Below are 72,089 nucleotides of genomic sequence, written 5' to 3' on the forward strand. Positions count from 1 at the left end.
GTGAACAACGGGCAAAGGAAATGCTGGTGACACGAAGTGGGAGGGTCCCAAGATAAAGCTTTTTTCACTTTTCATCAGTGAAGGCTAATATAAAATCTAATTATAAATGCATATGCTGAGGAACATTAATTATGACAACATATTTCAAGACATTTAGACATCAAAGTTAGAAAACTAAGATCAAAATCATTGTTTACAACGAAAACCAGTTAGGTCGTCTAGAATTCATGTTTTGGAGTTAAATAGCAAAAACCAGTGTTTCTCATTCAGATTTTAAAATTTAGGTATATGAATGGCCACTAGAACTAGACCTTCCCATCTCCTGTTTTCCCTGCCAGCTGACTTGCTAGCATTGTTGCTATAGTGACAGTCCTCTAAATCACTCAGCTGCTTCCCAAGAGATGATTTCATCCTGTAGTTGGAGAGACTCTAACATCGCCCTTTTGGACAGCAGCTAGACCTTATTCTGCTTGTGAGATCTAATGAGAGCTAAAGGTTCTCATCAGAAACAGAACCTGCAGCAGGAGTAGAACCACAGCTGCATAGCCCACTGAGGCTGCAGAGCAGAACCAGGACTGTCTGCTGCAGTCCAGCAGCTGGAGTTCATCGGCAGGATTGATTTTCACTTGAGAGCCATGAGGGTATTTATAAGAAACCTATGAACTTATTGTTTAAGAAAGCTTCTCTTCCTCTCATCTCAATGCATATACATACAGTGGGGGAATTAATTTGTATATATAATGAGATTCAGTTAGCTTTGCAGAAAAATAGCTGGTAGAAACGTCCTCCAAAGAGCTACTTCTACTTTCTTACTTTGAGTACATTTCACAGCCTGTACTTTTTTACTTTTACTCGAGTAAAGAAGTTGAACTAGTACTTCAACTTTTACCAAAGTATTTTTTAACACAAGTACTTGTACTTCTACTTAAGTATAGAATGTCAGTACTTTTGCCACCTCTGCTTAGTTATGCTGCTACATACCTAGGCAGCTGAGGGGGTTCCCATAATGCACTATTTCTTTTTTTTCCCCTCTTTTTTACTCTGTTTATACATCATTCTGTATTTAATCATTAGTTATTATTAATCACTCTCTCTTCCACAGCATGTCTTTTGTCCTGTCTCCCTCCCCTCAGCCCCAACTGGTCATGGCAGAGGGCTGCCCGTCCCTGAGCCTGGTTCTGCCAGAGGTTTCTTCCTGTTAAAAGGGAGTTTCTCCTTCCCACTGTCACCCAGCGCTTGGTCATAGGGGGTCGTTTTGATTGCTGGGTGTTCTCTGTATCATTGTAGGGTCTTTACCTACAATACAAAGTGCCGTGAGGCGACTGTTTGTTGTGATTTGGCGCATATGTACATAAAATTCAATTGAATTGAATAAAATCAGCAAACTTTGTAAAAGACTAATGGTTGGTGCTCATATTTTGATGCACTTTATGAGCTCCATTGCAATTCAGCAATATATATTTTGAACCATTTTCAACAGCATAGCTGGAACCTTTCCTATCATGCAAACAAATGCTGGACAAATTCAAAAATGCAAATGATTAGTAACAATTCTTAAGCATAGAATAAACATATTTCAGGTCTTTTGGTGCAAAAGCTGTTTTTTTTTTTTTTTTAAATGTAATGATTACCAAACACATAACTGCACAGTGCAAGCCATCAAATATTGGAATAGTTCAGAAATACAACAGTTCATTAAAAAAATAAAAAATAAAATTAAAGTCTGGAACAGGCAGCACTGGTATGTCATCAGATGTTTAAATTTTAACCACTTCATGTGTCTCACACACTATCAGTTATTGACTACATGCTTAATGCATCCCATTTCCTTTGAGAGCTTACTGAAGTTTGGGTTGTGAGATGTCAAGGCAATATGCAATCACTGGTTGAGATGCGAGTCAGTGAGTCTATTGGGCTTCTTGTCCTTAATTCGATTCATCACTGAAAACCCTGACTTGTGGTTACAATGAATCCATATAAATTCCTTTAGAAACTGATTGCAGTATACCCTATCAGCTATGATTATGTCCTGGAAATGTTAGTGCTCACACACTTCGAACAAAGCAGCCACATAAAGAGCAAAGAGCTGCAGCAAAGTCTTGAATAGAAACGAATAAAAACAATTGAATAAAAACGAAATCTATTAAAAAGCAAGTATCCCAATAATATGACCTTACATGTATATGAGTGTGAATTTCTTTTACTTTGTGGCAGCAGACAAGGTTCAACAAGATAATCATATTCCTTCATGCTCCACCCTGTTTAACTGTTAAGACACTGCTGGTACCTCCGCTTAGACACTGATGCAAGTTTGTAACAGTCTGTTAACATACAGAGGGAAAAAAATCCAAATAATTCCATTAGGAATATATGACAAGTATAAGACTAAATTATGTTTAGATGAGAAATACAAATTAGTCATGCTGGGTATATGAAGTCATTGCTCTGTTTGTTCCATTGTGTTTACAGTTCCTTTTGCTCAGGCTGTTGTATTTACTTCTTAGATGAAGCAAAGCTGTAACACCATAAGTACAACTGTTGCAGCAATGTTGTAGATAGGAGGATATGAAGTAATCCTCTGCTCATCAGAGAAAAAAAGGGAGGTGCATTTTGAGCTCTCTTGTTGCTCTTTAGGAGTGGATAATGACCTAATATAACTCAAGCCTTATGACTATATTTAAGCAGCTGTTGAAAAAACTACTACCTTTAAAACTTGCTAATTAATTTTAAGTCAGTTTAGCCTACAATATTTGAAGCACCTGAACATAGTATGCAAGAAGGAGGAAGCAGTTGAAGTATTCAACTTGTACATATAGCAGATAATCAAAATATTTAAATGCTGAAAGCAACACAATTTAAATTCATCAAAAACTGAAGCTGAATTGAGTTCTCTCAAATGTGTTATGGATTTATTGAGAATCATATATGATATTGCTTCCATTTTAGAAACTTTTAAAGAAAACATATGTGTTATCTGTTCTTTCCCCAAATGTTTTACTCTGTGTTCCACTTTTAGCAGGGTCTGGCTTCAGCAGCACTACACAGGCACAAATCAGTCAGTGTGTCAGAAGTCAGCACTCACTCCACTGATATGCTGTACTCCACCTGGCTCCACTCATTCTGGTTCATTCTCCACCAGTTTGGCTCTTTTCAGGGTAGTGTGGTCTAAAATAACAGACCACAGACAAGTGTGAATTTTGAACTACCTTTAGATAACAATGCTGCATATAATTTCCACTGCACATTGATTCATGCATCCAAATCTTAGAATAAAATTAATTAAAAAAGAAAAACAAATGAAAATTAAAGCCGAAAGTAGCATGACTGGGCCCTTGCACCCAGCGCGAGTCGAGCCGTTCTGTGCTCAGACGTTGCGCACGGGCTCACCTGGATGCTGTCAGCCCAGTAGGCCACTCGTACCTTGCATTGTTCGGCCGCTGAATGTCTCCCGCGCCCACTAGGTGGTGTCGGTGAGTGCCAAATATTTACATGTCATGATGCTGTATGTAATGCCTGCACCCATCAGTGAAAATTTAATGTTCATGGGATGATTATCAGTATCCTGCTGATTTCCTGTACCCACTAGGTAATGTTATGAGTGTGATGCAAAGCTGGTAGATAAGTGTGTCCAGATTCACTCACACTCTCACGAAGACTGTGAAGTTTGGGACAGATTGGACAATGTATCTTTGAGATGTGACAATTTGGTATCCTGTGGTATATGATTGAAATCCCCAAATCAAAGTGTGGTTACGGCAACACTGTTTGAGATTCTATAAAACCTTGGATAACTTTTGATGGCCTACTTGTCTAGATGATCTGGAGTGATTTTGGTCTCACTGGGTTCATTCAAATATGAGGCCCGAAAATGGCAAAAATGACACATTAAATTCAAGATGGCTGACTTCCTGTAGGGTTTCGGGTATGGCTCCAAGAGCCTTTTTTGCATGTCTTAGGATATTACATGAGCCTGCACAACTTCAGATATGTAGATAGAATGTAGCTCCAGGGCTATGTATAAAACATGGTATTTCATGATATTTTCAGTTCCCAATAGGTGGTGCTCTAAGTTTTACTGACTATATGCATATCAATGAGTTCAGGACAGGAGGCTTATCAAAACACTGTAATTTGGGGCAGATTGGGCAGTGTGGCTTTGAGTTACTGCCATTTTTGTCGTCATGGTGAATCATCAAAATTTGTCATCCTGCCAGGCAAAACTCACAGTTTTGAAAACAATGTAAGACCAACTCCTTAAAGCTTTCCAGGGGAAATGTTAGATGATTCTGCTCAACCGCATTGGAGCTGAACCTCAAAGAGTTAAACATGACCTTTCCTGTTCCCATTAGGTGGTGCTGCGACAGTCATTAAATATTGTCATATGCATGTGTTCGGGAGTACAGCCTCATACTACTAAAGAAGTTTGGTCCAGATTATATTATGTAGGTGTGAATGAGAGCCAATCAAAATTTCCTGGCAAATGATCGAAATTCTGTGTGGTGTCACGCCCCCCGGCGAAAACTCACCAGTTTTGAAATTTAGATTGCCCTTGGTGTGTAGATTACACTGATCAAATATCAAGTTGATCCCATCCAAATCCTAGGAGTAGTTAGACAAAGTATGAGTGCAGGAAATTGCCAGAAATCGCCCATTTAATTCAAAATGGTGGACTTCCTGTTGGGTTTAGGGCATTGAACTGTGGTCTTTTTTGTTCGTCTGGACAGGTTACATATGTGTACCAGATTTCATACATGTATGTGAAACACAGCAGTGGGAATTGAACTTAAGGTGGTGCTGTTGAGCCATTTTGAAAGGGCAATGTCTGAAACCATTAAAATACTAAAATTTTCACCAGACCTGACGTGTGCAAAATTTCATGAGTTTTTGAGCATGTTCAGGCCCTCAAAAAAGCAATTCATTTGCCTGAATAATCAAGAGCAGACACAATAGGGGCCTTTGCAGAGGTTGTGCTCAGGCCCTAATAAATCTCTTTCCCTGTCCAGTTGGTTTTACTCCTGATCTGAGTTAACCACAAGTTACCCTGTATTGTTCCTGGAGGATTAACCCAGATTTCTTTTAGTTGCTGTTCTAACTCTCTGATCAGTATGAGTCGATTTAGTTCCAATATTTCTATTTAGTTAGGCCCGATTCAATATTTTCACTCTCTAGACCTGCAGAGTGACTGGTCAGGAACACTTTAACGAGTTACCAGCACTCATGATGACCATGACGATTATATGAAAATTTCTGACCACAACTGTATGCAAGCATTGCAGATGGACACCAAGAACTTGTAACCAATTCAGTATATCACCAAAGGTGAAACAAATTCTCTTTTTCTGTTCTTGTGTCATGGCAAAATGGTAACTGGATTAGTGTTTCCAGATGGTTTTCTAGTCCTAGTGACCTAATGAAATCATTTTCAGTTTCAGGTATGGTTTTACTTTTACTTAGAAAAATCATGGTGTCACTGTGAAGTCAAGGTTTGATCTTTTGAATATAAAATATCACTTAATCATTTTATTCTTTTAGATATTTGTGTGAAATATTGTCTTAAATCTGCAATAGATTTAAGACAATAGACTTTCTTGGCCCTCTATCAGTTCTAAATGGTATTACATCAGGTGCTTTCACATAGACTCCCAACCACATCACTTTTTTGTTTTGCTCATAACCTAGTAACCACCACACGACACCCGCTAGCAGTAGTATTTTGAAGCCTCTGAAGCCCGAAGCTCTCAATCATATAAATGCTTGTCCTAGGCTAACTCTTGCTTTGTCCTGTCTTCTGTCTCTCTCCCTCTTCTCCTTTGCTTCCTCAAATGAAGATAAAGGTGTTTGTGTACACCAAAAATAAATGGACTCAGTTTATTCATTAGTGTAAGTGAAAGTTTCTGACAGATTGGAAAATATTTCTTAATTCCTGTGAATATCATACCCCAGGAATAGATGAATGAAGAGACAGCTTGAAAATATCTTTCAGTCATGTATGTCACCAGAATTGTCATGGTCCTGGGCCCGTGGTCCAGTGTTTTATGTTCTTGTTATATAGTTCAGTTTAATTATGGTTTCGCTGTTTCTGTCTCCCTCTGTTCTGTTCTGTTGTGCTGGTGCGCGTTATCCCTCTGTGTCAATATCGTCGTGTCAAGTCGGTGTGTACTATGTTAAGTTACTTCCTGTTTTATGTTGATAGTCGTCCAGTCTCTGTCTGTTGTGTTCAGTTTTGCTTCCCCTGATCTTGTCCTTATAGTTAGCATCACCTGTGTTCCCAGCTGTTTCCACTTCCCTTGTTGTCCTCCTGTGTATTTAAGTTCTGTGTTTTCAGTGCCTGTTGTTGTGTCGTTGTCTTGCTCTTTGGTTTGCCATGCTGTGTGTCTCTGTCAGTGTTCCCTGTTTTTTCTGGAGTTTGATTTTGTTTGTATCTTTTGTTAGCTCTGCCTAATAAAGCTGAGTTATATCCTACCTGTCTGGCGTATCCTGCGTTGGGGTCCTCCTTCCTGCCTGCCACACAGCTGATCCATGACAAGGATAGACAACTGGACTGAGAAAAACTTTTTTAAAAAGAAAGCTAACTTTTGTAATTATAAAAAAAAGTCTGTTATAAGAAAGAGTATGTGTAAATTATAGCTTTAGCACTAATAGCTCCTAAAACAGCATATACAAATAACAGCAGATGAGGTCCTTCCACACAAATGATAAAAACCTTATTTGCCCCAAATAAATTTCTATTTGTTAATATCAAGTCCAAACAAAGGTACATAGCAACTGTGGTATGTGTAGCACACTGGGTTAAAATATTACAGGTTTTTTGTTCACCCTTTTTAACGCACAGTCTTTTTAAACAGTCAGCGTAATTGATACAGATGGATTCTGTTGTTATCAGTGAATGCAGGTGTTGTTTTCAGCTTCCTGTGAATGCTGATAAGCTGTGTGCTATTGATTAGAAATGAGTCACAGCATTTCAATCAGATTTGTATCTTCAAACACCATTAAAATGACTTATATCCTTAATTACAGCATTTCCTTTACAAAACAGATTATAATGCATTGCAACACGTGTTTTTCAAGTGACAAGGTTGTATAAATAAGCAAAAACCAACATCTTTTAGAGCATAATTTTTATTTGATCTTTTTACCATTATGCTTGATATGCACTCAGGTCCTTGCCCCATTTCATATGCTATGTTCACCTTAGTTATGATAATGACACAATTTATTATTGTTGTATTTTTACATTACTAAAAAGAGCATAGAGTCATTGGGAAAATGGGAAATAGGTGGAGCAATTTATTGAAATGTGCAAATATATATGGAAATACTGCATTAAGGGCAAAAACTGACTTTATACAGTTTTAATGAGCAATGATTTGGGATGGCTGTGGCTCAAGAGGTAAAGCAGGTTATCTACTAATTGGAAGACTGGTGGTTTGATCCCTGTCTGCTCCAGTCTGTTTGCCAAAGTATCCTTGGGCAAGATCCTGAACCCGGAGTTGCTCCCGATGTGTTCATTGGAGTGTGATTGTGTGTGAATGTTAGCTCAAAAGCACTTTGTACAACAGCTTTGAGTGCTCATGTAGAGTAGAAAAGCACCATATTAGAATCAGTCCATTTGGCATGGCCACCTTTATTCTTGTACACAGCTTGAACTGTCTTAGACACGCATTCTCGTAATTTGTTTGAGTAGTCTTCAGTAGTTCCCAGGTTTCTTTAAGGACATTCCATAGGTCTTCTTTGGATGTTGGCAGCCTTTTGCTCTGTTTTCTGTCATGATGAGTCCACACTGCTTCAATAATGATGAGGTCCAGGCTGTATTCTAAAGTTATCCAGACCACTGTTTGCACCTGTACTATAACTCAGACTAATATTAGTATTTGGTGGGGTCACGTCATGGTGTTAGACCCCTCTGCAACACCTACTCTCTTTGCAGTGGCAGTGAGAGTTTCAGGTGCTGCCTTGGTTAATTGCTGATTGACTACACCCAATAAGTTGTGGTTAAAGGCCTGCCTGAGGTCAGCTTTGGAGACTTGCCACTCCTTGCTCTTCTGCTCTCTGGGTTGCAACTGAGAACTGCGTACCAAGTAGTTTAAAATAAAACCCATGTTTCTTAAAACTCTGGTGTCAGTCTAGACTTTATGTTGTGGCTTTTGAGCCAGGTCATAACACATGGTCAAGTCTTATTTAGCGGTTGTTTGCAAGTCCTCAGTGGCTGAAGACAGCTGTCAGCAGGCTTAATTCAACTGACAGGCAGTTTCTTTCCATTGTAATAACAGCTCTGTTCAAAAGCTAGAGCTGCAGCTCTGTGCTATAATTCCTTTCTAAGCTTTCTGTCACACTGGCACACTTTACACATGCTAATAGAAAACAGTAATGCAGTCTGTTATTTACATGGTTAAAAACATGCAGTTTTGAAACATTTCTGCAATCGTCGTTTTTATCAAAAACTACTGTAGGCTGAGTGGGCATGGCTTATGCAGGTACAGGGATCATTTTTACCCTAACTTTTCAATACAATAAATATTGAAAACAAAATGCATGACTATCTGCAATAGTTTGCATAGTAATGTATTTTTCTATTTAGCTTTGGCTTAGCACATTAATCTTTTTGTCGATATTTCACCATTGTTAACTACCTTTAGTGAGAATTATATCTTGCCCAGTGTTCAAAATTTTTCCAGTGATGAAAATATTGATATTTCCCTCCTCTGATTGGTTAATATCACTACACAGCTGTTGAATCAAGGTTAACATTTGAGTTTTGTGTGTTTTTACAGTTGAAGTGTCAGTAGAATCAGTTTTAATTTTCTTTATCAGATATTTTTGAATCTTGATAGACACAAATTTTCATCAGGGCACATACTCTCACAAACAAACCTCTGGGCCAAGTTGAACAAGACTGATGGGAGCCAGTGCCCTTTGGTATTAGGTTTAAGATATAAAATAGAGTTATAAAAATAGAGGTAGTCATCTCAATTTGCTTAGAATTTGTTAACATGTTGTTTAGTCACATATATAGTACTGTAAAAAATTCTTGAACCACTCCTCAATACTTTGGGAAGAATGGGAAATGGGTGCACTGATTTATCAAACTGTGCAAACATACTGTACATATAAGTATATAAGGCAAAATCTGAGTTTGTCTGACTTCACAAACCCGGCCAGGCACAGCCCAAAGAGGAGACATGGGTGCACGCTCGTGTAGGCCAACCACCTGCAGGAAGCATCGTAAGGGTCAAATGCAATGTGTGTCAGGCAGCGGCCAAGGGCGGATGCCCTGGCGGACCAATCCCCAGCTACTGAGGCTGGCTATTGGGGCATGGAATGTCACCTCGATGGTGGGGAAGGAGCCTGAGATTAGTGCATGAGGTTGAGAGATACTGGTTAGGTATACTTGCGCTCACCTCAACGCATGGCCTGGGCTCTGGTACCAGTCTCCTGTAAATGGGCTGGACTCCAGTTCCAGTCTGGAGTTGCCCTCAGTGAGAGGTGGCAGGCTGGGGTGGGCATCCAGGGCTCCATCTAGTGACTCTGTTGTCCTACTGGGAGATTTCAATGCTCATGTGGGCAGTGACAGTAAGCCCTGGAGGGGTATGACTTGGAGGAAGAGCCTGCCTGAACCCGAGTGGTGTTCTGTTATTGAACTTCTGTGCAAACCACAGTTTCCCCATAACGAACACCATGTGTGGACATAAGGATGTCCATAAGTGCATGTGGCACAAGGACACGCTAGGTTATGGGTCATTAATTGACTTTGTAATATCATCTGATCTGCAGCTGTATGTTTTGGACTCTTGGGTGAAGAGATGAGCTGAGCTGTCAACTGCTCACCACCTAGTGGTGAGTTGGATTTGGTGGTGGGGGAGCATGCTGGACAGATCTGGCACACCTAAACATATAGTGAGGGTGTGCTGGGAATGTCTGGCAGGGCCCCAGTCCACGAGATCTTCAACTCCCACCTCCAGCAGAACTTGAGAGCAAATGGACCACGTTCCACACCTTCAGTGTTGAGGCTGATGCACGGAGCTGCGGTTGCAATTTGTTTGGTTGTCCTTTGTCATAATTTTTATGGACAGCATTTCTAGCCATAGCAAAGTGGTGGAAGGCCTCTTCCTTGGTGGCCTCAAAATCTCATGTCTGCTTTTTGCAGGTGATGTGGTCCTGTTGGCTTCATCAGGTGGTGAACTCCAGCTCACACTGGAGCGATTCACAGCCAAGTGTTAAGCGGCAGATATGAGAACTAGCACCTTTATATCTGAGTCCACGGTCTGCAGTCGGAAAAGGCTGGAGTCAAGTACTTGTGGAGGTGTAGACAACAACTGAAGAAAGCGTAGCATATAAGAGAAATGAGTCAAAAGGAATATTAAAAGGGGGAAAAACTAGTTATTGTCATGATCCTGGGCCAGCGGCCCAGTGTTTTGAGTTTTGTGAAGTTCTGTTTTCTGGTTCAGGATTTTGGGAATTTTAGTTTCTTTGTTTTCTGTTTGGTTTTTCATGTTCTGGGTTTCCCTGTGCTCCTGTGTGTCTTTCTTGGCCCTTCTGTTGTGTCCTTGTGCTTGGTATTTAGGTTCCCTCTTTGTTAAGTTTACATACATGTCATGTTTAGTCACTTCCTGTATTATTTTGATGATCTTGTGTTCATTGTGCGTTGTGTTTAGGTTTACTTCCCTTTGTCTCGTTAGTGTATTTCGTTCACCTGTGTTGTCACCTGTTTCCCTTTTCCCTCCTTATGTCTCAGTGTATTTAGGATCTCTGTGTTGTTTAGTTCCTTGTCGCGTCGGCAGTTATTCATTGGTTTTTCCCGCTGTGTGCCTCATGTCATGTTTACGTCTATGCTCCACGTTCTCGCTATGTTTTATTATTAAAATTTGGATTATAAAGCTCCACGCCTTTCGAGTCCTGCATGGGGTCCTCTGCCACGTTGGCCACAGCGCGAAACCTGACAGTTATAACAATGATGTGGAATGTGATTGACTGCTGCCAGTTAAAAAAAAAAAGAATACTTTTATCATATAAATAATTTGTCTGGTAAACTTTCTTATGTAAATTAAAAATATTAATTAAAAATGTTAGATTTTTTTTAACAAACAAGAGGACTGACATTTGTAACATTTTCTACTCAGGGTGTGCGATATTGACAAAAAATAATATCTCGATATTTTCTGCAATTTTCTCGATAACAATAATAAATGATATTTCGCATTATTTAAAAATGTGTTCATACAAGAAGTGCAATATGGTAAAATATAGGACTTAAATCAGTGTTTTTGAGACATTAAGTTATTTTTTATTTTATTTAACCTTTATTTAATCAGGAAAAACACATTGAGATTAAAATCTCTTTTTCAGGAGTGTCCTGGGCATGACAAATGTAAATAGAAAAACTTTGGTGAGTTTTTCAAAAGCAATTGCTCAATATGAAAGACTTGACAGAAGGAGAAAAAATAAAAATAAAATAAGAGGCTGTCCAGGGGGATTCCCCTACATTATAGCAAAATAAATCACAGAAACTACACACCTTCATTTGATCAGACACCCGCTTTTTTTGCAAGACCGCTTCAGTGTATTATCCGAGGCTCCAAACAGGTGAGCTCCGAGAACGTCGCTAGGTTATGTCGCAGTGATTATAACATACCTGCTTTAACTTAAAGGATATTAACATCCATCCATCCATTATTTTTCTCTTTATTCCGCTAGTCGTGGTTTCCCGAGTTCCCGAAACTTTTCATATTCCTCATACTCGTTGATGATGGAAGAGCTCAGTTGTCGAGCTTTCTTACTTTCTTACAGTCTGCTTTCTTACAGTCTGCAAACTCCAAACCACCTCCTCACCTAGGAAGGCGGTAGACCGCGAGGCTGGTGATGTCTGCGTTTCTTCCCCTGGCGCAGTGTGTTCACTCATTTCCAGCTTTAGGTGTGTTGTTTAGGCAGCTATGCTAGCGCACAGTACGGGCGCTCTCAATGCGCACGCACAGCAGCCTGTACTGAAGCATAAAGTAGTGCACGCGTGGAGCCGAGGGATTTGATTGTTGTTTTTTTTCCTAATTAGAATACTCAATAATGTCAGCTCACACATCGTTAACACGGCAATTACGATATTATCGTAGACAATATATATCGCACACCCCTATTTTCTACTTTACTTAATTTGTTTAAATGTGTTATTCATCAAGAATGACACTTTTAAACAAATAACGTACATTATAGTTCATACAACAAGGCAAAATGTTTTAAGTATTTGATTGATGCTACAGTAAGTAAATTAAAACAAATTTTTCTGGACTTCATAAAACCAAACATTTGTTCACAAAATTATAAAATATACAAAAGCCAATTCACACAAGTGGGTTTTTAAAGTTTTTTTTGTTTTGTTTTTTTGCTAATTTGTGTCTTTGCTAAATTGTCTGTTATTTGTTGGCAACACTAGTTCAGCTCTTGACTTGGGTGCCTTTTTGATGGATTTGAATGATTCATATGTAAACGTTAAGTGGCATAAGAAACAAACAAAAAAATCCTCTGAAAAAGGTTAGGTACATGGACTGAACAGAAAATGAATGGAAAAGCAGCCAATGACCAAAGAAAAAAATTGAAAGCTCTTCAGCAATCCTGGAGAACTACTGCTCAAGAGCACTTTAAAAGGTTCCAAGAAATTCTGATGTAAAGAATAAGGGTTTGCTCAAGAATCTGGCACAGTACTGTATTTTGGAGCACTGTGTATACATAATGGTATTTTTTGCTTTATTATCTCAATGAGTAAATTTCATTGAGCTGGATAAAGTCTGCCATTAATCAAATGAAAGATTTAGTGTAAAATCTACAGTTGCTTCACATCTCCATTATGGTGGCGTAATTATTGCTGCCACACCTCAGTAATCCCATAGCTTCTTACAAGAGGAAACACTCTATGATTTCTTGATTCTTCCATAGAGAGGCAGTTCCATAGTCTTTGTGTCACCCATGCTAGGTGGGCATTGCTTTCTGTATGTAAGATTTCACAAGGGAATTTTTCTGGAAAAAACATTTCCAGCCCCTGTACCACACACAGGCCAGATCATCCAGGATTGTTGTCCTCTGATGCAACAGCAAGGATAGATGCCTGATCTCAAGACAAAGGTGGTTCAGCAAAAAGTACAAAGGCAGGAATCCATCCATTTTAAAAAAAATGCATGCATGCATGGATGGATGAATGGTCATAGGCACAGCAGTCTAATGTCCTGTACTGCTTAATCAGTGTCCTCACAACTTGTTTATCAGAGGCTGGATGTACAGTATAAACACTGTGAGGACATAATGCATAGTTTAGTGTATACATTTCTTATTGTGTCTGATGATGAGGTGAAGTAAAAATGAAAGTCAGACAATTTAACATGACAGTCAATTTCACAGCGCTTGAATTTCTTAATATAATTGTGTATTTTTTCCTTCCTTCTACCCACATTAATATGCTCAATTTACCATCCAGGAGCTTCATTGCAAATAATTCAGTGTATGTTACATTTTATCTACCCTCTTATTATTGGATAGCTAATTTTGGATGCTGTAAAGAGCTGCAGCCATGCGTAATGCTCTCCTTCTGTGAACTAAAGCCCTGTTCTTTTTTTTTTTTTGGGGGGGGGGGGGGGGGGGGGTAATTTGTACATTACATCTGACTATTTTCCTTTATTGATCATTTGTAGTTTTTGTGATTCTAGAACTTGGCTTCACTTCTGTGACGTTTCATGAAAATTCACTTCATCTTTGCTGATGTGCTTCCTTCAACGGGTGTGTAGGCTTACTCTAGATAGAGTGAGGAGCTTGGTCATTTTGAAAGGGACAAATAAGGTGAACAGACATCTGATTAGGATGCCCTGCTGGATGTCTCCTCGATCAGGTATCTTTAACCACTGGAAACCCAGCATCAGACCCAGGCCATGCTGGAGAGATCACGTCTTGGGAATTTTACCCTAGAAGAACCAGATGCAATGGATAAACAGTGGGAAGCATCTTTGCCTGGCCTTTTAACATCCACAGGTCCAGACACTAAAGCTTTTAGTTTACCCTTGATTGAAGTGCCTCTTCATCGTCAAGACTCCTGCTGAACTTATTCCAGTATGGATTGCATTATGACTTCCTCAATAGCCACCTTTTGGCCACTGGGCCCTTTTAAGCCATAAAGTATCCTGTCAAGAATTTTAATAGAAAATAAACTGAAAACACTTTTAGTATCCAGCTCATGGACATTTCACAATATCTTGGTAAGCCTTCACATACCAATATTGTTCTTTTTGGCAAAAAAGAACAAAGATGGCAGTAAAGGGCTTTGAGCCCACACTTTTTGAGAGACTAGAGCCATAACCTTACAGCTAGCCTTATAGACTCACCTAGTGAAATGGGACAAGCCATTTTACTCCTAGTGCCTGATATCGGCACTAGGAGTAAACAAGGAGGATTGCATCAGGAAGGGTATTCGACGTAAAACCTTTGGCAAATCAAAAAGGCTGATCACCAAGAATGAGATTTCCATAACGGATCAGTTGGTCCCCAGGTTATAAATGACCACCTCTGGTGTTGTTGACCAACAGGGTGCTAGTGGAAACTGTGCTACTATTGGCCAAATACAAAGGAAGAGGCAAGGGGGAAGGTGTGTTCAAAGCAAGCGAGAACATTCATGGAGGCAGTGAGGGATTATATGCAGAGGGTTGGTGTCACACATGAGGATGCTAAGGATAGCATGAAATGGAGACGGAAGATCCAATGCAGTACCCCTAAAGGGAATAGTTGAAAGAAGTAATTAGCAATGTGCATTGGTAAACTGTATGACTGCAAAGCATAGATATAGATAGCTGCTCCCAAAGGTACCTGCAACACAAAAGTGACTGAGAGATCCAGGTAAGTGGCTGTAAATATTGCAGCATGTGAATGGATGCAGAGGACTGAAATGGTAATGAATATTTCTGTTTAAACACACTTACATGTAGGAGAGGACGGTTTCAAACCATCAAGTTTTTGGCTGCACCCCTCTGCTTTCAGATGGCAGGTGTGAAGGCCCTTTGTTGCAAGACAGTCACCTGAACATAAAAACTTAATCTTAACTTCAACTTAACAATTCACTGGTCTTCAACGTCAGTAGATTGATCTGAGGGTCAAAATGATAATAATGCTATAAAGAGCTATTTAAATCTATCCCATTGTTTGTATTGACAACATGTAGGCATATAGGGAATGATATATGGGGAATCTAAAAATCATGTTATTTTAGACCTCAGACGTCTTCTTCAAGGTCAATTAAGGTTAAAATTTTAAAAATGTCTTATCTTTGAAACTCCTGCCTTTGTTTATATTGGAAACATCTATGAAATGATACTGGTATATGGGGATTCTAAATATTTTATAATTTGCATCCAAATATGTTACATTTGACCTCTGATCTGACTTTTATATTTCTTTCAATATATAAAAGTAAATTCAAGAGTAGTCAAAAATGGACTATTATACCCTACAGTCCAGAGGGTTAAGTTGTTCATTGTGCTCCTGTATTGTCAAATATAATGAGTGTTACAAACTCAGTCAAAGCCTCCAGCTATTTCCTCATAATCTTACACATTTTAGTGCCCAGCCCTTGAACATATGCACTGGTCCACTATATTGTAACTTATTCAGACCAACTAGTGGGTCTGAGTGTTTGGTTACGCATGCTTTCTCATTCATATCTGCCTCTTGCTGATTATATATTAAAGATGGCCATGATAAAAAGTCTGTGTGCACAGACCATTATATGCAGTCTATATACCAACACCCAAATCTTAACATGAAGTTAGGAACCCACGTGTCCTTGTTTACATGATGGCAAATAAGACAAGGCAGTCCAGTAGTTGGGGTGACACAGTTGTGCATTTGCCCCTTTCTGTGTGGATCTCATATGTTCTCCACATGTGGGTTTCTCCTGGGTACTATTGTGATGTACTTGCAGCATACCTAGGGTGTACCCCATCTCGTCATAAAATGGATGGATGGGTTGGGTCATCACACCGAGTCTGTTCGTCACGAAAGTTGCAACTCTTATGCATATAAGGTGATTAGACAAGCTATTGTTTTAGGAATGTTTTTGTGTTGTTCTGTTGAGAAGGCACTTTGTTTCAAACTTTAACTTCAGTAGGTGAGACAAAGGGATATTCAAAGTTGATATTAAGTAGCAGGAGGAGCAAACAGTAAAACATTAAAGAGAAAAACTGGTGTGAGAAGATAAGAAAAAAAGATTTAGATTTCAGTATGTAGGTCTGGTGTCTAGAGTAAGCTCATCATAAATAGTTTACCTCTTGTTATATAATAGTGCTGTCCTGTTTGCTTTTATCACATTACATTCACATAGATGCCAGTCTTGCACATTTGTTCAACTTGAACAGATGCAGCACAGCACAAGAGGGCCTGTGTGATTCCACTGTCATCTTCTCATTAATACATGAGTGTATGTTTGTATGTATAATGCGAGTTAGGTGCGCTTCACTAACTGCAGCCCTAAAAACGACAAAGACAAAAACAAAGCGTGTCCATTAGAGCACTTTGTACATGCTGACTTTTGAGTGGAACATGTCGCCCAGTCTCTCTGGGTTTCATCTGATGGGTGTGTCTCCATGCTATGATCTTCAGAGAGTACTTCATGCCTCCAGGAGATTCACAGTAGTCATGTTAGAAATATCTAGCTATTGGTCAACACCTGCTGCATTTTTTTCAAAAATTTTCACATAATTGTCTTAACAGAACATAGTAGAGTAAGTTTTCAAAGCTGAGGTGCAGGACAGGCGCATATAAATGAATGTCAGGTCAATTCAAGTCCTTGCCAGATAAAACCACATTAAGCTGTGCCTGTCAGCACCATTCAGTGTCTTTGTGTTACACTGTATATCACAGTTATAACCTCATAACACCCATCAGGTTGCCAGTGACCAATTTAGGGTGGGATTAGTTTTGGTTGTTTTAGTCACATGCTAACAGGCACGTTTTTAGAAGTTATAAGCTGTAGCTTTTCTAATGAAATTCCAATAATACATGCACTTCTTGAACTTATCATCTAATCAGTGTTTCAGGCTGCTAGTGGTGATGTAATGATATAGGGGATATTTTCTTGGCACATTCTGGGCTCCTTAGTGCTAGCTGAGCATCATTTAAACACCGCAGCCAGTATTGTTGCAGACCATGCCCATCCCTTTATGAACACCATGCCATGTCACAAAGCTCAAATTATCTCAAACTGGTTTCTTGAATATGACACTGACTGCATGAGAACACTACGAGTCCATTTAAGTATAGTGAACTGTGTTGGAATGCTAACAAAACACCAAGTTAAAAAAGGTCCAACGAAGACGCAGAGTCACAGAAAGACTGACCATTAACTGGAACTTAATGCGTTTTCCATGGACCAACTGTGGTGAAATGTAAATGAACAATACAGAAATAATGAGCTTCTCTTAACTATTAAATTAACCATAGCCGTTAGCACTATTTTTACTTGTACACTGTTATAAATCTTTCTAAACATCATGTAGCCCACATACCACCTTGCTGTATGAATGGGCCCTGAGTCCTTTATTCAACAATAGTGACGACTTACCCTTGAGTTCCTAAATTACATAATTGGAAAACACACTTAAACCAATATTTTGTTCCCTCACGTCTGTTAACAGTTCAAGAATATATATATATATATATATATATATATATATATATATATATATATATATATATATATATATATATATATATATATATAATCAGTAGTCCACAATAATATCCTACCTAACAAAATAAACACATTGCAGGTAGGGGTGGGCGATATGGCTCAAACATAATATTGTCATATTTCAGAGCATTCTGACAATAACGATAAATTTTGTGATTAAAAAAAAAAAACAGAAATCATTGATAAATTAACGTAACAGGTTGTTTTGCAGAATTATTAAAAAAACAAAAACAAACAAACAAAAAAAAAACAGGTTAATTTTACTGCAATGACTTTATTTAGTAAAGTATTCAGTCTCAAAGTATAGAAAATAAAAATTATCCTTGTGTTATTTACATTGAAAAGGTCTGCACAAAATATACAATAACAAAATCCACCACAAAAACTAAACTGCAGGAGCAGTTCCCAAAAAAAAAAATAAAATAAAATGAAAGCTTAAGATCTTTTGACTATGAATGTAACATACGACAAAAAATATGTTGCCTTTAAATGAGGAATAACTTCCAAAACTTGTGACAAATGCTGAAAACAAATAAAATGGTGCCTGAAAGGATTGCTAATCATTGGCAGAACATAGCCATCTAGCTGGTTATCATTTATCACGTTTCAGATTCTTATTCAAGAAAACAAGCCTATTTACTGGAGCAGGCTTCAGTGCAGACCTATTACAGGTAACAATGTTCCCTCCTGTGCTGAACAACCTTTCAGAGGCTGCACTAGTTGCTTGGATACACAGGTATTTTTTACCAAATGGCTAACTTGAGAAAAGTTAACCTCATCCACTTTCCACCAGTTAAGAGGATCACTCTCACTATCTGCTGGAGGACAATCTAGGTAGTTGTTTAACTCTGCCTGAATTCTGTCTCTTGGAGATGGTCCTGTTCCTGGTCTGTCACTTACTGCAGCCCTCTTAAAAGAGCTTCTGAGGCTCTTCTTTGGCAACTTTGCATCACTTGGGCCTGGGGTGTCTTCAGCTCACCCTGAAGCTTGTGGTGGTGTTTCAGCTATCTCTATTCCTTGTAGGAATGATTCCATTTCACTATCTGCTCTGTCTTTGATTACCTGGCTCTTTTCTTGGTCCATGTACCGACTGTGGAACTGTGGGTCAAGCAAGGTTGCCAAATTCATCAGTTCCACAACCACTGGGTCTCCTTTATACTTACTGTTCAAATACTCCAGTATTGAGCTTTTTTTGGATTTTGTGAGTTCTGTGTTGTTCTCCTTCATGAGAAGAATGCTGCTGTTGAACAGTTGAAGGACAGGCTTCAAGCATGAGATGGTAACATGGGCCTCAGCAGACAGAGCATCAGTGAACTTGACCAGAGGACCCAGGGCTTTGCTCACAGAATCAAGAACCTGTAGATCTTGCCATGTGGAGACCAGGTGCCTTGTTAATTGGTCAGCAGCTAAGACCTGGGTGATAGGCTTTTCTTGCTCCAGCACCTGCTGGATCATTTTCTGTCTGGACCCTTATCTCATGGGAGATTCCGTGATGAGCTTGCGTTGAGCTGTTTCCTCTCTTTTTTGAGCCTCCAGCAGTGCCCACTGTCTCTTCCAGCTGTTGGAGAAAGAACTCACCATCTTTTTACAGACTGTCACTGCTCTGTTAATCCTGGGATCTATCATACTTCTCTCTGCTGATAAGGTAAGGCAGGGAGGGGAAGAGAGTCAGAGAGACTGAAATCATAGTTTTAATTTTACCATTATCCTAACATATAAAATAAATAAATAATTTATTTTAAAATAAATAAATAATTTTTATTTTTATTTCTTAAATCACTGTGAATTTATGAAATGTAAACATTTTAAAAATTTCCAGGCATACAACCAGGCATAATCAGGTCATGGTCCTTCCTAGTGAGATTTTACATTTTTATGTTATTCATAATATTAGTGATGTCAATATAGTACATTAATGGTGGACCTTATTGTTGGCAAGAACATACCTATTAATCCCACACAATCTGGAATTTTTCCATTAATTTATTTTTCAATATTACCTTAACATGTAAAGTACAGCTGTGGTATTTGTATATCATCTAAGAGGAAGTAGTTAGCATAATAAAATAATTCAGATACAGGTACATCTTAGGAAATTAGAGTGTTTTAACTCTTTATGACCTACAATAGAACAGGTCCGCCAGGCCATATCTTTACATTTTTACATGCTGTAGTGCCATTTTTTGGAATATTTCAATTTTCTATACATCAATAGAATCTTTATATCCTAAATTTTCAAAATATGTATGAAAGAAATCCATAGTACCTACAGAAATTAGCTAAAAAGTCCAATAACCCACAAAAAAATTGAAAATTCTTCAAAATTGTAAATGAGAAAAAGATGTACAGAGGCCTTTCAAACCACAGAAAATAAATTTTGAGTCTGTTCATAACTTCATTTGTAAGATACACTCATTTTATAAACTGTAGGAAAACGAAAAAAAATGTGCAGAATTTGCAAAAAGACAGCATGTGCATAAAAATAAACTACTTTCAATATTGTAATCAAAGTTCTAAGTGTCTCTGGAACGTAAACAGGAAGGTATAAAGTCAAACATGCAGTGGTTTCTGCTGTGCCAGGCCTAGGAGAATAAAACTACATTTCCCGGCAAGAATCTGAGCGATTTGCGGGAAAATGACATCACTTCCTGTTGCTGCAGGTAGTGGCTTGCATGAAATCATGTGATAGTTCGTATGACAACATGATGACGGACTTTCCAACGTAGGAAGTGCTGTTAGCAGCTAATGAAAACAATGACCGCAAGGATTATAATGTTTTGTTGTAGTCATGAGAAAATGAAGCTTTTGTGAAGCACTGAACCACTTGGACCAATTGTTTCGAAAATAGGTTAATTACTCGAAGCTTCAATTATAGCGCCCTCTCCTGGAAAAGTGCAATGTTTTCAATTACACACCTGCATGCGCACGCTCACACACCTCAATGATCTGAAGCATCTTTGCATTGTTTGAGGCACACATGTTATGACCAATTATCATGATATCCGGTTCTATTTACAAATAAAGATGGATGAATGTGTGTGTTGTGTTATTGAGCAGAGTGCTGGGAAAACATGGCATTAACTGGGTGTGCTTATGTAACTACCGCTTTTGCGTTAATCTTGATATGACAGCGTCCGTCATCACATTGAAAGGACGAGCCAGCAAAGGTTGTCTTTAATTCATAACTCAGCAGTAACTGTTGGCCATAACAACGCTAAAACTGTGCGAGTATGAACCTGGCTGACTGTCTCGCTCTCGCTCCTTCACTCGTAACCAGCGAATCACCTGTCAGGTGATTCAGTCCGAGACTGCTTCGGACGTCATATGTCACGTGATTTTTTTCGCTCTGAAGCAAGCTTCGAAGCAGTGGTTCTCTGGAGATGTAAGCCCGGGGTTCGAAGCACGTATCGAAGCTTCGGTTTCTCACACTCATCACTATTTTGTTGTTTGCGCTTTATATGCGATTTTACATGATTTCTGCGAACCTGCTGGAGGAAGGATATAGCCCTCTGGGGACATGTTGAATGCATGATATGTAAGTGTAAATTCTCTGGTTTTATATACAAAAAGAATTACTGCTCTCTTTTATTTGGTTGCAGTTTCAAGCGTCATTACAAAATGCGCATGCAAATGAGGACACAGACAGGCCCGCCGGTGAGACTCATTTGTCAGTTTAAAAGTATCTTTAGAAAATAACAAATTTAAAGCAGATTTTAAACATGCTTTCCATTAAGCCCACATTTTTGTAATTAATATGTTTTATTGATTTGATATAATAATTATTAACTGTCACAGTTTTCTTAGCTGTAAGTGGACAATCATCATCATCAATCGTGATAACTGACAGAAATAAAGGCTGGAAATTATCAGTCTGTTTGAAATTAATCTATATAATGTGTTTCACTTAGTGAGTAGAGTTACTGAAAGAAATGAACTCTTCAGTATTTTAATTTAATGTGATGTACCTGTACTTGTGCTAAGGATGGCACGATACCACTTTTTTATGTCCGATACCGATATTTTATGTTTGGATATCTGCCGATACCGATACAAATCCGATCTTTTTTGTTTTATTATTTTTAAAAATTTGTTTTTAAATGCCTGGATCAATCTTACATAAGTCAACTGTCTCTCACACAACAAAATTGAAATCTTTTAGTTGTCCCACATACAAGACTAAGGACCAGGGGGGCAGAGCTTTTCAGGCAGTGGCACCAAAGCTCTGGAACTGTTTACCACTCCATCTCCATTTTGTGGCATATTTTAAAGAACAGCTGAAAACTTTTCTGTTTAACCCCTTAACTGGCAGCAAAAAAATCACCTGACAAAAACTACAGAACGCCTTCTGGTTATTATTGGCTCTGAAAAACCCATTTCATAGACTATTAACTGGCCGCGTCTGGTCCGCCGGCCGAATGAAGTGCATTTTATATGGCAGGCTAGACCCTCCCATTTTGATTGACACCTCATTCGGCCAATCATGTTAAGAAATGGGTTTGCTAGAACCAGTGATACTCAAAGGGCATCACGTAGCTTTGTCAGGTGATTTGGTGCAGCCAGTTACATGATTGGCCGAATGAGGTGTCAATAAAAATGGGAGGGTCTAGCCTGCCATATAAAAGGGACTACAAATGGCCCGTCAGCGGGCCCTGGCCAGTTAAGGGGTTAACCAGACTTTCTGTTGACTTTATTTTTATTCTTTTTCTTTTAATATGGTAATGTTATGTTTTAACTAGGGGTGGGACTTTAACACGTTAATTTCGATTAATTAATTAAGGGGAAAATAACGAATTAAAAATTTTAACGCATTTTAATCGCACTTTGCACCGTGGAACGTTTCTCAGTGCACGAGTTCCAGGCATACAGATTATATGACGCACAATGTCCAAATTCAGGGGCCGCATCGTTCGCAGCCAACGAAGATCGCAAAGATTGGAAGTGAGCAGCTAGCCTTCATATCAGCGTCACCTGCCCTCACCTCAGCGTAGGTCATGTCGCCTACCAACCGTGAGTGCAAGCACAGCTGTGTAAAAGCAGCTGCTTAAACGGAGAACGAACTTTTTCCCCTTTTTTTGGTTTAATTTTAAGTCTTTAATTCAAAATAAGCTGAAAATTTCAACATCTAGGAATACATATGAGCGAATGATTAATTTTTGATTATGATTATGATGCTTAACTTTAATTTCAACTTTAACTTCAACTTTAATTTTATCACAGGAGCTCTTCCGCCCTTCGTTGGTCTGTGTAGTAGACTTTTGGGAAAATAAACAATTTTAAGTTTAAGCTTATGTATATTGATTCATTCATCAACCAAACTTAAGTAATATTTCTCATGTTAAATATTTAAATGTGATTAAAATACGATTAATTAATTACAAAGCTCCTAATTAATTAGATTAATTTTTTTAATTGAGTCCCACCCCTAGTTTTAACAAGTTTTATCTGGGTTTGTTTTGATACTGTAGTTTAATTACTGTACAGCACTTTGTGACTTTTTGTCTGTGTAAAGCGCTATATAAATAAACTTTACTTAGAACAATCGCTCTATCACCTGACAAAGTTAGCACCTCTATCCGTTGTTATGCACACCTGTTTTTTCTTCATGCCAAGACTGGAGAAACTCTTTTAAGCCAGTCGCAATATTCTCTCCTGTGTGATCCTCAGGAAAGTAGCTGGTCTCAAGGTTTGAGCTGCACAGTTACCAGTCGCTGTTAATATAGTGCACAATCAGGTGAGTCCTACTTGACCATAAATCGGGTCAAGTAGGACACACATTTATGCAACCATAAATCGGTGCATAGTAATTCGCAGGTGACAGTAACGCTTGAACCTTTTTACGGTATTCTTCATACATGTCTGGGAGTGATGTCAGCAACACGTTACTTAGTAACGCGTTACTCTAATCTGACTACTTTTTTCGGTAATGAGTAATCTAACACGCTACTATTTGCAGTCCAGTAATCAGATTAAAGTTACTTACCCAAGTCACTGCTAGTGATGGGTAGATGAGGCGTCATGAAGCATTTCAACACATTGCCACACTGTATTGATACTGTGTCGATACTGTGTCACTGAATACTGACACCTGCTGGAATTTAAAAATCCCTATAGGCAACCTATCTAAAAAACAAAGTGGCATTTTAGTACATGATTTCCAAACAGCAACAAACAAATAATGCTGAATAACGTGCCTGAAGTGGGTGCAGACTAGGGCTGCAACTAACGACTATTTTGATAGTCGATTAGTCATCGACTATTGAAACGATTAGTCGACTAATCGGATTATGAATTGCATAATTATGAAATGGCACTTATTTAGCTATCAGCTTTTACATTTAGCATTAGGTTATTTAAAATGTGGTAGTAACACATACTTCATTCAAAACCTTTAATCAGGTTTGCTGCTGATATGACTAACGGTCCATTTTTCCAACCATAAAAAAAATATATATAGTACTTTTTTGTCCCTGTAAAACAAAGTTTGCACAATTTTACCAGTATCCCCCATCACTAAACGTGCGGCTGAATGCTATCCGATCTTTAACTCTGACGTCGTTTCTGGGTCCAAATGATTCTAAATAAACAGCAACGGTATAACCCAGGGGTCGGCAACCTGCGACTCCGGAGCCGTATGCGGCTCATCCAGGCTTAATGTGCGGCTCTGCGGGTCGTGGAAGTAAATTATCAGTATCCAGTTGAAGTGCATTTTGTTTTTCTCAGTTCGGTTTTTGTTGTAGTTTTAAATTGGAACATTAGTGTGATCTTGAAATATTAAAATAAAATCATTTTACTTATTTATTTTAGTTTCTCAATATATGCGCCACTCGCGGTAACCTATACCGGCTACCGGTAGCGGCTTCCGGCTTCCGCTATTATTTTGCGGCTTTTCCGTGTAAACCGGGTTCAAATGGCTCTTTCCGGATTACGGGTTGCGGACCCCTGGTATAACCAATGACTGGTCACTATTAAAGATGATTCTAACATACCTTATCAATTAAATTCGTCGTCGACTATTTTTATTGTCGATTATTGTCGACTATGTCGACTAATCGTTGCAGCCCTAGTGCAGACAGCTGTTGTGAAGACGGTCCCGGCTGGGGCTAATTTGTGCGTCCGATCACAGACGAACTGCGGAACCCGAGTGATTTAAATCTGGGGTCTAGAAGTGTTGCCAGGGTCAACACACTTGATGACTCTAGATTAGAAGCAGTGTCTGTGACTCGACGCTTCAGGTGTTCATGTAGGTGCATGGCTGCCTGTGTGTGCAAGGTTGAAGCTTTATGCTCTAGTGCAAGATAGAGTATTTTCATCATCGGGATGACCTTTGACCCTGACACTCGCCTCTCTTCAGACAACTCTACTGTAGCTTGATGGAAAGGAGCAAGCACAAGAAGTGTTTCTCCTATGATGGTATGCTCATCAGCTGTAAGTGGAGTCAAATCTGTTTTTAGAGAGGCCAGAGATACCCACACTGGTTCCCTCTCATCATGTAGCCTCGACAGCATTTCATATGTGCTGTTCCAGCGTGTTGACACCTCATTGATAAGTTTCAGGGATGGTCGTCCCATCTGTTGCTGCACTTGAGCAAGCTCCTCCTTGGCTGTAGTGGTTGATCAAAAGTATGTGACAATGTGCCTGGCTTTGTGTCTGATGGATGGAAGTGTGGGGATCTGATCACGTGATTTTCTAACTAATAAATTGAGACTATGTGCAATGCAAATTGAGTGCTGAATTTGGAGCTGTCTGGTGGATGCAATCATGTTTGGTGCTGCGTCGGTCACAAGACACTTTACTTTATTGGTTATGGCCCAGTCCTCCATCATGCCCCTTTGGATTTGGGCCAAATTGTCAGCAGTGTGACTTTGTGGAAAGTATTGCACTCCCAACACAGATGTACACAACTGCAAATTCTCATTAATGTAGTGACAGGTAAGAGCCAAGTAAGCCTCCATGTTCACAGATGTCCACACGTCAGCTGTTATACTCACTGCCACAGCTTGCTGTACTTCCATTTTCACTCGTTCCCGTTCCTCCTCGTCCTTTTTGGCCACCATTTGTTTGATGGTCTGAAAATTACCGTATTTTCCGGAGTATAAGTCGCACTTTTTTTCATAGTTTGGCTGGGGGTGCGACCTATACTCCGGAGCGACGTATATGTGACATTTATAACACATGAACCAAAATACTCCAGCCACTTGACATCTCCGTGAGCTGCAGCTTTAAGGCAGCCTTGCGTAACCTGTGGGCGCAGTGGATGATGGATGGAGAGCACAGCTTAACGGCAACGGGGAGAATGCGCCACCCAACTTTCCTGGAAGTCATTGGATGGATCAAGAAAACATGGGCTTCAGTGACAAACCATCCTGTTGGGATTCAGAAAGGCTGGAATAATTGGAACTGCAGCTGACGACGAGTCTGACTAACGTGACACAGAAGAGGAAGCGGCGCTTCGTCTACGGAGTGTACGGAATTGTTTAGAAGTGACACCGAGGATGAAGAATTCAATGGATTGATGGTTTGGTTAACTTGTTAGTATGTTCTTTATGCTATGGTTATCTGAATAACTTAATGTTACGTTAACATACCGAACACGTGTTCGTTGTGCGTCATGTAGCTGAATGTGCTACGTTAGCATAACGTAGGCGTAACCGTGTTCGTCCTGTTTTTTAATCCATTATTATTTTAAATTGCCGTTCAAGATGGAATTTGTGCTCTGGGTCTCGGATTCTATCAACCCCCCCCAAAAAAAAAAGTGCGACTTATAGTCCAGTGCGACCTATATATGTTTTTTCTTCTTTATTATGCATTTTTTGGCTGGTGCGACCTATACTCCGGAGCGACGTATAGTCCGAAAAATACGGTACACCAAGTCAAACCAAAAGCAAATCAATGTTTTCAAATTAAAGATTAAATAAATTGGATATATCAACTACTACTTTAGATAAATTCCACACAGACCTTTCTGGTTCACAAAACATATGAGGGCTGAAGGACCTGGACCAGTTCCCTGAACCCTTCACTCTCCACAATGCTGAGGGGCTGGCAGTCCTTCAGGATGAAATTAAGCACAGCCTCATCCAGCATCTGCTTCCTGGAAGCTTGATGGTTAAAAATGAGATACAGAATAAATTAATAGGAGTTAATTATCAATAAAGCAACTGTGAGCACGTTGTAGAATGGCTGTATACCTGGGTTTACCTGGGTATCTGGGACTTCATTCTCATGCCTGGCCCTATAATGCCTCAGCATTGAGGAGGTGGATTTATTTAAATACGAGAGCTCTGTCGAACAAATGCGACATTTAACCTGCAGAAAATAATATGATTAGTGAACTAAGAGTCACTTTGAAATTAATTTGAATTCAGATAGAACAAGTGGAAACTCTGAGGATGAAACAACAAGTAAATTAAAACAAATACCTTATTTTCTGATGTGAGATCAAAATGGTCCCACACAGCAGAAACCTTTCTTTTGGTTTGAGGCTGCTACATGATTCTTGATGGATTTAATAATGACCGGAATAAGATCAAAGATTCTTTTGGCAGATGCATCCCGTCGACAGATACGCTTCCTTATAAACACAGTTTGCGTCAGTGTCAGTTTGAAACAGTTCCTGTATTGGTCACGTGACTTTCTAATAGTGATACGCGAACCGACACAGGTTTTGCTCTATGAGGTCGATGCATGCGCTGACGCATCGGTGTTGCTGGACCCATCACTAGTCACTGCGTTACTATTTCTGCCATTTTCCTCAGTACAAAGATATATTTTTGCTTTTTTTGTTGCATCTCGGGGAGTGATGTCTGGCCGATGCGACAGTTAAGTCCCGTTTTTAGTATGAGGGCAATAATAGCACAGCGACATGAACGTAAACAGTGGAGGGAGGAGCGTGATGCACATTTTCTAGCTGGAAATTGTAGGAATATTCATGATATATGCCACATATATATATAAATATATATATATCTTACATACATTTACTTCCCTGAGAAATTTGTTTGGAAAATAACATAACTGATTAAAAATACAGAAGATGTTTCGTGTCATCGTGAACTTTGTGAAGACTACACAATGATAGAAATGGAGACTTCGAGGTCACCCTGTTGTTGAATTTCTCTGTTTTCCACATTTTGTTTTGTAAATAATGTAATCAAGACTGATATGCTGTGACTATATGAAACTGTAAGTTGAATTAGAATGTGCCAGTACTTCATGCCATCTCACGGCATGCAGTCTGGTCCAGATTAATCTGTAAAACTGTTTGAAATGGCTTAATTAAATTTAATAATTGGACTCCTTATTCCTGTTTGTTTTGTGTCAATTCCTGTTCGATGAAACGAACACGCAGAAACCTAAAGGCTTAAACAGCAGACACACACACACACACTTATTATTTAAATTCCTTCAAAATACAGGCACTATTTTGAATTTGTGTCAGCTAAAGATGACAATATCAAGGTTAGCTGTGCACTCTGTGCTGGTGACAAAGTGCTATCTAGCTTCAGAAACACTACGTCAAATATGAAGAAACATTTGAAGTCGCAGAAAGGCACAGTCACACTTACAGAGCGAGTCCCACCAGGTGGTGAGAAGCAGAGCTGCAGCTAATGCAGGAGGCCCCCCAGCACCCAAACAACAAAAGCTGGACTTCTGTACAAAACCAGTAAGTGGGGGAGAGCTGAAGAAGCTGGTTGGACAGTATGTAGTAGAGGAAGTTCTGCCCTTAAACACGGTTGACTCGCCCTCGTTTTGTGGTTGTCATTTTTATGTTGAGGCAGTGGGGTGGTGGGGCTGCTGCTGCTACTGCCTGTGTTGTGCCAAAAAGTGATCACCTGCCAAAAAGCAATTTTCTGTATTTGCCAAAAAATGATTGCCTGTATTTAAACTGCTGTAAGTGACTTGTTGACCTATCATCTGTGAAACGTGTTAAACATATCTCTCATGAATGATCTGAAGTCATTTTGAGCGAGAAACAACATTTCTATCAGTTTTTGGCAAAGTGACTTTTATATATTTTTTTTTTATCAAGGTTAAAACTGTCATTGACATTAAAAATGTGTTTTTAAACAGAAATCTGACTCAGAAGGCTGCATTAATCACAACAAATATAACATCACAGTTACATAAAGATATTTTAAGTGGCCAAAAAGCTCTGGATTGATTATAAAGATAGTTGAAAAACAGGTTATTTCTTAATTTTATATATAAGCCCTTCATAAATAACGTTGACTGCACTCTATTTACCAACATAGGCAAAGATATTACGCATGAAAGTACATAGAAACATCGGAATCACTTTATGGCAGATGATCACTTTTTGGCACAACACCGGCAGTTGTTGAATGTAACTAATAAAGTAACTTGTAATCTAACATAGTTACTTCTAAAATTAAATAATCAGTGAAGTAACTAAGTTACTTTTTAAAGGAGTAATCGGATTACTTTTTCAAGGTAACTATGCCGTCACTGGTGCCGTCTTGGAAAAATATTTCCTTATCGCAGTTCTAGCTTCTTAACAAGATGATTGAAGCCTTCATTCTCCACAGTTTGGATTGACATCATAACTTTTGCCAAACAAATTGTGACAGCCTGGGTAATATCTTTACAGCGCTTGCTTGATTTATCATACGGAGTACAGCTGGCGAGCGACTCGGCGATGCCATGCTGAGCTAGCTTACGTTGTTTTGGTTGTGTAGTGTTATCTGCCAAACTTTCCTCCCGGACTTTGATACAATCCTGGGAAAGACACGGGTGCTGATGCTTGAGATGGTGAAATAAGTTAGAGGTATTTCCCCCTTTTGATATTACAGGCTTCTTGCACTCCTTGCATATTACTGTGGTCTGTTCTGTATCTGCTCATTTGTATCCAAAATAATTCCACACCACTGAAGTACCTCCTTTCTTGGGAAGTAATTCTTCAGCAGTAACGCTTTCAGCCATGTTTGCCTTCACCATTACAACTTGAATATTGCTGCATGACCCACGTGAGCATAATCCACTGTATGGTGTGTTGACATAACTACGCCATGAAACTAGCATATGATATAATTTTTTTTCCCGGGCAAGATTTTTTTACCGGTATTATCGTGAACGATGCGATATGGCCCAGCCCTAGTTGCAGGCCGGATTTGGGGCTCGGGTGCAGTGAGACCAAAAACGTAGCGGTCTTTTACTCACTGAGAGAAAACAAATAGACAAGAATGGTACCTTTTGCCAAATATGGCGGTGCAAGAGTTCACCGGTCACACGTGGTCCTTCCAAGAACAGAAATGAAGCATACAGGCATACCCGTTGAGTTGTCCTTTTCCAGCGTTGCCAGAGGAAACCTGAGTTTTCCTGATAGCTCAGAGCACTATTTGGGTCTTTCCTCTCATCTCTGCGCTTGAGGGAGTCAGCCAAAGCCGTTGCGATGAGCTGTGTTAGCTAACCGCAGCTTTCAGTCAATTAGCACTGCTAACTGCCGCTCACTTCGCCTGCAAGCAAACCACAAAAATTAAGTCCAGCCACTCTCCGGAACCTTGTAGAAACCTTTCCTCCTTCCGACTAGCTTGCAGATATCCAACACAGAGTACAGGTTTAACCAATGAAATAATAACTTTCACTTGACCAGACAAAGTTAGACATAAACTTGTTGGGTCCCTCCTTACTTTCATGCTCCTTTTTCCTCCTCTCTCTCTCCTTTCTCTCCCCCTTCTCTCTCTCTCTCTCTATGCCCACACCTCCACCAATTAGAAGTCATTCCAGCAAACAGGTGACTAAAAAGAAATGTCTAGAACATTACACTGACTTTAATTTTACAACGAAACAAATGAAATTAAATACTTATGGTATTTTAATATTCTTAGCACATGAATCATTCATGTAATCATTCACATAAATGACTAACAAGCATAACATCAAGTTATATTTACACTTATCACAACTCTTATTCATTTCTACATATCCATTTCCTACAGGGTCACAATCACTTTCAAATGAAATACACATTGATATGATTTTTAAAATATCAGTTGTGAAATCAATTAACTTTTGGCATTGTTTCTATGATGCTTCAAAACACATGGATGCAGAATGTGTTCAGTACATTGTCAACATAGCTGCCATGCTTTTCTCAAAATCGGAGTGTATGGACAGGAAGTGATGTCATCACAACCACACTCATAGACAAAGATGTTTTTTCTTGTTTTACCTTCCTACTGACCAATATAGTAAGAGAGGAGGACAACTTGAAACTTAGCTTTAATGCCAAAACCCAAAAGACAATCTCTCTGTTTTCATCTATGCTGGCCCGTATATTTGTGCGTAATCTGGTGATTGTCAGCTGGCACTGTTGCCAACTTTTGTGTAACAAACCTTGCTGTCGGCTGTGTCAAAAATCGTTAATAGTCGCTAAAGGATGAATTGAGGTCAGGGGGGGTGGGGTGTCTCCCTCGGTGCAGAAGAGAGGTCTTGGCAATGCCATAGCGTACGAAGGGACGCGGTATGAGCGCTGTATGTACCGAAAACATGGCGACAGTGGAGTTTTCAGGTTTCTGGTGTTGTGTCAAAAAGATATTTCCTATTTTTTTAAAAGGTTTTATCTTTGCTTATATCGGTAAATATACTGGTGCACGGGATTTATGAAGGGCTTATATATAAAATGAAAAAATTACTTGTTTTTACTCTGATTAAATAACAATATATTGTAGCATCTGTTAAGACGTTGAAGAAGATGGTGAAAGTCTGCCAGCAAAAGTTGCCCTTTAATTAACAATTAGATGGTTGCTGTGTGCCGCAACCATGCCAAATACAACAAAAACAAAACGGGACTCCAGCTTTGACTCTCATGCTCCATCCCCCTCTCATGCACACACACAGTCAAGTACCAACAAATCTGTGGGAAATCACAGAACATCTGCACAGAACAGCATCTAACTTTAACAGAATCGCTACAATATGAGAGTCACATTGCCAAAAACTGACTGCAGCTTCTACCATGTGACAGAAATGTTCTTTTATGACTCAAAATGAGTTGTTATCATTCATAAGATATAATGTTTTGACAGATTATAGGTCCGCAAGTCATTTGCAACAATATAAATACCAGCAGTAGTTTTTTGGGCAAATACTGGAAATCACTTTATGGCACAAGACCGGCTATTCAGATGACAAATCGCTCCTCTGCCACTGTGTTCAGTGTCACGGTATGTACATTTTGTGTACATGCAGTGCAGTACACATTCACATTAAAATTCAAATCAGTTTATTGCACTCTATAAATTCTAATTTAAAGGTATAGCTGTTAATTACAGGGTGTACCCTGCCTCTCGCCCTATGACATCTGGGATAGGCTTCAGCCCTCCCGTGACCCTGAAAAGGATAAGCGGAGGAGAATGGAAAATACTCATTCTGAAAACAAAACATTTGCTTATGGTAAGTAATTTTGGGAGCAAACTCAATATGGCATGATAGTTGGCAAAACAAGAAAATGTTATAAAATCAATACTGATCAGCTTCCACTGTACATCGCATCTACCAAACACAGATGTACCCACCTTCCTCTTCTGAGAAAAGACCACCACATGACTCGATGCGTTGATTCCCTGTTGAAGATCCGTAACTGTGGCTTGATGGTCCAGCATAATAGTCTGACGGAGGGTACACTGTATTGCTGCCGAAGTCCCATTCTCAGTCCCAAGGTCTGTTCGTAGTCTCATTGGTATCACTCCAAGACTCTTGACACAGTTTATATAATTGAGAGCAATGACAGAAGGATTGTTGTTTGTTATTCCACAAACAAGCCACATCATTATTCTTGAAAAACCATCTATACATCCTGAGAGCGCCAAGCCGAATGGCTTCAGTTTGTCATAACCATCTGCGTACATGCCATATGTAATTGGGCCCCATGGAGTGCTATGTGCATCTTGTAAACCTCCTGTGAGTCCTCAGGATTCCTTGAGGATTCAGCTGTCTCAACAGCCTCATAACTCCATCACATTTGACACGTAGCTTGTGTTTTTGTTTCAGAACTTGCCACATGGTCCGATAGCCGAACAATTGCCCCAGTCCAGCTTATTTAAATGCGTCTTCAGTGTACACATACTAACTGAAATGTCATGGTTAGTCCTGAGCATGACCAGTATCACCTCGTATGTATGTCCTGACTCAAAATATTCGTGGATAGCGGTAGCTACATCTGGATCACCAGTAATATTCATGTTTTCAACAAACGCGCTAAACCCCTAACCTCCGGTTAAAAAGCCAAAAGCAATTTCTCAGGTTTCCCACTGATACCTACCTCTTCCGTTTTGTTAATGTCATTGCGTTTTTGTAAGTTGTAACTGTGCTTAGTTAATGTCATTGTGTTTTTGCAATTGTGCTTAGTTAATGTCGTGTTTTGTAAGTTGTAACTGTGCTTAGTTAATGTCATTGTGTTTTTGCAATTGTGCTTAGTTAATGTTGTGTTTTGTAATTTGTAATTGTGCTTAGTTAATGTTGTGTTTTTGTAACTGTGCTTAGTTAATGTCGTGTTTTTGTAATTTGTAATTGTGCTTAGTTAGTTTTGTAAGATGTCATGGTGTTTTGGATATGTTGTGTTTTTAAATTTGTAGTTGTGACTAGTAATTTGTTGATGTGGTTTGCACTTCAGGGCCACCATAGATTAGAAATTTGAATCTCCCACCAACATAGATAGGTCCTTTTTCCAAGACTGCACTACGTTTCTGCAAAGAACTGTTTAGATATTGCTGTGTTGGCTTGGATGACTGCAGTTATTTTGCAAAAACTGCTTTTTGCATAGCTTTAATGATAACTGTCTTGGATGAGCCATTTTATCCAGAGTTCAAGGCAAGTTGCATCTCTGCAATCCTTTGCACTGGCTGCTCTGGTTGACATGTTTGTAGTATCTTGCAATATCACCAAAAATGGAGCTCCTCTTACCAAGGAAGTAAAAATGGAGAACCATTGTAAACTATTACAGTTCCTTATTGGTTCATCCAAGCAAGTAGCACAGGTATGTTCTTGAGGTTGGATTTCTGAGTCCTTTTCAGGTTGGACTAACTGCTATGTCTCATTTGCTTGTGTTTTTTTCTGTAGATTGGTGAAAGCCTAGTGAACTAAGAAGTTTGTGCCAGATGAGATGCAGGCAAGGACCTTGATGCATGGTCTACAGGATTTACCTCCATACATACATAATACCCCTGTTCAGGCTTTGAGGACTGCTGAATACATTGAACACGATTGTTAACCAGTGTTAGTATAGTTACCTTGAAAAAGTAGTCCGACTACTGATTACTGATTACTCCTTTTAAAAGTAACGTAGTTACTTTACTGAATACTTAATTTTAGAATTAACTAAGTTAGATTACAAGTTACTTAATTAGTTACTTTCAACAGAGGCCGGTCTTGTGCCAAAATGTGATCGTCTGTCATAAAGTGATTGCGATGTTTCTGTGTGTTTTTATGTGTAATGTCTTTGCTTATATTGATAAACAGAGTGCAGTCAACGTGATTTATGAAGGGCTTATATATAAAATGCAGAAATAACCTTTTTTTCTTCTCTTTAGGAGTTGGTGTTATTGTACCTACATAATAATCAACCTGTAGCTTTTTGGCCACTTTAACTATCTTTATAGAACTGTGATGTTATATTTGTTGTGATTTCTGCAGCGTTCTGAGCCAGATTTTTGTTCAAAAAGACATTTTTAATGTCAGTTTTTATGTTGCACACTTGAATTAAAGTCCATAAAACAGTGTTTTGTAGTACGCCCATCTTTAATGCTGTAAACACACAGACACAGCACAGTTACTTGCAGCTCACATTCCCTCTGGGTTCACTCTAGGCGTACTGCCTACCTGGAGTGGCCCAGCCCTCTTTACCCTCAAACATCAGATAACCAAAAACACAAGAACAATTGTACACAAATCATCACTGCAATTCTCTCAGTTTGCTGTAATCACAGTCAGGTACTCGTACAAGATCATTACCGTGCCCTCAGGCCTCTATCTAAGTCGGCGAGGTGGTGAAGTAGCAGATGCAGCTAATCGTTAGCTCCACGGCCGCTTTACACCATTACTCGCCTCGATCCATAGATATACATTCGGGGATACCACGGCCAACATTCCCACCTTTTACGCAATTTTATGGACAAACATAACAACACAATAAAACTACATTGACTTGTACAGATTTACCTGTAAACACACAGACACAGCACAGTTACTTGCAGCTCACATTCCCTCTGGGTTCACTCTAGGCGTACTGCCTACATGGAGTGGCCCAGCCCTCTTTCCCCTGCGTAACTTGCTCGCCATGAGGCTGCTCCCCCTTGTGGCACAGCATGAGAATAGCTGCTTGCGTCGTACCATGTCTGATGCTGGAACACAGTTTGTTTGTATACAGCCAAGAGACCCAACATCTGTTCTCCAACAACATTTATAATAAAGTCAAATAATTTTGAGGGGGGGGTGGCTTCCTTTACCTACGCTCCCTCCCACTCTCCCCTCCAAATTGTAATGGCGTCCCGCCAGTATAATACTGTCAGTCTCTGTATGGCAATACAACATTGCATCTAGAAAGGTTACATCTCTACAGGAGTCAGAGTCTGGTAAAGTCCATGAAGTTGCATCGCTGCTGATCACAGTGAAATACATGACATGTATCTCCCTTTCATGCCATATACTTGCAGTAGGTGTCATTGTGCACGATAACAGTCCACTGCCCTCTTCCATCGTTATGATGGGCATCTGCATCTTTTCCGAGTAAGGCATTACCACTTAGACGTAGCCTCTTAACTAAACAACAAAGACTGCAATCTACACGACAGGTTACCATCCCCAATTATGTGTTTTCCACCCTATTAGAAACAACATTTCCAACAGAATTTCTACCCATTTAACAAATAACAACTTAAATGTCATACTTAACTTTAGTTTTGTGGTAATTTTGCCTGAACTACCTATTCCTGCGCCATCATCGGCTGTCCTAACTTATGGTAGGTGAATGTTAACTTTTGTTTTCTCATTCTAGAAGGATACTTTCTCACGTTGACATGTGACTGTTCAGCATCCTCCTGGTCACTGCCTTCATTTTCAAGTAGAGGAGTGTGTTGAGCATCTTTGTTTTTCTCCACGGTCGCTGTCATCTCCCCCTCTTGATCACTCTGATACTCCTCACTGAGATTCTCTACAGCCCCTGCTCCTCTTTCTGAGTCGACCTCTGGTGTCTCTGTCCCCCAACGCTGTTCTCCCTGCTCTCTCTGCTCCACTGGTAGTCCAACGATTCCTCTCCATTCACTCTCATCCTCCGAACTGTACTCTCGTGCTGGTTGCTCGTGACTGTCTTTGTTGTGTGTCCGTTTTTTCTTTCTCAGTTTTGCAGGTAAGTTGTCCTTTTCCACCGGCAAGAAGTCGCATGGTAGCAGGAGGTTCCTGTGGACGATCCTGACCCTCCCCTGAGCATTCTCTGGCTTAATTTCATACACTGGGCTGTCATTTTGCTTTCTTTGTGTCACCACAAACACTTGATCCTCCCAAAATGACCTCAGCTTCCCTGGTCCTCCCTTTTCACTGAAATTTCGGACCAGCACTCTGCATCCCGGGTGTAGCTCTGCCCCATGAACTTTCCTGTCATAAAGCACTTTCCCCCTTTTTCTCTCCTTTTGGGCTGTTGCTGAAGCCAGCCTATAAGCATCCTCCATGCGAGCCTTCCACTTCTCTGCATAATCTTTGTGAGATGAGCCTTGATCCTTTGCTGTGAGACCAAACATCAGGTCAATAGGGAGTCTGGAGTGTCTCCCAAACAACAGAAAATAAGGTGCATACCCCGTGGCTTCACTGCGCGTACAATTGTAAGCATGAACCACTTTAGCCAAGGATGCCTTCCAGTCTGCTTTTGCTCCCTCCGGCAGGTTTCGGAGCATAGCCAGCAGTGTCCTGTTAAATCTTTCCACCTGGCCGTTTCCCTGGGGGTGATATGGGGTGGTCCTGGACCTTTTAACTCCACTATATTCTTCAAGTTTAGCAAACAGTTTGTTTTCAAACTCCCTCCCCTGGTCATGGTGGAGCCGCGTTGGAAACCCAAACTTCAAAACAAAATCTCCAAATATCTTTTCTGCGGCTGTTTTGGCACTTTTATCTCTGCATGGATAAGCTTGAGCAAACCGTGTAAAGTGGTCCATTGCTACCAGGATATATTCATATCCCCCCTTACATTTCTCCAAATGCAAGAAATCGATGGAGACCAGCTCAAACGGGTAAGTTGTAACGATGTTGGTCAGGGGTGCTCTGGTTGGCTTGTTAGGGCGCTTGTTTTTCAGACAGCTACACACCTGTGTTATGTAGTGTTCCACGTCCCTCTGCATATGAGGCCAGTAAAAGCGATCCCGGATGAGGGCCAGGACTCTCTCTACTCCCAGATGACCCATCTCCTCATGAAGTTCTCTATACACCAGCTTGTGGAACCTCTTGGGCAGGAGTAGCTGTGTTCGGCTGGAAGTTTTCCTGTACAGTAACCCCTCCTCATCAAGATGCAGTTTCTGTTTTTCCCTTATCAGAGCAGCCATCTCCTTACTGTGTGTCCGCTTTCCAACTTTTGGCCATTTGTTAGAGATAACATATTCCAGCACTTCCCCAATTACAGGATCCTCTTTCTGAGCCTCTCTCAGCGTGTGTTTTGGGATTTCCACTCCCGGGGTCCCCACCTCCTTACTTTGTCCAGCTATAGAGGTTGAAATAGTCAGGGGACAAAGCCAGGGCTCATCTGCCTGCATCTGCACTGTCAGAGCCTGAGTCACACTGTTCTGGGCCTCCGATGTCACCACCTCAGTGCAGGTTTGCATATACTGTTCCATATCCAAAGGCATGCGCGAGAGGCCATCCGCGTCCCTGTTAGCTCTGCCAGGTCGATACTTAATACAAAACTGGAAGTCGGCCAGCTCAGCTACCCACCTGTGGGTAGTGGCATTCAGCTTGGCTGTTGTCAGCACATATGTGAGAGGGTTATTGTCGGTATAAACCATGAAAGGTGGTGAATGGTAGAGATAGTCTCTGAACCTCTCACATATGGCCCATTTCATGGCGAGGAACTCCAACTTCCCTGAATGAAGGTGGTAATTTTTCTCTGGGGCAGTTAACGTTCTGGATCCATACGCTATTACCACCAACTTTCCATTATGTCTCTGGTAGAGCACAGCCCCGAGCCCCTCCTGAGAAGCATCACAATGCAGGATGAATGGTTGCTCAAAATCAGGATAACCTAAGACTGGAGGCTGAATCAGAAAGTCTACCAACTGGCATAGCACTTCTTGATGTTTGGCTGACCACTCCACTGCGTGAGATGATGGCAACTGACCCCCTTTGCTTTGTGTCTTCTTGTTAGCTTTAGTTTTTGGGTGTTTTTCATTGGAAACAGCCTTTCCTGTGGAGAGAAGGTCATACAGCGGCTTTGCTATACGCGAGAAGTTGGGAATGTAGTTACGGTAGTATGAGATGAATCCCAACAGCTTCCTCACTTCTCCAATGGTGGTGGGGTTCCTTTGTTTTAAAGCTTGCACAGGGGCAATGTCAGCAGGGTCCATAGTGTGGCCATCCTTGGTGACTAACTTCCCCAAGAATCTCACCTGGTTTTTAAAAAGTTCACATTTTCTGGGTGTTAATTTCACTCCGTGGCTCTGATAACGCTGCAGTACACACCTCAGGTCCCTCAGATGGTCCTCAAACGTTCCCGAGTGCACCAAGTTATCATCCAGGTATGGCAGACATACCTCATCTCGCAGCCCCATCAGACATTCTTCCATGGACCTCTGAAATTCTGCAGGTGCAGACGATAATCCAAAAGGAATTCTTACCCACTCATACAGACCCCATGGCGTGATGAAGGCCGTGAGAGGGCGGCTTGACTCTTCCAGGAAGCCCTGGTGATATGCTTTCCCTTGATCTAAAACAGAAAACCAGGAGCTGCCTTTCAGGGTGTTGAGCATATCCTGTATGCGGGGTATGGGATGGCGGTCCGGAATTGACTTCATATTCAGCTCTCTGTAGTCGCAACACAGGCGGAGACTGCCATCTTTTTTTCGCACACATACAATTGGGCTGGAGTAAGAAGATCTTGATTTTTTTATCCACCCTCTATTCAACAAATCCTCCAGATACTCCTTTACTTCTTTATGAAGTGGTTTTGGAATGGATATGTAGGTCCTTTTTACAGGTGTGGGATCGCTCAGGCGGATCTTGAGTTGCAGTGAGGGAATGGTACCCACATCCTTTTCATCCTGAGCGAAAGCATTACTCTCCTCCCTTAGCAGCTGTTTGACCTGCTGCTGCTGTGCTGGAGAAAGGTGATCCAGGGGGACTGGCGGGTCCCATGCACCTGCATGACCACGATCTGTTTTGTTTTCCTGCCCTAGCACCTGCTCTGTGAGTGGGGCCGCTGTTTTTTCAGTGGGTGGTCTGGTTTCAACATGTCTTAACTCCAGCGGTCTCATGTTGGCTGGGTAAATGGTTCGAATCCTCTGAGTCTGTCCTAGCACTGTTCTTGGTAGTAGTCTGATCTCATAAGCTGTGTTATTAGTGACGGGAAGGGTGATACGGGACCTAGTGCCTTGCTGTAAATGGGTTACACTCTCTTGCACCTCTAACCCCTCCGGCAACTGTGGGTATAGATTTGGCTCGAATAGAACATCCTGGCCTTCTGGAAGTGGTCCTGCTCTCACACTACACTTAATAACCCTTGTCTGGCCGGCTGGAATGCTCAACACTTCTCTCCCAGTTTTCACTGTGCCCTCACCCAGTCCGTCATCCCCACTCTTCATTACTTTTACAAAAACCTCAGCTTTTTTACAGTCGATGGAGAATGCCATACTAACAGCATCTGCCACAGCCCGAGGTGGTTCTATTCCCTTCTCTAACATGTATTCAATTACGTTGAAGCCAATGATTGGCTCCTCTGCCACCCCATCTTCTTTAGCTACTAATACTGGCACTAGGAGCTCTGGCTGAGCAGCTCCTTCTGTGGGTAAACTAAATGTAATTTCAACCCACCCGGCAAATGGAATAGGTGTCTGATTGACAGCTCTTCCATCTAGTATGCCTGGCCCCAAGATCTCAGTCAAATTTCTCACTCTGGTGTGTGGGATGTTTAGTTGTCTCCATTTTTCATTGATAAGACAAACCTGTGATCCGGTATCCCACAGCGCTGTGGTTTTCACTCCATCCAGCAGGCAGTTAATCATGTGTTTCCTCCCAATCAAGTTCAAAAGCTGCGCTCTTCGCGTTGGGGAGAGAAGGCTGACAGAAACTGCTTCTTTTCTTTGATCTTGTGTGCTGGCTGCCAATTTTGTCTCCAGATGTTTAATACTATTTGTAAGGAGTTCATGAACATCTTGTTGCGGTCCACTCTGGTTTGTTGCACTGACAGAGGGTGAGGGAACTGACGTTACTGTGTTTGCTGACATATCGATCTGCTCTGGCCGGCCAGTGGGTTTTCTCTGGACTCTGCACCCCCTGGACAGGTGTCCTCGTTGTCCGCATTTGAAACAATGGTCACAAAATTCTCCCCCATTATTGTTCTGACAGTCCCGGCAACCCTTTTTAGCAGTTGAACGGCGTGGGGAAGCAGGTCGGTGTGACTCACGAATCACTTCCTTAATTCCAGCTATTTCACCTTTTAGCTGGTTGATGATGTCGCGAAGCTCTGTTTCCTGGCGGGTCACTGGTGGTGGTGTTTTAACAGTTTTCACCCTTGTGGAGGTGGGAAATTGTGGTTCTGGTCCACCCACTGCCCCAATTACTGTCTCTTGAACTCTTTGTGTCTCGGCATTTATTTCTTTCACCCTCAGTTCTCTGGTGTGTTTCCTGAGTTTTTGTTGCCTCTCCCATTCCAGGCTGGCTGCTTCATTTGTCTTTGCAATCAGCACATCATCAGTGACATTGGGATCATCCAGGTAGCTTTTAATTTGGTATTTCACATTGTCACTAATCAAACCTGTACCAATAGCTCTTAGAAACTTTTTCTGTATCAGTTCTACGCTGTACTGTGCATCTGCACCTGGCTCTCTGACTGACGCGAAAAGTCTTTCTTTCAGCTCTATGGCTCTGAAGAGGAAGTTCTGTGGAGACTCAGTGCTTCCTTGAGTAATGTTTACCAACCGATGATAGAGGTCTGTGGAGCCATCCTCTTTGTAGTGTCCCTTCAATATCATTCGAAGCTGTGAGAGGGTGAGGTCTGTTTTGATCTCCAACATATCACGAAGACTTAGACCTGGGCTGACTGCTCTAACTACAGCTTCAATAATTTCCGCCTCACTGTGGTTTCTTTTGAGTCCCATTTCAATTTGATGCATGAGGTTAGAGTATGAAAGTTTATCTTTCTGGCCCCATTCACCAATCTGGCCACTAATTCGAAACTCTCTGCGTATAGTCACTTCCGGGGGTTGAGCTGTTGGGGAAACAGTTGATGATGCTGGCAGAGGAGATAACTGGGAGTCTGGGTGCTGACTGCGTCCTTGGGAAGCCATTTTGTCTGTCAGCCTCGCTATTTCTTGCTCTAGCCCTTTTACAGAGGTTTGAAAACTTAGCTGTAATGCAGCATATTGTTCCTGTAGGCTGGCCAATGCAACTGCATCCCTACTCGCACTCCCTTCACCTTCCTGTGTCAGTTCATCTTTTTCTTTCATTCCTTTAGCACTTTTGATTAATCTGTCCAGGAATGCATATGCCACCTCCTCTTCTTCCACTTCAATAACTGTTTCAACTGCTTCACTTATAGACCGGATCAGCGTGTGCTTCTTTGTCTGTTTTCCCGTTGAGATCTTAGCCTCCGAACACACTTCCCGTAGCTGGTCTGACTTCAGCTGCAGCAGTATCTCACTCAACTGATCCTGCAGTTGCTCCAGCTCCATCTTGCGTATGTTGGTTCTGCAATCTCACACTGCTTCAAAACAGCACCGCTGATCCCACCGCTGCCACCAAATTTTGTTGCACACTTGAATTAAAGTCCATAAAACAGTGTGTTTTGTAGTACGCCCATCTTTAATGCTGTAAACACACAGACACAGCACAGTTACTTGCAGCTCACATTCCCTCTGGGTTCACTCTAGGCGTACTGCCTACCTGGAGTGGCCCAGCCCTCTTTACCCTCAAACATCAGATAACCAAAAACACAAGAACAATTGTACACAAATCATCACTGCAATTCTCTCAGTTTGCTGTAATCACAGTCAGGTACTCGTACAAGATCATTACCGTGCCCTCAGGCCTCTATCTAAGTCGGCGAGGTGGTGAAGTAGCAGATGCAGCTAATCGTTAGCTCCACGGCCGCTTTACACCATTACTCGCCTCGATCCATAGATATACATTCGGGGATACCACGGCCAACATTCCCACCTTTTACGCAATTTTATGGACAAACATAACAACACAATAAAACTACATTGACTTGTACAGATTTACCTGTAAACACACAGACACAGCACAGTTACTTGCAGCTCACATTCCCTCTGGGTTCACTCTAGGCGTACTGCCTACATGGAGTGGCCCAGCCCTCTTTCCCCTGCGTAACTTGCTCGCCATGAGGATGCTCCCCCTTGTGGCACAGCATGAGAATAGCTGCTTGCGTCGTACCATGTCTGATGCTGGAACACAGTTTGTTTGTATACAGCCAAGAGACCCAACATCTGTTCTCCAACAACATTTATAATAAAGTCAAATAATTTTGAGGGGGGGGTGGCTTCCTTTACCTACCTCCCTCACATTTACCTTGAAAAAAAAAATGAATATATAAAAGTCACTGCCAAAAACTGATTGCAGCTTCTACCTTGTGCTAGAAATGCTGTTTCTCACTGAAAATGACCTGATATCATTCATGAGAGATATGTTTGATATATACTTCACAGATTATAGGTCAACAAGTCATTTACAGCCGTTTAAATACAGGGAATATTTTTTTTTGGCAAATACCGAAAATTTCTTTTTGGCAGACGGTCACTTTCTGGCACCATACATTTGTGTTGCTATGCTGTTATTGTCCTCATGCTGAAAACGGGACTTAACTGTCGCATCTGCCAGACGTCACTCCCCGAGATGCAAGAAGAAAGCAAAAATATATCTTTGTACTGAGGAAAATGACAAAAATAGTAACGCACAGTGACTTGGATAAGTAACTTTAATCTGATTACTGGACTGCAAACAGTAATGCGTTACTGATTACTGGAAAAAGTAGTCAGATTAGAGTAACACGTTACTAAGTAGCGCGTTACTGACATTACTGTTGTTAACATAGGTATAGAGTCATTTGGTCTCATAATTGTAGCCAAGTACCACCTTGCTATCTGTTTAAAAGGTCTAGTCCCTCTTGATTTAGATCTGACATTTCCACAGACAAAACAGCAGCACACCACTCCAGCCTTGGAACAGTAAGTTCTGACAGGCTAGCATAGCCTTACCCATGATGAATCCAACCTCTGAATGGCCATCTTCTTGAACTGCTTACAGATACTCCACAGTAGCTATGTCCTTGTTGACCACACACACAGTTTTCTGTGCACTGTTCTGGTGAGTGAGATTGTCACATGTAAGTGTACACATGACATTATCTCAGTTCTTGGAGTGAATCTCACCAAGCTTTCTTGCTTTGACCTATGGAAGGATGAACTCCCAGTCAAACTGTTTTAGGGCGTGTTCCCTGAGGAAGGCTCTTCTCAATATCGTGACAGATGCGAGCAGACCCAGGGGATAGAAAACACTGTTAACAGTTGAAAGGACTCTGAAATAGGTGAATGAATTGTTTGTTGCTGACAATTAGTAAGTGAATGTGCCAGCTGTGATCTTCCAAAGCAAACCTAAGCTCCGCTGTGTGAATGCAGAATCTCTACTCAGATCAAAGTCCTTGATCACTGGAACACAGTCTTTGGGTAGGAAAGCATCCATGACTGCCTGAGAGTTTGACACAAACTTGTGCAACCCGATGTTTGACTAATTTTTGTAAACGACGCATCCTGTACCAAAACAATAGTATTTATCTGGAATTTGGCCCCCTTACCTAGCCTTGGGACAGCTGGGAAATCTCATTCTCTCCTGGAGTTATGTAAATCCTATCTGGTCTCTTCTAACCTGTAAGAACTGGTATCCTAGCGACCTGGCTACTGATGAACATTATTCCACGTATTATCAGGAACTGTTTAGTCAAGGACAGCTGGAAGGCTCCAAAGTATCCTGGACTCACTTGCCTCAGCCGGCTCCCTTCACCTTGCCCCCCTCCCTGCCCAACCTAACCCTAGCTTCTACAACTCCCTACCCTTCCTACTGCTTTTCCCTGCTTTGAATGTGCATTTATGCTATTGCAGAGCTTTTTTGCAACCTCATACTGTGTGTGTATGTATATAAAGTATGAGATGATTTTTTTCCCTCTCATCTATCCTTATGTGTATCGCTTCCATCTTTTATCTTTGCAAAATGGTAGCACCTCTGATGGCTGCAAGGCCGCAGACACTTATCTCCCTGTGTTTGTCTGATTAGTTTGTCTTTTTTTATGGGTGTTCTGGAACTCCTTTTTGTTACATGTCTGCATGTGATGACAATAAATTGATTCTGATTCTGATTTGCTCAGTATATCATATAAAAAATAAAACTTTTTAAGGAAGAAGTACTTTATTTAACAAGAAATGTTTCTCCTTATAGAAAGATAATTGTCTTACTTTTTTCTCATTGTAATGTGCTAATGGGGTGCTTGTGTTACCAGTGTTATCCAATTCCAGAATGCTAGCAAACATTATCTTATTGTGAAAGGCATACAGATTTTTTGATAAAAGATAAACTGATCTTGTACAGTACTACGAAGAAAACTCCAGCTCCTTCAAATGAGTGATGTAGTTTGCATAGTAAATAAATGTTCGTGTCAATCACATTAATCTTGGGTTAGTTTTTTTCACATTAGATTTTTTTTTCAGCATCGGGCATAAGGGTGATATCTGGAAAAACCTGAACAATCTACTTGTTCATCAAATTTTGTAAAATATCTTACCTTTTGCACATACAGCATTTATGTCCCTTTTCTTTTGTTGCTTATAAGACTACAGCACTTCTACTTACATGTGCTCTCCATTTTAAAAATAAATAAATCAGCACCCTTAGCACAGACATATGCAAATCTTGTCCTGCTTCATCCTTCAGACCTGCTTGTGAAGCTCAGGAGACATCTTTACCACTGTTTGATGGGATGATTTATTTCATGATAAACTGTAGCTTATGCTGCATTCAGTCTTTAATGTTAACGCAGCTATGCACTGATGACTCCTTTTGGCTTACTCATCCATTTATACACATACTACTCTAAGACAGTTTTACATGGAGTTTAAAATTTCCCCAAAAATGTCAGTACTACAAACAGTAAAGAGTGTAGTCTTTGCTCTTCATCACCACTGCACACAGTAAACAAAGTCCTTAGCTTGTGACCTTAGGTACAGTCAGTTGTTTTTTGAGGTTATTCAATTAATTAACGAATTAAAATTTTTAACGCATTTTAATCGCACTTTGCACCGTGGAACGTTTCTCAGTGCCCGAGTTCCCGGCATACAGATTATATCGACGCACAATGTCCAAATTCAGGGGCCGCATCCTGCGAAGGACCCGACCCACGTCCTTCAGAGCCCACGAAGACCACAAAGGAGGAACGTGAGCGGCTAGCCTTCATATCAGCATCACCTGTCCTCACCTCTGCGTAGCTCATGTCGCCTAGCAACCTTGAGTGTGAAGCACAGCTGTGGAAAAACAGCTGGTTAAACGGAGAACGAACTTTTTCTCCTTTTTGTGGTTTAATTTTAAGTCTTTTATTGAAAATAAGCTGTTAAAACAAGCATGACACATTTCAACATCAAGGAATACAGCTGAGAGAATGATTAATTTTCAACTATATTAAGTGAGACATTAATGTTGAATAAAACTATCCAGTTATGATGCTTAACTTTAATTTCAGGAGTTTGCTTATCACAGGAGCACTTCCACCGTTCGTTGGTCTGTGTAGTAGACTGGTGGGAAAATAAACAAAATTTTGAAGTTTAAGCTTATGTATATTGATTGATCAACCAAACTTAAATTAATATTTCTCATGTCAAATATTGAAATGCGATTAAAATGCGATTAATTTCGATTAATTAATTACAAAGCTTGTAATTAATTTGATTAATTTTTTTAATCGATTCCCACCCCTAATATATATATATATATATATATATATATATATATATATATATATATATATATATATATTTTTTTTTTTTTTTTTTTTTCTTTTTTTATATATATATAAATAAATTTATGCATTCTTAAACAAAATGAATTGATTAAAAATACATATCTCCACCTTATCGTGGTGGCTTACCCCCTGGTAGGGTCTCCCATGGCAAATTGGTTCTGGGTGAGGGGCCAGACAAAGAGCGATTCCAAAGGCCTCTATGGAAGAGTCACCAAGGGAACTGTTTACCCTGCCTGGGATAGGGTTACCTGGGCCCCATCCTGGAGCCAGGCCTGGGGAGGGACCTCGAGGGAGAGCGTCTGGTGGCCGGGCATTAGCCCATGGTTCCCTGCCAAGCACAGCCCAAAGAAAAGGCATGGCCCCACCCTCCTGTAGGCTTTCCACCTGAATGAGGCATTGTAGGTGTCGGGTGCAATGTATGTCAGGCGGTGGCCAAGGGCGGAGGCCCTGGTGGACCAATCCACGACTATCGAGACTGGCTATTTGGATATGGAATGTCACCTCTCTGGTGCTAAAGGAGCCTGAACTAGTGCGTGAGTTTGAGATATACCAGCTAGATATAGTCAGGCTCACCTCAATGCATGGCCTGGGCTCTGGAATCAGTCTCCTGGAGAGGGGCTGGACTCTATTCCAGTCTGGAGTTGCCCTCAGTGAGAGGCGGCATCGGACTTTTCATGGTCGGACAAGAGGGTTGCTTCCCTGCGCCTTTAGGCCAGGGAAGGGATCCTGAGTGTTGTTTGCGCTTATGCGCTAAACGACAGTTCAGAGTACCCACCCTTCTTTGAGTCGCTGGACGGGGTGCTCAAGGATGCTCCAACCCGTGACTCCATCATCCTACTGGGAGACTTCAACACTCACATGGGCAATGACAGTGAGACCTGGAGGGGTGTGATTGGGAAGAACGGCTTACATGATCTGAACTCGAATGGTGTTTTGTTATTGGACTTCTGTGCAAAACACAGTTTGTCCATAACGAACACCATGTTTGAAGATAAAGATGTCTATAAGTGCACGTTGCACCAAGATACCCTAGATCTCAGGTCAATGATCAATTTTGTAATCATATAATCAGATTTGTGGCTGTATGTTCTGGACACTCGGGTGAGGAGAGGAGCTAAGCTGTCAACTGATCACCACCTGGTCGTGAGTTGGATCAGGTGGTAGGGGAGGATGCTGGACAGACCTGGCACACCTAAATGTATAGTGAGGGTGCACTTGGCAATGTCTGGCAGAGACCTCAGTCCGCGAGATCTTCGACTCCCACCTCCGGCAGAACATCAACACCATTCCGAGGGAGGCTGAGGACATTGAGTCTGAATGGACCATGTTCTGCACCTCCCTTTTTGTGGCTGCTGCTTTGAACTGTGGCTACAATGTGGTTGGTGTCTGTTGTGGTGGTAATCCGTGAACCAGGTGGTGGTCATCAGAGGTGAAGGGAGCCATCAAGCTAAAGAAAGAGTCCTATTGGGCTTGGTTGACCTGTGGGACTCCGGAGGAAGCTGACAGGTAGGGGCAGGCCAAGCAGAATGCGGCTTGGGCAGTGGCCGAAGCAAAAGTTCGGGTGTAGGAGGAGTTTGGTGAGGCCAGGAAAAAAGACTGGCAAACCGTCAGGTTACTCAGGAGAGAAAAGCAGTGCTCTACTCACACGGTTTATAGTGTGGGTGGGGCGCTGCTGACTTCAACTGAGGCTACAGTCAGGTGCTGGAAGGAATACTTCGAGGACCTCCTTAATCTTACTTAATCTCACACTTCTCAGCCTCCCCAGTAAGGTCTATGCCAGGGTACTGGACAGGAGGGTCTGTCCATTAGTCGAACCTCAGATTCAAGAGGAACAATGCAGTTTTCGTCCTTGTTGCGGAACACTGGAACAGCTCTTCATCCTCTCGAGGATATTTGAGTATGCATGGGTGTTTACCCATCCAGTCTAGATGTGTTTTGTGGACTTGGAGAAGGCATTCAACTGCATCCCTCAGGGTATCCTGTAGGGGGTGCTGCAGGGGTATTTGATGTCTGGCCTGTTGTTACGAGCTATTCAGTGCCTATACAACCACAGCAAGAACTTGGTCCGTATTGACGGCAATAAGTCGGACTCATTCCTGGTGGGTGTTGGACTCTTCCAGGGCTGCCCCTTGTCACCAATTCTGTTCATAATTTTTATGGACAGAATTTCTAGGCGTAGCCAAGTGGCAGAAGGCCTTTGTCTTGGTGGCCTCAGAATTTCTTCGTCCAAAGGGTGGCTGGCCTCTCCCTTAGAGATAGGATGAGAAGTGCAGTCATTTGGGAGGGGCTCAAAGTACAGCTGCTGCTTCTCCACATCGAAAGGAGGCAGTTGAAGTGGTTCGGGCATAATTGTCATTTGTGTATGCAAAATCAGTGGCTATTCCATAGTAACATAATCCCAAACAGGTCCTGCCAGCCTGGTGGATCTATAAACAGCCTCCCAGTCATGTACTGTATCACATGCTGCTATGTTTTTTAGACTCCATACATTCCTATTTGACTATTTCATTAGTCTCAGAAATTATACCAATAAATAAAATGGTGCAGAGATCTATGAAAGAACTTTTGACATTAAAGACAATTTCAAACAATGGGAGAAAAAATCAGGAGATTTGCTTTTTGCTCTTGGCGGCATATTATCAGAATCAGAGTATTTCTTAAATCTAGCTACGCTGTTGATTGAGTGATGGCATTTGGACTCAGCTATCAACTTGGCTTGAGGCCTATTATGCACTTCCCATATGTTTTTGATTTAGAAGCCTAGTGTGCACGTGCCCCACTGTAACTCATGAAGTAATGTCAGTATTTTCAGCAGGCATGAGTAACTCAAAGTTACTCATGCCTGGTGTTATATGAACTCTCTGCCTTTGCAGTTTTTTGTCTGACATGAGATTCCCTATGTAGTCTGTTTTGGGAAACTGAAAATGTCAGATACACGTGTAATAAATATTTTACCATTCAGTGGAACAGCTGAATCCGTCTTTAATATGTACATACAAGTGCAGTTAAATTAAACATGAAGCTGAGGGAGGCTGCTGTGGCAGCTCAGCTATTCAGATGTGAGGATGCTGGTTTGATCCCAGCTTTTGACCTCCATTCAACCCCCACAATGTGTACAAGCTCATTAATTCTGGAAAACATTCACTTTATGACTGCATGTTTTGTGTTGCACTGTGTTGTGCTACAGACAGTGACGTCCACAGTAAATGCAACTAATTATAGTACCTTGTGTCAGTGAATAGAGTGCATAAATCCCGACAGCTGCCATGTTGTTTTGCCTATGTGATGTAATAGCTCTTGCCAATAGAGAGTGCCAACAGGCTTCAGTCTGCAGACACTGATAATTATTATTCTTTGGTATCAACACACACAAACACACTGACATACATGTACTTGTCTTTGATCACACACATACTTTGACATATTCATTGCCTATGCAGCTATGCTAAATTGAAAATAGGCTGATTTTTAAGCAGAGTTTCCACTCTACTATTTCACATATACTATACTGTCATTTTTGGTGCAGTATATTGTCTTTTTAGTCATAGAGCTACATATTTAGTCACACCTAATTAACATCATACCACCTCTATCAACTAATGTATAGCAAATCATTTGTGCCTCTTTTCAATTTGTGTATGGAAACCCTTCCATTTCAGGGACTGGAGTGGGTAATCCAGTTAAGTTGCTTGGAAGAGTTTAAGTTTCTCACAGTTTTGTTCACAAGTGAGGAGAGAGTGGAGAAGAGAGAAGGAGCTTGACAGATAAATTGACGCAGTGTCAACAGTGATGTGGATGCTGTACTAATCTGTTGTAGTGAAGAGAGCTGAGTATGAAAAGAAGACTTTCCATTTACAGATGATCTATGGTCCTATCCTTCATCTTTGGACACATGTTATGGGTAGAGACCAAAAGAATGAAATTATAGATACAAGTGGTGGAAATGAGCTGCCTTTGAATGGTGGTTGGGCTCAGCCTTAGAGATAAGGTGAGGAGCTTTGTCATTTGGGAGGGACTTTACTACTTCTGGAAAGGAATCAGTTCAGCCAGGAGGAGTGCCCAGTGCAGATTCAGGACACACTGGAGTGGCAATGCCTCAGTGTCCTTCAGATGAGCTGGAGGAGGTGGCTGGAGAAATCTGGGCTTCTCTGCTTAGACTGCTTCCCCTGTGACCCAGATAAGCAGCAGAAAATGGATGGCACCAATACCGTACACAGCTAAGAAGGTTTGGTCAGTTACATCATTCATAACCTGCAGCACGCAGCAGTGAAGTGGCTTCTCTAGTTCTCGGGACTATCACTACTATCGTAAACACTACCATTAGTGAGGACAGAACAATTTTAAAGTTTTTTTTTTTTTTAAAGTAACCTGCCTAGTCACCCTACAGTTACCATGCTTTTTGCTTTTAAAATACTTTTGAAGTTAAATAACAACTGGTTGACTCCAGTTCCACCAAAGCTCAGAGCAGATTGACAGATTGGAGCTCTTACGGACGACAGTGGCATGGAAGAGCAGTCTATGCAGTGCACAATGAAGCAGAAGAGAGGCAGGAGAGCTGGTTTGCTAGCTAAGCTAAAGGCCAGCACTAGCAGACCAGCCATTCCATCACTCTTTCTGTCCAAATTTGCGCTCTGGATAATAAAATGGATCTGTCGTGATTGAGACTATGTGAGCAGGAGTTACAGGACTGTTTTGTTATTGTGTTGATGGAAACCTGGTTCAACAGCAACATGTTGGACTCTGTTTCCCAGCTTGATGGGTGGATTTTCTTCTGCTTGGATCCAAACCAGCTATCGGTGAAATGAAAGAAAGGGGATTCTACATCTATGTGAACAAAGGTTGGTGAATTAACTGTTCCAAGGTTGGCAGCCACTGCTCTAATTTAGTTGAACACCTAACCATCAAATGCTGCTTCTGCTACCCACTACATGACTTCACACCCGTATTCATAGTTGCTGTTTATGTCCCCTCGCATGCTAATACTAACACTGCCCTAAAGGAGCTACCTGACACTGTCAACTCACTGCAAAACAGACAGAGTCTGAATTTGGGTTGCGGGTGATTTCAAAAACACACTCCCCATGTTCCATCAGCACATCAACATTGCCACTCGGGATGACAATACACTTGGCAGAGTGTTCACAAATAGACATACAGAGCTATATCCCACTCCCACTTTGGCTCCTCCGGTCACATCTCCATCATGTTGGTCCCTGCGTACTGCTCTGTGTTTAAAGAGCAGGAAAGCTCAGAGCTGGCCCGAACCATAGGCAACATATGCGGCTGGATAGGTCCCCCTGACCACCAGGGGGCCCCCGAGCTCACCCACGTTTGTCATGAAACTTTTTTTGTATACACATGCCAATGTCCTAAAAGAAAGAAGAGACTATTCCAACTGTCCAGATTGGTACAATTGTAACAATACTAATTTTTTGAGTAGGCTACACTGACTTACCGTGTCAGCAGTTGTGACCTGATGGTCTGTCAGTTATAGTCATTTGTGGATGAAGCTACAAAACAGAAATGTCACAGAAAAGAGAAGATTAGGGAAAGAAAAAAGACAAAGGTATGTTTCCATGAGATTTACAATGCGTGTAGTTGGTAACCAACTCCAAACATAGTTAGCAATTGCTAGCTGGCAAGGTATGGTAATTATCATGTCACTATATCTCTATGAAAAAACACAACCTCTCAGTCTATGTCACCGTCCTCAGTGTGTTTCTTGTTTCACATATTTCCAAAAAAGCCTATGCCCTCTATATTGGATATGGCACGCATTGATACTTGTCCCACCCTCCTCAGTGTCATGGACATGATATATTTTTACATTGTGTATCATACTGAAATACAGCTTTATCTATCCATAAAGCCAGATGATGCACATCAATTAGTTAAACTGCAGGAATGTCTTAAAGACATAAAGGCCTGGATGACCTCTAATTTCCTGCTTCTAAATTCAGATAAAACTGAAGTTCTTCTGCTCGGACTCACAAATCTTAGAAACATGGTGTCAAACCAGATACTTACTCTGGATGGCATTACCTTGACCTCCAGTAACACTGTGAGAAATCTTGGAGTCATTTTTGATCAGGATATGTCCTTCAATGCACATATTAAACAAATATGTAGGACTGCTGTTTTGCATTTGGGCAATATTTCTAAAATCAGAAACATCCTTTCTCAGAGTGATGCTGAAAAGCTTATTCATGCATTTATTACTTCTAGGGTGGACTATTGTAATTCATTATTATCAGGCTGTCCTAAAAGCTCCCTGAAAAGCCTTCAGCTGATCCAAAATGCTGCAGCTAGAGTACTGACAGGGACTAGAAAGAGAGAGCAGATTTCTCCCATATTGGCTTCTCTTCATTGGCTCCCTGTTAAATCTAGAATACAATTTAAAATCTATCTCCTCACATACAAGGTCTTGAATAATCAGGCCCCATCTTATCATAAAGACCTCATAGTACCATATCACCCAAACAGACCACTTCACTCTCAGACTGCTGGCTTACTTGTGGTTCCTAGGATACTTAAGAGTAGAATGGGAGGCAGAGCCTTCAGCTTTCAAGCCCCTCTTTTGTGGAACCAGCTCCCAGCTTGGATTCAGGAGACAGACACCCTCTCTATTTTTAAGATTAGGATGATTGTTGGGTTTTCTGTGTAATTATTGTGCCTTACAATAAAAAGTGCCTTGAGGTGACTGTTTGTTGTGATTTGGCTCTGTATGAATAAAATTGAATTGAAAATACATTGTTTTTCACTGGGCTTGTGTACATGAGGCTGAAACAGCAATGCATCCTAAAAAATTAATAATCAGCTTTAACCCTCAAGCTTTAATAAAGGTTAGGTTCAGGGGACAATGATGGGGGCCCCAAATCAAATTTTGCTTAGGGCCCCTTCAAGTCTTGGGCCTGCACTGGGAAAGCTATACAGAAAACCATCCTTGTCTGGCCTACTGAAGACATCCCTATCCTCCAGGACTACTTTGAAGCAAGAGACTGGCAGATGATCTGTGCAATAATAGTTCAGTGATTAAAGAATGTTCCTTTTTTTTTAACAGTATATTTTGTTTACTGTAGGCATAAAGGTGCAATCCTAGAAAGTTCCCAGCCAATCCAGTCATTACTTGGCCTGCATTACTTGCTCTCAATGCTCATAGGGAAACAGCTTTCAATTCACATTTAATTCGTATGGGGACTGTATCTGCCATAAATGGAAAATCCATGATTATAATATCTATGTTGTGTATTAGTGAGGTCACAGTAATGAAGGACACATTTATGAATAGTATTTACTAAGCCTCCCCAACACTGTGAATATTATTTCTGGGAAAATTTCACTTTTTTTTTTTTTTCCTAAGCAAACAACAATTATGGTGCAAACAAAATCGCTAGGTAATACAATCCTCTCCAGATGTTTTATTTCATTTAATTCAGTCAAAATGAAACTTTCAGTGTACTTTATGAAACAGACGTGGTTGGTAGAAATACATCTCGTATCTTCTTCATATTTCCTAATCTGGGTTCTGTATGGAAGCTGGATAAAATATGCATGGGATCATGGAAGTGTCCCAAAGGCAGCTTTGTGTAGGAGAAACAGTTTTTCTCAATCTGCCCTGTACATATGGGATTTTTTTTTTTTTTGCTGAAGAGAGATTATTATTAATCTGAAACACAATGGGTTAAATGCTGTTTAAAGTGATTGTACAATTAACTTTGGGAGGTCTCCTTGTAAAGTTCTGACAGCCTTATTTTATCTGCTTTTTCCAGTGTACACTCAGAGCTGTTTCTTAATTCTTTCTCAAGGTTCACTTCTTTTCACTTCTCTCTCTGTGTATTCTTTTGCTGAAATTTGTTTTTTATTGCAATTTATTAGGGACCAGGTGTTCAAACTTCATCATGCATGAAGGTGTTTATAATGGCAGTTTCTACAGGAAATATTTAGTTTCCGTGGAAAACTTCACATTCCTCTTCTGATAGCTGAAAGCCTGCAGAGAAACTAAAAGGTAGAGACAGGTCTTATATTATAAGCACTGTCATTAGATATATACAGTATATTGCCAATAGTATTTGTTTGCCTGCCTTCACACACATATATAATTCTTAATGTATAGGGTTTAGTATGATGTCGGCCCACCCTTTGCAGCTATAACAGCTTCAAATCATCTGGGAAGGATTTAAATGGTAAATGGACTAGTTCTTATATAGCGCTTTTCTACTCAGTATGAGCACTCAAAGCGCTTATACAACCTGTTTTGCATTCACCCATGCACTCCCATTCATACAAGCACTTCCATTTTTACTAAGCTAAGTGCTTTTAATTAACTAACATTCACACGCATTCATACTCCGACAGAACGGTCGGAGAGCAACTTGGGGTTAAGTATCTTGCCCAAGGATACATTGGCACGTAGCCCGGAGTAGCCAGGATTTGAACCGCTGACGTTCCGATCAGTAGGTGACCTGCTCTACCTACTGAGCTACAGACACCCCATTTAGGAGTGTTTATGGGAATTTTTGGCCATTCTTCTAGAAGAGCATTTGTGAAGTAAGTCATTGATGTTGGACGAGAAGGCCTGGCACACAGTCTCTGCTCCAATTCATCTCAAAGGTGATTCTATTGGGTTGAGGTTAAGACTCTGTGCAGACCAGTCATGTTGGAACAGGAAGGGGCCATCCCTAAACCGTTCCCACAAAGTTGGGAGCATGAAATTGATCAAAATATCTTGGTACACTGAAGAATTAAGAGTTCCTTTCACTGGAACTAAGGGGTCTCAAAAACAACTCCAAACCATAATCCCCCTTTCACCAAACTTCATACTTGGCAAGATGCAGTCAGACAAGTACCATTCTCCTGGCAACTGCCAAACCCTTACCAGATGAAGAACATGTCTCCACTGCTCTAGAGTCCAAGGGTGGCGTGCTTTACACCACTGCATCCAACGCTTTGAATTGTGCTTGGCGATGTAAGGAAGCTGCTCAGCCATGGAAACCCATTCCATGAGGCTGTCTATGCACTGTTCTTGAGCTAATCTGAAGGCTGCATGAAGTTATGAGATCTGTAGTGACTGACTGCAGAAAATTGGTGACTTCTGCTCTGCTGCTGACCCTGCTCTGTCATTTTACATGGCCTACCACTTTGTGGCTGAGTTGCTGCTGTTCCCAGTTGGTTCCATTTTGTTATAATACCACTAACAGTTGACTGTGGAATACTTAGTAGCGAAGAAATTTCAGAACTGGACTTAGGTGGCATAGGTGGCATCGACAATGTAAAAAATAAATTTTTTTACCTTAGGCTGCTGCCCCGCGACCCGGCCCCGGATCAGTGGTAGAAACTGGATGGATGGAATATGTTACATTTTCAAGTAATTACAGTCTGTCAGGACAGCTTACAGCCTGATAATGCCTGATCTCTTTGGTGCTTAAAAGCTAAGCAGGGTCTGTCCTTAAAAGTACTGGATGGGAGACCAATGGACGATAATGCCCTGTTTTGCCTGACTATATCAGGTGTAGAGCATGTGAGCTGGTAGTTTGAGCCCTACCAGTGTGAGCTGGCATGCTTATACAAGGGAGAAAGTGGAAGGGCTGCGTGGTGCATGTTAAGTAGACAGATGCGTTATTTTAAGACAACATAGATTTGTAAAACTTGCTGTCAACAAGTCATATGACTGACAACATAACATTTTAATTGGGGCCCCTGAACTTGTAATTCCAACAATCAATATTTAGCAGGCAGCTCTAGTTATATCAAAGTTACTACACTTTAGGCTACTGACACTGCTAGGATACAGATGAGGCAATTAAAACTTTTTTAGGTTGCTTAGGTTTGGTTCAAAAGGTGAAAGCCATTGATATAATGTTATTAGCTACGTTATGTAACTTTTTGTTTCCTGCTTCGACTGCTGCACTCTGTCACTCTCTTTCTCTCTCTCCTCCCCCCTATTCTCACAAGATTTCATCCTTCTTCAGCTTATTTTTATATATTTATGTGCATGTCTTTGATGTTTTTATTCATCTGCACCACTCTGAAATCTGTTCCCTCACTTGAACCAATCTTGTCCTTCTACATCACAGAGGAAGGACAGACAGAGAGACAGAGTGAGGAGGTAAAAGTAGTGTCAAGCAAATGGTGCAGGGGAATTATTACAACTGAGAGGTAAGAGCTAAAATAAAAAGGAAGGACGAAGGTAGAAGCGCTCAGTTCCTGCCCTGAGAGTTCACTCTTACAATTACACCCAGCTGCTTTGGCCTATGTTGAAGATAAGGTGCTATTTTTATTATTTCAAACATATTTGGAGAGCATCAGGCACAGTTACTGTGCATTTCTTTGAGAAAATAAAGAAATACAGTTTTTGCAGTGTGGTAATCAAAGATTTTTTTTTTAGCTAAACTCTTGGCAACACTGACTACCTACTACTGGCCTAGAGTGAAATACCTTAATGAACATTGAAATGTATCTCCAACAGGACAGAGTTAAATCATAAACAGGCCTAAATGCTTCTTAGACTTTGAATCCTATTGACTTTGATGATCCTAAGACTTTTTGGTTTAGGTTAAAATGCCTAGATGTGCTAGATTAGAAGGAAAACTGGAATGTGGTGTGATGTAGTGCAACACGTGTCTTTGCGACAGCACCTGCTGTAATACTGGGGCAGGTGCTGGGCAAAATACAAGCCAACAATAATTGCAGCAAACCAACAAATAAATAAACAGAGCTGTTGTAATATTTGGTGCAATAAAACAGGCCAAACTGAAGCCCCTCAGTATACAAGCTGTTCATTTTTTACCTGTTCTGTAACCCAAACTGTGGTGTTTTCTCAACCCACACCAGCTATTTTCACTGCATAAATCTAATCAACATGATTAAAGTTTAGGCCACAACCAAACCAGTGCATTAACAAGTGACACCAAGCATTGCTGACCAAGCATCAATATGTTACAAGTTGGAAATTAAACTGTGCTCAAGATTTGCATAGACTCTATTACTACTGATCAGAGTGTACCATTCATTTTGTTAATGTCCAGTAGCACCATTACGATACTAAATGGAGTCATGATGTTTAGTGAGATGGATGACCCATCGTAAGTTTAAATTCTCTGCCAGTTGCTTCTCAGTCTGTAGTCAGATAAACACAGAAGGATCAAACCAAAGCATCTTGGGTATATTTTGGAAAATTGCTAGTAGTGATGCACAACATCTGTATTTGCAAGTAGAACTCAATAATCAAAAACTAGTACAAACAGTACACAATACAGTACATAAGACCCATATATAGCATTGGAGGTCCTAGGAGTTTTTCTAGTTCACCAGCATCCTCCTGTACTCAAAAACAGGAAGGGGAAAAGTTATTGTGAATGTGAGGACTCTGTGATAGAAGGCAAAATAACTCTAATATATTGTTTTGTGTGCACAATATACCCTCGGTCATATGATGGTGGGTCAAACTGTTAGCACTCCAGGGCTGTTTATAGCCTGGAATATATAAAACATCAAAAAAGCCAATCTACTCTGCTTTGCATTGTAATTTCCAATCACAAAAAGCACAAAGGAAGTGATATGCTGCTGCTGGCTTACTTGTGGTTCCTAGGATAATTAAGAGTAGAATGGGAGGCAGAGCCTTCAGCTTTCAGGCCCTTCTTCTGTGGAACCAGCTCCCAGTTTGGATTCGGGAGACAGACACCCACTCTATTTTTAAGATTATGCTTAAAACCTACCTTTTTAATAAAGCTTACAGTTAGAGCTGGATCAGGTGACCCTGAACCATCCCTTAATTATGCTGCTATAGGCCTAGGCTGCTGGGGGGTTCCCATGATGCACTGAGGGTTTCTTTTCATTCACCTCTTTTTATTCTGCTTATACCCCACTTTGCATTTAATCACTAGTTATTATTAATCTCTGGCTCGCTTCCACAGTGTGTCTTTTGTCCTGTCTCTCTCCCCTCACCCTGGACCAATCACAGCAGATGGCTGCCCCTCCCTGAGCCTGGTTCTTTCTTCCTGTTTAAAGGGAGTTTTTCCTTCCCACTGTCACCAAGTGCTCATAGGGAGTCGTTTTGACTGTTGGGTTTTCGCTGTAATTATTGTAGTGTCTTTATCTTAAAAGTGCCATGAGGTGACTGTTGTGATTTGGTGCTATATAAATAAAACTGAATTGAATTAACTTAATTATATTAAGGTTGAAACTGAACAGGCTAAACAAAATACATGTTTGTCCTGGTGCAGGATCCAGAACTGACAGCCACGAGCCTATGAATTAAAGAATTATTTTGAATTTAATAAAACTATCTAAACTGCTTTTTTTTTTTCTATTTCTGATTTACATTGCTCATGTTAGTATGATAAGCTGTGTGTCTTCAAACAAAATTGTTTCATTTTATTTGTGTAGCTTTTTCATGTCGACTTAATGGTGTTTCAAATCTGGGACTATTAGGCTGCAGCTCTAAGAGTGATGAAGCTTTTAATTATAACACATACAGCATGCAGAATAGGACTGTGTTTGAATAGGGTATAAAAAACTGATGTATATCTGTACATGACAGAGTGATGATAGAATAGATCTGAAATAAATTGGACCATATTAGCATTTCTTTGCATCCCACTGCCTGATAAAGCACAGAGAGCATGCAGAGAGTGAAGAAACAGGGAAAAGACTGGCTCTTTTGCTCTGCTCCATTACAATAGTAATTAACAGCAGATAAGCAGTCTGATGGAACGTGCTTGGACCGATTACACGTGGTAATAGCCTCCACTCCTGTGGTGCTTCGCTTGTTATTATTATTTTTTTATTTTTGTTATCAGCCTCTCAAAAATGATAAAGAAAGCTAATTTATGCTTTTTATGCAGTTATCTGTGCCTGGAAAATTGATTTATCATTTTGGGAAATGCTATAAAAATGTAAAGGGATTGCTTCCCACTCACAAAGCATTTCACTGTGCAGAACAGCAATGAATAGCAAGCGAGAAGAGTGCTGTCTGGGTCTTTCTGAACAAAGCTGGTGACAGCTAACAAAGCACAAACAAAAGAGTCAATGCGTTTGCCTTCAATGGTACATAACTGCATTACTGGAATGCCTTTCAAAGCCACAGTTGCTGGATTTAGCTACCCTGAACTTTCTGAATGGATGCTACGGCAACTTGCTATTTTGTTCATCTGAAAAGCTTCTGATAACCAACACATAAAGGATAAAGTCTTGTGGACAAATACTTTAATTAGTTCTCTTCTTTTTTTTTTCAGATGACTGCCCCTCCCTGAGCCTGGTTCTGCTGGAGGTTTCTTCCTGTTAAAAGGGAGTTTTTCCTTTCCACTGTTGCCAAGTGCTTGCTCAGAGGGGGTCGTTTTGACTGTTGGATTTTCTCTGTATTATTGTAGGGTCTTTACCCACAATACAAAGCGCCTTGAGGCGACAGTTTGTTGTGATTTGGCGCTATATAAATAAAATTGAATTGAATTGAATTGAATTGAATTAACCTTTACAATAGGGTGAGATTTTTGAATGTAGGGTTTTTATATATTGTAAAAAAAAATCTCCTGTTTTTGTTGAACATATGAACAAAATACAATACAGTGTATCACAAACGTGAGTACACCCCTCACATTTCTGCAGATATGTAAGTATATCTTTTCATGGGACAACACTGACAAAATGACACTTTAACACAATGAAAAGTAGTCTGTGTGCAGCTTATATAACAGTGTAAATTTATTCTTCCCTCAAAATAACTCAATATAACCCATTAACCCATTAATGTCTAAACCAGCGGCAACAAAAGTGAGTACACCCCTAAGAGACTACACCCGTAAATGTCCAAATTGAGCACTGCTTGTCATTTCCCCTCCAAAATGTCATGTGACTCGTTAGTGTTACTAGGTCTCAGATGTGCACAGGGAGCAGGTGTGTTCAGTTTTGTAGTACAGCTCTCCCACTCTCTCATACTGGTCACTGAAAGTTCCAACATGGCACCTCATGGCAAAGAACTCTCTGAGGACCTTAAAAGACGAATTGTTGCGCTACATGAAGATTGCCAACACCCTGAAACTGAGCTGCAGCACAGTGGCCAAGATCATCCAGTGTTTTAAAAGAGCAGGGTCCACTCAGAACAGACCTCGCATTGGTCGTCCAAAGAAGCTGAGTGCACGTGCTCAGCGTCACGTCCAAACACTGTCTCTGAAAGATAGACGCAGGAGTGCTGTCAGCATTGCTGCAGAGATTGAAGGGGTGGGGGGTCAGCCTGTCAGTGCTCAGACCATACGCCACACACTACATCAAATTGGTCTGCATGGCTGTCACCCCAGAAGGAAGCCTCTTCTGAAGTCTGTACACAAGAAAGCCCGCAAACACTTTGCTGAAGACATGTCAACAAAGGACATGGATTACTGGAACCATGCCCTATGGTCTGATGAGACCAAGATTAATTTGTTCGGTTCAGATGGTCTCAGGCATGTGTGGCAGCGATCAGGTGAGGAGTACAAAGATAAGTGTGTGATGCTTACAGTCAAGCATGGTGGTGGGAATGCCTTGGTCTGGGGCTGCATGAGTGCAGCAGGTGTTGGGGAGTTACATTTCATTGAGGGACACATGAACTGCAATATGTACTGTGAAATAATGAAGCAGAGCATGATCCCCTCCCTCCAGAAACTGGGTTGCAGGGCAGTGTTCTAGCATGATAATGACCCCAAACACACCTCTAAGACAACCACTGCTTTATTGAAGAGGCTGAGGGTAAAGGTGATGGACTGGCCAAGCATGTCTCCAGACCTAAACCCAATAGAACATCTTTGGGGCATCCTCAAGCGGAAGGTGGAGGAGTGCAAATCTGGAATATCTGCCAGCTCCGTGATGTCATCATGGAGGAGTGGAAAAGCATTCCAGTGGCAACCTGTGAAGCTCTGGTAAACTCCATGCCCAGGAGAGTTAAGGCAGTTCTGGAAAATAATGGTGGCCACACAAAATATTGACACTTCAGGAACTTTCACTAAGGGGTGTACTCACTTTTATTGTTTAGACATTAATGGCTGTATATTGAGTTATTTTGAGGGAAGAATAAATTTACACTGTTATATAAGCTGCACACAGACTACTTTTCATTGTGTCAAAGTGTCATTTTGTCAGTGTTGTCCCATGAAAAGATATACTTAAATATCTGCAGAAATGTGAGGGGTGTACTCACTTTTGTGATACACTGTATATCAGATGTAATGGCTGAAAATTGACCCCCACACAGGAAAACATTCAAAATTCAAGGCTGCAGTTAGATAGTCAAAAAGAGTTACCTCCTATGTTCAACTAGCCTGATGGAAAATGTCTTGAAGTCAGTGAACTATGCAAAGGAGAATTTATCAGATTGTTGGAAGGTCAAAACCTATCTATATAATAATACTAATAATAGTATAAAAGGGAAGAAAGCAGTCATTTAAACAATGATTTGAATCACTTGCCAATCATAACAGTGTGTTGCTTTGAATTGTCTCATTTGCTCTCATAATGGGTGGTCCAGTTTGTCATCTGCTAAAGGAAGGATGAAATGAACAAACTGGTAATAAAGGGAGCATGAAAGAAGCTTTACTTTTGAGAATTCAACCAACTCACTTCACTCAGTTCTTAAGCTGAGAAATTTTGACCGGTTCTGTACTTTCAGATGATCTTCCTGCTTCACAAGCTTGTTGAACCTCTGTTTTCATTTCTATTTATCAGGGCAACTAGCCACAGTGAAAAAGATGCTTTTTCTTCAAAAGCTGACCGTGAAGGATTTGCAAGTATAGTGCATCAATGTGTTGCAGCAGTTCGGAAATGTGCAACCACGAGGCAAAGTTTGATTTTTGAGCCATTTAAAAAAGCTTAGCTTGTGTTAGTTAATTGTTCTGTGTGCTAGCCCTGCGATGGACTAGCGATCAGTCTAGGGTGTACCCAGCCTCTCGCCCAATGTCACCTGGGACAGGCAGCAGCCCCCTTGCAAACTTGAAGTGGGTAAGTGGTAAAGAATGTTGATGGAACAAAGTTTTTTGTGAAATAGACTTGATAGTATCAACTGAGACAACAAACTCCTCAGCAGTATGACATACAATAGATGACGCACAAAATTGCCCTGAATACAAACACAAACATCAGCCCATGTTAAGGACAAACAACAATGAATTGAGGTTCTTTTTATGAATGAGAAAACAATGACAGACTATGTGTAAATGACTGACGTAACATCTTTGACATGACCATTGTTTAGTAGAGGCTCATCTGGACGTTGAGCATTTTGTCTCCTATCAGTGATGAGTAGAGGTCAATCTGACACCGTATGCTCATGCAGTCACACCTTGTCAATCACAAGGTGAACCCAGCCTAAAGTGTCCTTTCTGACTATAATGTGAACCACAATTTGCAAAATGAACCTCATGTTTATTCAATAATAAGTCCCACGGAGAACCAGAATTCTTTGTGCAGCCAGAGGTATTGCCCTTTGCTGGCCATTACGAAGAATTGCAGTATTAAAGAGCTTCAGCACTGGCTCCACAGCAGCTGCGTCTGCAGATTATGCAGTTTAGGGGAACAGAAGGTCAGACATTTATTAATCAGGACCATTCTCATTTTGATTTGTTGGTGAAAAATAAGCTCTACGTTTGTAGTAGTTCATGCTTTTTTAGTTTTAGTTTGTTTTCATCATGAAAACAAACTGATGTTGGCAACAAAAATCATTTTTCATACAGAAGGATTTTGATAAAGAGTTGCACATTGACACATCCCAGTTATTGTAATGACAGCTGACAAGAAGCTGATTTGAGAAAGCTCATTCCAGAATGATGAAAGAGTGATGATCGACAAAACCAAAGTTCATTTTACTGTCATTCTATGTGAAATATTTATGTATTTATTTAATTGTTGACATCAGTTTGTTTTTGTTTTCTTCTAAACCACACCCTGTGTTTCAGAAGTGGGTCTTCCTCCAGCTCCTGGTCTCCGTGCTCCTGGGCTGATCACTTCAGCTGGGAGTAATTTGTGTTATCAGCCAGGCCCTATTTAAGCTGGAGGAAGACATCCACTCATCGCCAGATTGTTGACTTAATCAGTTAGTGAAATTGGCTCTCCTGTATCTGCAATTTTGCATCTCTCTGGATACAAATCAGCGCCTAACCTCCAGCTCCTTATGCACAGGACGTCTGAACCCTGAGAGAGCAACCTGAGTGTGAGTGACCGTGCGGGGAGGTAGTTAGAGGACGCGACTGTGCAAAGTGCTGTCAGGGGGCTGGCAGCTGAGGACGGAGCAGCTTGGGAGTCTCTGCCACAGCTGGATTCACAATTACCGCTCTTTATGGATTGCAAAACAAAAACTTCATCTGCTAATGATAATGGCAAAAATTGACAACAGTTAGCAAGTTTGATTCACTGCTTGCTATTGATTAAAGTATTTACGGCCAAAATTAATGGTCATTAGTGACAGTAAAACCCCCTGGCAGTGTATGAAGGCATAAATATGGAAATCTTTATTACAGTGATTATGGTTGAATAGAATTCTGTAGAAAATGTGAAAACCTGCCTCGTGTCACCAATGGCAGGTATTGCCTTTTGCATTGCTTCTATATTTCAAGCTCTATATCCTAATGTTGGTAGCATTAGCAGACTCTGTGCTTAAACTGCCCTTAGCAGTATTTTCACTGTTTAAGGTGGTGTGCTTTCTATTTTTCAAAGCCTAAAAAGCTGAACTTGTTTTTGTTCATTTCTTTGCAGCTTCACTAGCAAAGTACAAAGTAAGCACAATTCAGCATTGCCAGAGCGGTGCTTAAAGAAATATTAACCAACCATGAGTGTATAGACTTTATACAAAGATAGATGTAGCCAGTGTGATGTAATCCATTAGTCAGTGAAATCCAGGTGAAGTCTCGAGCTGAATGCTTTCACTGGTGTCATCTTGATATTTTGAAAGTCGATGGTACGTGCAACTTTAAGATGTGACCACACCACATGCTCATAGGCCAGTGAACTTTCAGTAATGTATTGCCCACCTTTTTAACTCAAATGGAGACCATGATTTACAAAATCAGTTTGTTTTCTTTTGTTTGCGAGAGAATTTGCGAGTGAGTCATAAACTCATTAGAGAAGTGTTTACTGAAGTCAAACCATGGTGCAGAGGCTCATTTTCTCATTGACTTATGCACAGCAATTTTTTTTTTTTTTTTAATAATAGGAAGAAAAGGAAATTAAAAGAAAATGAAATTAAAAATGTAAAGTGCTTATAGGATTACAGCTGCCAGTGCCAGTAATGAGTGCTGACACAGCTCGCATGGGTTAATTGTTTTGAGTGTCCTCATTCAGCATCATATGAGGCTTTGCTGCTGGCAGGATGTGGACCCAAACGCAGGACTCAGCAGGCAAAAGGTAAACTCAAAACTCAGCTTTTATTGCTGTTAGACTGCAAAAAAAAAAAAAAAAAAAAACCCAAACATAAGCAGCACAGCGCAGGCACAAACTGGGAACACAGAACTCAGGAACACACAAGCGTGACGGACAATGTGAAAAGGACAAAGCGAGACTCAGATAATAAATACACAAATGATAATGAGGTGGAAGATAGCAGGTGGGAAACACAGCTGAGGATACTTAACATTATGACTCAAAAGGATATAAAACTAGAGACAAAAGACTACCACAACTAAAGTCGGTAGTAACAAAATGGAGGAAAAGAACAAAAAGGAGGCAGAAGGTTTCAGTTGTTATAATCTTTCCTGTCCTCATCTTATGTTCATGTTTTGTGTCATCTGCAATAAAGACTTGCTTTTTGTTACCCCCTGTATACCTGCCTTGTGTCCTGCATTTGGGTCCTCACTACCTCCTGCAGACCAAACAGAACTGGAAATGAAACTAAGACCAGAGAATATAAATATAAGGAAACCAACCAGGAAATACCCTTACTAGAAAAACACAAAACTCAAAACCAAAATCAAAGAGTAACATTAAATAATAGAAACTGAAAGTACAAAATTGAAAACACAGGGTCATGACATTCAGGGTGTGTAATTTTATCTTGTGTAGCATCCTCAAAGATTCTGCAGTGGTGTCGTGTTTGCAGTGGATGACCTAATTAGTTAATTTTTGGTAACTGGGTGCAAATAGAATCAACACATTATCAGATGCACCCAGAATGAAAAATAAAGAAGAAAACAGCATACTGATTTCTATGAGCTTAAATCTTTGGTGCACCAGTTACTGCTGCATGGCGTCAGAGTAGCGGCACCCTTGCAAAGTGAAGCCATCTGATGATGTGTTTCCCTGCAGTGAGTAACTATTAGTAGATTTAAGACCATAAATTGTCATAATTATAGTAATTGCATGTTTATTAAGATTAATGGACAGCCAGTGGAGAACTCAAGGAAAATATATTTTGAATTGTTGATCCTTTTTTTGCAGCACCAGTTGTATTAATTCATTTTAACAATAAATTATGTTCAACCACAATTTAAAAGAAATGTCTGATTTTCATGAGTTATTTCTTATTTTTTTTACTATTACTTTTGTCAGTTTCAAGTAGTTTCAGTGATCTTTGTGAGTTTTTTCTTTCTTTGACTGAAGGGTACAAACAGTTTTATCCACATCTGTACTATTTAAGCACTTAACCCTTTATACGGCACTCAGTGAAGTACTTTGAAATTCAAAACTTCAGTCTTAGAGTGTTATTGGAGGACATAACAAGACTTAATTACTTTTGTGACATTTTTCAACATTTTTCATTTTCATGTAGAAAATCAGGGTCTAGTTACAATATTTTTTTCCTTTCCCATAAGTGGTTGAAAAACAATTCCAAGAAGTGCACAAGAAAAACACGTAAATGGTGAAAGGAACATTTTTTTTTTAGAACATTCTAACAGATTCAGTATGGCTTTATACAACATTAGGGCCTTTCTTCAAGACCACATGCTTCTTAACCTCACTGAGGTGTGGCATGGGTGTCATATATAAAGTGTGGGGAATTTACAACAAAATAGTCATTTGCTCTATAACCCTATAACCCCCGAGGTTAAAGGGCCATTTGCAGTCTTCACAGGCAGAGACTGCTCTCTTGAAGCTAAACCTAGTGTCTTGATAGGCTAATTACTAAGGTGATACACAAGTCTGTGAAATTTCTTTCCCCCTACATGGAGTTTAGCTGTAAGTGGTATTATTGCAAAGTGGAGGTGATTAGGAACCACAGCAACTCAACAGACTACAGTAAGTCAGAGAGTGGGATTGTCCAATGCTGAGTGTTGCTGACTCAGTGACTGTGTAGGTCCAAACTTCCCTGATATTAACATCATCACATGGGTGTCCATGGCTGCTCTTGTAGGTAGGAAAGAAGTAGGAAAGAGTTTGTTTTGGGCAACACAATTTGAACAATGAATATCTTTAATAGCACACATGGGGCTGGGCTTGATGGGATGCCATTCTCTAGAGAATACCTATTGCACTCCAAAAAAAGTAATAGAATATGTCACACATTTGTAAGGCTGTGTTTATAACACCTGTTATGCTCAGTTTTTCCATATTTGAATTATTGGACTCTAATAGGGTAACTTGGCACGATTCACTATTCAAAACAATTCATATTTGTCTTAAGCTGGGCTATGGTGCAGACTCTTTTTATGTTAATTTATTCAGTTTTACTGGTCAGCTCATCTTGATTTGATTTAGACCAATTCCGTCCTCAGTTCTTCTGTTACGTGTAACACCAGACAATATGCTGAAGACATAGTAATCTGCTCTGATTATTTTTGGCTCATCTGATAGAACTGAATGTGGACACTTCATGGCTAATTAACCAGTACTTACTGACCATTTTGGTCTTGGTCAAAGTGGTAAAATGTCTGATCACATAGTATCTCTGAAAAGTGTTTTTTAGTGCAGTAACAAACTATTTCTTACACTCATTAAAAGTGCCATATGTTGGTATGGGCAGATGTGTGAAATTGCAAGAGATGGGAATGCGAGGAACTCATCTCCCACACAAAAAGGCTTTATGCATGCATTCATTGTGAATTTATTCATCCAACTCTCATACATAAAAAGTATATCTTGCCAGCCATGCTGCAGCTGGTCAAGACAACTGATGTTTCAAAGATGTGATGTAACCAAGCGAAACCTTCACTTGTCCAATCATCTTCTGCAAGGACCACCTCTAGCAAAAAAATGCACGCCATATGAAGGCGGAGGCTCATCTACATCTATGTGATTTGAGATGAATGAAACAGGACAACACAGAAAAGATTAGAGAAATGAAATGAGAGGAGAGATGAGAAGGAGACAAGAAAGGCCTGAAAAATGACAAATACAGTGCAAGCAGTAATGAAGGCAATGATGAAAGAAGAAGGAGAAGGAGGGGAGGAGGAGAGAGGGAGGGAGAAAATATGGTGTAGAAGAGGGAACTGAATAATGAGAAAGGAAGGGTTGAAGTGAGATGAATGGTGAGATCGGGGGTGGAAAAAGGAGTAAGAGTCACTTTGTTTAATGCTGCCTTCATAAAATTTGGGAACATCCTTTTAGCAATATAATAAATGACATAACCTAATAAAATTATTATTAAGCTAGTTTACTGTAAACAAATATGTTGTACCTCTACCTTTCACATATTAGGAAATGAGATTACAATTTCACATTTAATGGAATGCCAAGTCTTGGCCTCAGTTATGGCAGAAAGTCATAACTGAGGCCTGAATCTGCATTTGTGCAGATTTGTGATGGAAAAGGTGAAAAGGAAAACAAGGTTAAAAAGTAAAGGCAAAATTTGTCTAGTTGTAGATGTCTAGGCTGTAGATATTTTTGCTCTTTGTGACCTTAAATGGAAACAAATCTAAAAAAGTATTTGGCAACTTCATATCTCTTTAGAGGGTTAAATCTGTGGTGGTATGGTTAGCACTGCTGCCTCACTGCATGAAGGTCCTGGGTTATAATCCACCGACCTGCTGAGGCCTTTCTGTGTGGACTTTGCATGTTCTCCCTGTGTCTGTGTGGGGTTTTTCTGGATCTGTTTGGGTCCTGTGGTCCTTCCACAGTCCAAAGACATGCATGTTAGGCTACGTTCACACTGCAGCCTGAAGTGACCCAAATCTGATTTTTTTTGCTCTTATGCGACCTGTATCTGATCTTTTCATGACAGTCTGAACAACACAGATCCGATTTTTCAAATGCGACCCAGGCCACTTAGATATGTGGTCCTAAATCCGATATGTATCTGATCTTTTCAAATGCGACCTGCGTCTGTACGGCCAGGTCGCATTTATCCGACCTGCACGTCACTGATGCTCGACAAACATCATTATTCTGCGTCCTGATACGTGGAAGCGGGAAGAAAAACAAACTTACTTCTGCAAACACTGAGCATGCTCGCCACGTGTGACGTTATTGCATCCTCTACTGTGCATGCGGGACACTTTTAGGTTGTTTGCAGTTCACACAGGAGATCACATACAAGTCACATATATTTGGAAATGTGAACGACCACCCAAAAAAAATCTAACCATCAGAGGCCTAGACTCTGGCACACTATGGTTGTTCTACCTTGGTGCCATTTGAGAGGAACCAGTTTGAGCTTAGGCACCAGCATGCAGCATTCATTTGAAAGCTCACGGTTTGTCATTCTTGGACCACTTGAACAAAATTGTGCATGGCAGCAAAATTTGTATTGTTAGATTCACCTGGGACTTTGTACTGGCCATTTTCTCCCATCTCTAAAACACTTACATTAAATATGTGAGTGTTTAAGAACTAATGAATATTATTCACTTATTATTATTATTATTATTATTCACTTCAACTAGTAATGGGTTTGTTGGTGTATGTAGCAGATGTGTAGAGATGTGATCCATGTTTGGTGTAATGAGGCTATGTTAGACTGACCTGTAGAGGCTGTGAGCTGTATGCGAGTGCTGTATACTGTAAGTATTCAGTCTTTTCAGTCCACAACTCTGTTTGGCATGTTTGCCTTCAGAACCAGCTGTCTGTCTGTCACAGCAGAGAAGCTCTAAAAGCAGCACCCAGACAAGCCGTCTTCACCAGGCTGACTTACAGCTAAAGATTCCTGGATAAAAACTATTTTCATGTAGGCTCCACATGAAGAAACTAATATTGGTTTATATACACAATGTAAATGATTCTATTCTATTCTGTATAGTGTGAAGTATTTATTTTTAATCTTCTTATTTATATATATTTCACTATTAGTGGATCCAGGTACAAAATACATTTCACTGTGTATAACTGTGCATGTTACAAATAAACCTTATCTTATCTTATCTTATCTTATCTTATCTTATCTTGTAGTTAGCTGCCGTTTAAGCCCTTGTATAATTTTTTTATTTCTGTATACTTTTATAGACGTGCTTCTGTCGCTATATAGCAACCTGGAAAGGGTGTAAATAAAGAAATGTGCTCTGCCATTTTGGTGGAAATGTATTGGACTAGAACAGTGAATACGGCAGTAACTAAAAACTGTTGGCAGGTTTGTCCCACCAGGCTGCTGAACTACAGCTGAATGTAAAGAGGAAACTGTTTCAGCTAAATAAGTGGCTAAAATTTTGGTAAGTTGCAGCTATAATGAAAACACATTATGTGGTGTAGATTGCTAATGTATAAATAATGTGCCTAGCAAAATGTAGAGAACGATGAGGAAAAATACAATTTTTAACTTTTGTGCTTGACCCGATACAGGTGCTGGTCATAAAATTAGAATATCATGAAAAAGTTGATTTATTTCAGTAATTCCATTCAAAAAGTGAAACTTGTATATTATATTCATTCATTACACACAGACTGATATATTTCAAATTTTTCTTTCTTTTAATTTTGATGATTATAATTGACAACTATTGAAAACCCCAAATTCAGTATCTCAGAAAATTAGAATATTATTTAAGACCAATACAAAAACAGGATTTTTAGAAATGTTGGCCAACTGAAAAGTATGACCATGAAAAGTATGAGCATGTACAGCACTCAGTACTTAGTTGGGGCTCCTTTTGCCTGGATTACTGCAGCAATGCAGCGTGGCATGGAGCTGATCAGCCTGTGGCACTGCTCAGGTGTTATGAGAGTCCAGGTTGCTCTGATAGTGGCCTTCAGCTCTTCTGAATTGTTGGGTCTGGCGTATCGCATCTTCATCTTCACAATAGCCCATAGATTTTCTATGGGGTTAAAGGTCAGGTGAGTTTGCTGGCCAATTAAGAACAGGGATACCATGGTCCTTAAAGCAGGTACTGTAGCTTTGGCACTGTGTGCAGGTGCCAAGTCCTGTTGGAAAATGAAATCTGCATCTCCATAAAGTTGGTCAGCAGCAGGAAGCATTAAGTGCTCTCAAACTTCCTGGTAGACGGCTGCGTTGACCTTGGACCTCAGAAAACACAGTGGACCAACACCAGCCTCTCCTCTCTTCCTCCAGACTCTGGGACCTTGATTTCCAAAGGAAATGCAAAATTGACTTTGATCAGAGAACATAACTTTGGAGCACTCAGCAGCAGTCCTGTCCTTTTTTTCTTTAGCCCAGGCGAGACGCTTCTGATGCTGTCTCTTGTTCAAGAGTGGCTTGACACAAGGACTGCGACAGCTGAAACCCATGTCTGCATACGTCTGTGCTTCTTGAAGCACTGACTCCAGCTGCAGTCCACTCTTTGTGAATCTCCCCCACATTTTTGAATGGGTTTTGTTTCACAATCCTCTCCAGACTGCAGTTATCCCTATTGCTTGGACACTTTTTTCTACCACGTCCGTGCATGCTGCCATCTTGGATATTAGAGTTTCTTCACCAGAGCAATCAGCACCCTGAACTCACACGCTCACCCACCCACATCTCTGTGCAATATTATATTATTCATACTGAACAATATCTATAACTCCTATATTATGTAATATCCAATATTCATTCACCAAGTGCAATACTCACCATCTTCATTATTATATGTATACACTTATTTTATATGTATATATGTATGTATATATGTATATGTTTTATACATGTTATTTTCTGTATATTTTATACATAATGTCTTATTTTCTGTATATCTTTAGATTTTATTAGATTATTATTATTTTTTTTAGAAAGTTTGACTTTCTATTGCATGGCACTTTATAATAACAATAAAGGCATTCTATTCTATTCTATTCTATTCTATTCTATTCTATATATGACCATTTAACATACTCTATACATTTCATCATGTTTCTCATTATCTCATTGTCCTCTTGTTCTTCATCTGCCTCTTCTGCCACTGCTCTACCTCCTCCTTCATTTCCACCTCATCCTCTTCCTCCTCACCTAATGCCTCATCTCCTGAACTAAGATGATTATTGCTCCAACAACAACAATTAGTTATAAGCTAACAGTATACCAGCTAATGATTGGCTCTAGTAGCCTAAAAATCACATTTTTGCTCTGATAAACAGTTTGATTACATTCTCACATCGTATGAGAATTTATCTGCTCGGTGTCTGAGTTGTTAATAATGTTAGATCCATCTCAAAGAAAGTTTCATTAACAGCAGTTAATAGTAGCAAAAACAGAAGCAGTTACTGATGGAAAAGTTCTGTAAATCCTCAACAACTCACCTCAGTTTCATTGTCATTGGACAGAAGTGAGATCCACTGACTCATCGATTCATACCGGACTCCTTTCCCACAGTTTCACAGCCTCCTCCAGAGTAAAGAGGCGTGGACACTCCATGCCCAGCATTATGAGGTAAACAGTGATCTGACAGCCTACACTCACTAGATGAATGCCAGCAAGAGTGTTTGAGGTATTGTCTGATAAAAAATGCAAGATATTTGTCACTTATCCAGTTCTTATTTATGATTTATTACTAAGTGCTGATATTAAAACATGTTCAAATATAGTAGTAGAAACCCGACAGCCAGACGTGGCCCTACTGGGGTACAGAGGGTTAATACCTGTTACATTGTAATGTAAAATATGAAAATTATCTTACTATACTTTATCCTTCGGTTCAGATTAGAATATCTTGTATGTGCACTCCAAAGAAACTGCAAACTATTTCTACTAAAGACATCAGCTTTATGCAACTAATGAAATAAAATATCTGTAGGTCAGGCTATTACACAGACCTTATAAAAGGGAGAAAGTCAGCTTTTAATCCAGTCCAGAAAGTGTTTTGTAATTATTTTTACCACCTCCACAGAAATCAAAAGCTTTTT

Source organism: Archocentrus centrarchus, chromosome 10, assembly GCF_007364275.1.
Source record: "Archocentrus centrarchus isolate MPI-CPG fArcCen1 chromosome 10, fArcCen1, whole genome shotgun sequence".
Taxonomy (NCBI): Eukaryota; Metazoa; Chordata; class Actinopteri; order Cichliformes; family Cichlidae; genus Archocentrus; species Archocentrus centrarchus.